The 72,089-nt window shown below is 39.9% G+C and overlaps 3 protein-coding genes and 1 long non-coding RNA gene across 8 annotated transcripts; 3 read left to right on the forward strand and 1 right to left on the reverse strand.

The window, feature by feature from the left end:
- Positions 1-19,435: 19,435 nt before the first annotated feature.
- LOC126391565 (uncharacterized) lies at positions 19,436-29,060 on the reverse strand. The gene is made up of 4 exons (XR_007570098.1): positions 28,957-29,060; positions 28,066-28,140; positions 27,889-27,964; positions 19,436-19,558 (listed from the first exon to the last, which is right to left on the reverse strand). It is a non-coding gene; the product is annotated as an uncharacterized LOC126391565 (long non-coding RNA).
- Positions 20,602-26,040, forward strand: sp8b (sp8 transcription factor b). Of its 4 annotated transcripts, none has more exons than XM_050046412.1 (2): positions 20,602-20,895; positions 23,591-26,040. In XM_050046412.1, the coding sequence occupies exon 2, from the start codon at positions 23,624-23,626 to the stop codon at positions 24,926-24,928; it is 1,305 nt and encodes a 434-aa protein (XP_049902369.1). In that variant the 5' UTR covers positions 20,602-20,895; positions 23,591-23,623; the 3' UTR covers positions 24,929-26,040. The 4 variants fall into 4 exon arrangements, with proteins under 4 accessions (XP_049902369.1, XP_049902367.1, XP_049902368.1 ...); XM_050046410.1 differs by lacking the exon at positions 20,602-20,895 and adding an exon at positions 22,967-23,121; XM_050046411.1 differs by lacking the exon at positions 20,602-20,895 and adding an exon at positions 23,129-23,390.
- A 4,577-nt stretch (positions 29,061-33,637) lies between the features above and the next one.
- macc1 (MET transcriptional regulator MACC1) lies at positions 33,638-41,716 on the forward strand. Of its 2 annotated transcripts, XM_050046409.1 has the most exons (5): positions 33,638-33,679; positions 35,368-35,490; positions 35,583-37,618; positions 38,867-39,055; positions 39,182-41,716. In XM_050046409.1, the coding sequence occupies exons 2-5, from the start codon at positions 35,376-35,378 to the stop codon at positions 39,383-39,385; spliced, it is 2,544 nt and encodes an 847-aa protein (XP_049902366.1). In that variant the 5' UTR covers positions 33,638-33,679; positions 35,368-35,375; the 3' UTR covers positions 39,386-41,716. The 2 variants fall into 2 exon arrangements, with proteins under 2 accessions (XP_049902366.1, XP_049902365.1); XM_050046408.1 differs by lacking the exon at positions 33,638-33,679 and having other exon boundaries at positions 35,358-35,490.
- Positions 41,717-62,610: 20,894 nt separating this feature from the next.
- twist1b (twist family bHLH transcription factor 1b) lies at positions 62,611-63,990 on the forward strand. Its single transcript, XM_050046476.1, has 2 exons — positions 62,611-63,287; positions 63,454-63,990. The coding sequence occupies exon 1, from the start codon at positions 62,755-62,757 to the stop codon at positions 63,259-63,261; it is 507 nt and encodes a 168-aa protein (XP_049902433.1). The 5' UTR covers positions 62,611-62,754; the 3' UTR covers positions 63,262-63,287; positions 63,454-63,990.
- The last annotated feature ends 8,099 nt before the right edge of the window (positions 63,991-72,089 follow it).

Raw genomic sequence — 72,089 nt, forward strand, 5'->3', positions numbered from 1 at the left:
CTGATGCACTGGATGACAGGTAATCTAGCTGAAAGTTCCAACAATTGCACACAAAGAAAAAAAGAGAGAGAAAAAAAAAAGCCCCCGCTGATGAAATCTGAGCAGTTATCACACTAACCATTACCTGTCAAGCCCTCCGCTTCAATCTAAGGGTGCATCAATTTTCTGAAGAGGAAATCAAGGGCGAGGAAGAAAAGCAGTCCAGATAAACAGTGACAAAGGCCTCTTTTCTGCTGCTTTTATTTATGATGGGATGTTGCTGTGCGGGGACCAGGGCAAGGGCTTTATCAGACCAACTGATACATCTTTGATAGCCAGGGAGTCTTCACCCTTGATGAAGTGTTGCACTTGCCAAAGAAGATTTCGAACTCAAATGACTTTCCCTCGAAAAACCTGTGGAGATAGGGGAGTCCCTGAACGGCCACACACGGCTGGGTGAAGTGACAGACTGAACAAACAAAGACACTAGCTTAGGTGTGGGTGTGCGTGTGTAGTGTTGTCTGTGGATGACGTGTAAAGCTTGCTTTTTTTTGTACATGTGTGAAAGCGTGAAAATAAATAAGCCTTAAAAATGGGGCACTGTATGCTTGTGTGACATGGAGGTGTCTGGCTGTCTGGAGAAGGCTTGGGAGAAGAAAATAAAAGCTTTTTTATTGAGATAATCTATAAATATTTGGTAGTTCCTTGTGTGAACAGTTTATTTGGGATCTTGTTTTCATTTTGTTCTTAGTTTGTTGTTTCAGGGTTGTTTTCCCCCCACATTTTTCTGTACATGCGCTGTAGATGCAAGACCAGAAGTCTTAGTCTTAGCATGACAAAAAATAAAAAATAAAGGAATGACTGTAAGTGCATCGGGGTGAGACTTTACCCCTTGCACTATGTCTCCATGTCACCGGTTTATTTCATCCGTTTGTGTTAAAATGTCTTTATGAGAACCATTTCTATTTTGCATAGTAGACACATGCACAGAAATACAGTTTTATCAAGCTGATATATTATTGATATGATGATCCAAAGAATAGGTGGTGATGCTAGATCAAAAAGATGGTAGCCATAAAAAGCACTGTACAGATATCCACTGAACACAGGCAAATTCAATATACCATTTTACACATCACATATTATACCCCTTAGAGACTAAACAAGCTCAATGGTGGTACTGTATCTCCGCAATGTGTCAAAGATGTAGAATGGGACTGGGACTTTTTTTTACACACACTCTGGAGCTGTTCAGTCCTTGGAGGCTTTTTGGAAATATGTCCTTGCAACTTCTAAAATCTGGAAATCTCACATTGACTTTCACCCTAAAGTCTGGATACTGGGTGATGTCGGCTCACTTAACATGACTCATCAGAAGAAGTATTTTATTCTGCTTTCCTGCAGCTAAAAAATGTATACTTAAAAACAGGAAATCTAAAAACCCCTCAGTGCAGAAACACTGATGAACTTGTATCCTTTGGTACTCCTAGAAAACACTGTATTCTGCCAGGAGAAAGAGCCACAACCGATACCTTTTCCTGATACCACTGTCAGACCCTATTGATTAACCAATCCACATCCTTGGATTTTATCATTTTTTATTTATCATATAATGTTTCACTTCTACTTTTCTTAATACCACAGGATTGTGAATGATGTAACAAATGTGTTGTACAGGGGGGTGGGTGGTTGGGAAGTTAATTTGATATGTTGTGTTTTTGTTTCTTGTGTTTGCTAACTAATATAATTAAAAATTGAATGTACTGATACTTCCAGAGCAGTGGTTTCCAGTTGGTTTCCAGTTGTTTTCTCTGGTTGTTTTAAATGCGTACTTTTCTAATGCAGGATGAGGCTGTAAAGCAGAGGATGGATGGATCTGTGGATAAAGCTTGTGTTCAGGCCTTCACTGTGCCCTTATACTGTGAGATTTTTTTTTTAAGGTTTTTTCTTGAATATTAGTCCAAACTTTAAAACCAACAATTTTATTTAGTTTTCTTTGAAGAAATGACTGAAATGCTGAGATATAGGCCTACTGTATTTATTTATATTTTCATTTTCTTACACCCCTTAAAATCAAGAGGGGCTAGCGACCCCATGTGAAGTTTTGGCGACCCTTAGAGGCATTGGGATCCCAAGGTTGGAAACCAGTGGGTTTTTTTTCTGTTTTTTTTTATTTATTTATTTAAAGAAAATAAATTGGTCAGAACAATGCAAAAAATGACTAAAAAGCAAAAGTACAGAAAATAAAAACAACAGAAGTCTACCTGTCTATCTAAAATAAATAAAAATGTCACTCCACTTTTATGTTTTTTAGTTTACTTTTTGAAGAATGTTCAGTGTCTCTATATTTTGATCTGCAGTTTTCCTCATACAGACATTTTATCCCTGAAAATAATTTGCATATTATCTATAATGGGGATACAGTCTCCACCTCTACGCCTCTGTTTATTGCATGTGTTAAATCTACAGGCTCACAACATCCTGTGTTGTATCTATTCTAACACAACCTGAGCTGTAGTGTCACAGTAAATGACTCTTTGGTGACGTGTAAATAAGGTTGTTTCAGATCACACTCGCATAAACAGATCATTATGTTGATTCTGTTACAGTGAGACATGAAAAAAAAATAACAATGGAGCATCTTAAGCCTCTCTAAATTATTCTCAGAGGAAATCCAGAGTTATCATCAGGAAACGCAGCTCAATGAAAGACAACTTCCTCCAGACAAATCTGTATCCATGTACAATTGAGATGTATCATAAACCATCATAGCTGCTTTTGCTTTAGCACCACTGTTAGGCTTTATGGTGGGATGTTAAGGAAAGAGGTGGGACTCTAAGCCAGCTGTCCTAATGTTGTGATAGCTCTGTGTGTGTGTGTGTGTGTGTGTGTGTGTGTGAGAGCACATACTGGACATACAGGCTAAGGGCTCCCATGCTGACAGTTAACTGAGTAGACAGAGAGGAACCATAATTAGATTCATCTACTGGTATTGACAGACGCGACAAGACTCCAGTCTGATCAATACACACACTCACCATATTGTTCCAAATACCAATAACTGTGAATATCCATCTTAACTGCATTAGTTACAGTCAAATAATTAAACGTGCCCTTTTAAACGTGGATGATCCGACGTGTCAAATGTTTACAAATAAATCTAGGCTGAGAAAAGATCCTCATATTTGGAAAAATATGACTTTATTTTACTGTAACTGTGTCATGATCTAATCAAAACATCTCTCAAGAACACTGCACATTTTCAGCTGAACACAATTTTACCAGTCTAATTAAACCCACTGCCTAAAGAAAGCTATGAAAAACAAAAAAAAGTGCAACAACTGCAGTGGAAATGGCTGATTGTGTCCAGTTGTTCAGAAACCCTTGAAGTGATTTGGACCTTATATATTTTAAACTATCAAAACAACTACCTTTAAAGGTAAAATCCCAGGATAGTTGATTTTGTAAAGAAACACAAAAGATCATATTTTTCTTCTGCATCACCTGATCTCACAGAGGGAAGAAAGACACCACATCCTCGATCTTAATCACGTGTTTGCTCTGCTTTATCAGTATGTACATGATATAGTGTTCTTGCATGAATGACTTTGGCCCACCACATCCCGCCCACCGAAAGCTTTTCCCCGTGAACATCCCACCCTCGAACAGAGAATCCATTATTGACAATACCAAACACTCTCCTACTCCCTGCCATTGACGTTTGACCCCCTCAGTATTTTTTTCTCTATTCAGAATCACTGATAGCTTTTTGTTTGCCATAACTGCCCCACTTATATTTCCACAGGCGTAGTCTTGCATTGACTGGCTGCCTGGGAGCAAATGCAGATAGCCTAGTAGTGTATAGCACATAATGGCCACCATCTTTTAGCCTTTAACAATGCTATCAAAATCAGCTCAATGGCGACATCTTAGCAGCTGTCAAGGACGTCAATACATATTTTTGTGCGAGTCACGCTAATTGTTGCTCACCAAAATGAGAGACACGTGATAATTGATACCAATTAACCAACGATAAGCCCAGTCCTTACAAGCCAGCCACATTGGACATGTTGCTAATTTCTCACTGATTATTTGCGCCTTAACTAAGGACCGAGATGTGCACTGCCACATGAAACTGACAAACTTGATTCTGTTGAGAGGATCTCTCGCTTTCCTGCGCACTGTCTGAGCCGCTCTTACTTCCAACTGTCAAACAACAAGCCATTCAAAAATTACTGCTTCACAAAAGAAATATATTGTATAATACGCGACACATGAGACGTTGTCACGAACAATTATGTGCTTATTTGCACTGATATAAAGGTCGAAAGATCAGCGAGAAGAAAACAGATTAAATGTAAAATATTAAACAAGTTGGTGTTTCAAGAGAAAAGATGGGTGAATGTGGTCATCACTAACAAACTTGGGAGCTTTGATGGTTCGTGAGTTGTGTGACAGGTAATTACTCACACTGAGCGGCTGCTGAGAACAGGAGAGACGCTCATATTTGATGAATGATTCACGTGTATTTTAATTTCGTCTGTCCTTTGACCTCCAGGGCAGGCTAATGTCTTTTGGGTCACCCCCTGCACACTCACAGACAGGCACTGTCTCTTTCATTCTCTCTCAGAAACACACACACACACACACACACACACACACACACACACACACACACACTGGGAGAGAGGGCTACAGGAGTCACAGTTAATGGGATTACCCCAGCAGTCCTGAGCCATCCCTAACCTCACCTCCAGGTCCCACTGTGGCAATCAGAGGCATCAGCATCCTTAACGCATCATGGAGAGTGCTTGTGATACCACGCTGTGGGGACCTCTGCTCTCTAACCTCTTAACACAGCAGCACTTTAACTGAAGTGACCTCTGCTGCTTTATAGAGCTACCCCCAGAGGAGACCTAAACGCAGTATCCACCGGGTCACAGTATAAGACACCATTAACCCGAAACCTCCAGCCTGGACTTAGTGTGTTTAAAAATCTCTCCTCCGGCAATCACAGCAGCATCAACACCTTGTAGGTTGACCCTGTCACACAGCGGTCCAGATACTTGATCTTTAATGTGAGGGTCACATCTCTAATGGATCTGTACTCGCGCGTCTGCGATATGTGTAGCTGACAATAAAAAGACATGCTAATTTTTATGCTGCTTTGATACTGAAAACACAGGAACGGGTACACATTCCTTCCCATCCACACTCCCAACACGATTACTTAGAAATGAAGCGGAAAATGGAAGCGATTTATTAACGAGACATTAGAGGCACTTTTAATAACCTTCCCATCCTGCTCAGCAGGGAGCTGCGGATTACACCACACAGGTTTCGGTGACACCAGAAAGGAAGTCCCCCGCCGGGTGTGTGAAGAGCGCAAAGGGACACAATGCCCAGCCTGGGGTTCTCACATCCCGCTCTGGGCCCTCACCCCAGGGGGAAGGACAATGGGTTAAAAAGGCATGAATGTCCTGCCTATCCAGGATATAATGTAGGTGGCTGCCACTGGGTCTGAATGGCCTGACAGAGCAGCGGAGGGAGAGGCACAAAGAGCCCATAATAAAAGAGATTCCTCGGGTCAGTAAAGCATTGCATTCACGTTGGCCTCCACAGCTCACAGCTTCTCCTCACACATTCACCTTTAGTCTAAACTGCAACAGCTATTGGATATATTTAAAACAGCAAATATATGAAGTGAAGTGCAAGTGTTGTTCTATTGTCTAGAATTAAATCTAAGTAAAATAACATTTAAATACTTTCTAACCCATTATTTATCACTTTTTTGAATGTAGAAAAGAGAAATCTATTTTTTTTAAAAAGAAAATGTACTTTTTTTAATCATTGCTGTCACAAGCAGCAGTACTAGTAGGAGTTGTTCTGGTACAAATTGTACACGATGTGTTTGAGAGGAAATGTAAGGCGTTCCATTGCAGCTTGTTTGAGTGCACTTAAGAAAAAAGGGATCCAGTTTAAAAGGAAAAGCGTCACTCCCTCTAAAAGTAGGGGAAGGATTAGAAGAATTCCACAGTATCAGGTGGCATATGTTCGTGCAGAAGTGTGAGAAATCAACAGCTTGATTACGTCTGTGCGCTCACAATTTGTCTAAGCTACTGGCACTATATGCTCAGGTTAACTTAAAATACTTCTTCAAGCATGCTAATACTCAAGAAGTGTATGGATTGATCTTTTATGCAGCAAAAAACAACAACAACAAAAAACCACTTATCTAATATATGCAAGTCTCTCCATTGACTGCATGAACAATCATTAAAATGCGTAACCATTGTCCAATTCACTGGCTGGGACAATCAGATAATGCAAGGAGACAAGGGATGATGCCCACACAGACACATGCCTTTACTGCACCCTTAATCTAATTAAAGTAAATAAACTTATAACTGATCTCCTCAGTGACAAAACGCTGCTGAGGAAGCTAATTTGCTTCCTTGTTGTGGCTCCAGAAACAGATAATACTGTTTTATTACACAAAGGTCACCGGGGAAATTAACTTCTGGGCCAGCAAATAAAAGAAAAGGCCCGGCACTCAGAATAACAAGTACATACTGATTACATTCAATCATGAGAGTCCCAGTTGGATAGGACGCTGACCTTTTGTGCCGTGTTGTCAGGAAATAAGATATGTAAACACGGGACACAGGACCATCTCTATGTTGTATTGTGGAAACAATCTAGCGAGGCAGCCACTACAAGGCAGATTGCTCAAGTTATCCGTTTGGAAAAAGTTTAATTTTAACAGTTGAATAGAAATTCATGGCTTTTTTCAAACTCGAAGAGCACTAAATTGGATTAAGAGCACACCGCTGAATTCACAATGAGTGAACAAAAAAAGTTTCAGTTTCTTTGTCTCCTGTTTAATGCAGCCAAAGTTTCAGGGTATTATTAGTCACCCTCCATTAAACTGATAAGACAATTCAAGTTTCTCTACTCAGATGAGATGATTTACCATAAATCGAAAAACTAGCAATCATTCGATGATTATCCAACTTCTTTTGTGGTATTATTTATTTCAGTTTCTCCAACACATACCAGGCTGGATGTTTCTTTTATTGTACACTTTCATTTCATTTCGTCCCCCTCCTGCTGGTGCAGTTAGTCACTGTCTCCCTCTTTCTCCATGATTGATGTTTACAGGTCATAGCAATACTCTTAACTCATTAGTTAGAAAGGGAAAGATGGGAGCACTTGCTGGAGTGAGATATTGCTGAGGAACAGAGGAAGCTATTTCAATGGGGAGACAGAGAAACTTAGCGTCAGTGTGATAATAGCCCCTGAACTATTGCATGTTTCAATCAATGGAGACAGAAGTAAATAAAAACCAGAGGGGAAGATTCACCGGCATCGATCCCAGCTCAACACAGACCTTGCTGACAATCTATGGTCTGGGCCAGTAATGCTCCCAGTCATCCACAAAATCAATGAAACTCATCCTTTCAATAGCATCCAATTATTAGCACAAAGTAAAGGCAGCCTTCCACGATAAATCAGAAAACTTTATTGAAAAGCGACGCAGACAAGATAAATGCTAATTGGAATGTGAATAAGTTTGATACTAAAAACAATAGTATTAAAACAGTCTTGAGACGGTCATCTAGGAGGTTTCCAACATGGGTTCCACGTTAGTTATACCATAAAATATGTATAAATGTACTTTTGCAAATAAATATATACATAAAGTACCAAAAGTAAAAGTACACCTGACGCAGAATGGCCCGTCAGTGTGACATCATTATATTGTTACTGATGTATTCATATATAATAAGCACTTTTTAACTGCTCAATGTAGCCTACTGTTGGTTACTTCGATCTGAATTAATGCATCATATTTTATAAATTGATCATGTGTGTTGTATATATAACACTGATCTGAAAAGTAACAAGTAACTAAAGCTGGTAAATAGTACAGTACAGTTAAAAAGTACAATATTTCTCTGTTAAATGTAGTCGAGTAGAAGTAGAGAGTATGTACTTAGTTACTTTCAAAGACTGCTCCAATTAACAAAAACATATTTTATGACTGACCTCTAGCATTATCTAGTCACAAATAAATCAAACTTAAGTAAAAAAAAAAAGCAAACCTAGTTTTGTATTTGTCAATGTTTTTTGATATCTGTGACTCAGTGATTTCTGCCTTTGCCCCAATACAAAGGCAACCCAGTCACCAAAAGAGGAACCTATTTTCTTGTACCGAACTACACCACACAGAAGGAAGAGTGCATCTACTGCTTGCTTATTTAGCACCAATGACCGAGCTAATGTTACAGCTCAGCCAAGGAGGACGCCATTAATGTTTACATCTCACACTATAACAAGCATGAGCCACTCATCCATGAGTAGATGCACGTTTCCTTCTGTGCGGGGATACATTTGGCAGTTGTCATCTGGTAGAAAGAAAATAGTTCCTACATGAAACTGTTCAAAACAAGGTCTGTGGATTATCTTGAGTAACCAGGTCATGATTTCTGGAAAGAGACATTGCTGTTGAGTTTGTCAAATGTATTATTTGGGGGCTTTGAGCATAACAAGCTGAGTGCCATTTAGATCAATTATATTCAAGAGACAGCAAACACCTCTACAGTCGATATCTCAAACACTCGGCAACTCGCACCAAAACAATGTAGACTGATAAATAGCACAACAGGTAAGAGGAAAAATATGTATTCTTGATTTTGGGGTGAACTGTCCCTTTAAATTTGTGCATTTCATGTGTTACCTTAGATTTCAGATTTCGGTTTTGTGTTTTGACAACGCTGCGGTTAACATGGGGTTGGATTCAGTTACAACAACCACTTGGTAAGGGTTGGAAAAACATCCTGTTTTGGCTTAAAGTACTCAGTTTGGTTGCCACAAACACGACTGGAAATGTCACTGGTCTTGAACAGTGGTGTGCTGCTTGGCAGTCTGCTTGGCTTGACAGTTGTCTCGCCTAGATCTCAGATCATCCACCATCCCCTCCTCCTCCTGTTGAGAAACTTAGTGAATATACATGTAACTGAAATTACTTCAAATTAGAAATGTTGTTAAAATGGGTATGAAATGTAGAAATGTAACATATCCATGGTCATGTGAGGTCATGTGAATCTCATTTGTGGTGCTCACAGTAAAGGACATGTATAAAATGTACCAGTATCTTGTCTTTCCATAAACAATGTCCCTTTTAACCACAATAATGCACAAACACCAGTTTAAATGGTGCTTCTTTCTACCCACAAAATGCTTCCCTTATTCATCCCTTTCATCCCTAATGGCGGCATTGTTTTGGGAAATGAAATTCCATTCACCTCATCATGTTGAGGTGGTGGCTGAAATTTCACAGATGGATATCTCAAAACTAAAACAACAAAACACTATGTACATGGGAAGATGCTGTTGGTTGCGAGTAATATTTTTTTTTGTAATTTCCACCCCTGCATGTTGTGAAACTACACGTCTCTCATGTGCATGTATGATCAAAAAATCTGTGGGTTATCTTTGCCATTTGTACCGTAGCTTACAAATTGAGATGAATATTGTAATAAATCTATACCACTGAGTAATCATCATGACCAGCTGTATGTGAACCTCTCAGGACAGTCTGGGGATTTTTCACACTTGCTCAGTGTGGTTTACATTAGGTGAGGGAGTATCCAATGTTCCCCTCTGCTGGCCTCCGAGTAATAACCATTAATTTCCCATCATAGTTTGTGTTAATTAAAAAAGCTACAGGTTTAATTGCCGTTAAATGTAATGATGTTAGATCTCATGTTCATGTGTTCAGCTCCACCCATCACCAGCTCGTTACTCAGACTTGCTGGATTTAATCAGATAGAGAAGGAAGACTTGTCTCTAATTATCTGCTCCGCTTCATCATTTAATCTTACTAAAACAAGCTCCTCGCGTGCGCTGCGGCCTCAACTTCTAATGCGTCTTCACTGAAATACATGCTGATAATGAAACGTGGCAAAAAGTGTACATATACTTTACTGGGTGTTTATTTAGAGACACAGTCAGTGCCTTTTGCATGAATATGCATTATAAGTATCTTTATTATATTATCAAGCAAAGGGTGCATACTTTGTCCTAATTGCAAATTGAAGACACGTAATGTAAAATTTTAATAAAAGCTAGAACACTGAAAAGATTAGCCCATCCTCACTTTCTAACACTACACTTCACTATGAAATATAATGATGAAAGTCCTTCAGAAATCTTTTTCTTTTTCTGTATTACTGTTTGACTCCATTTCCAATAAAAACATGTAATACATTTTTGTACCTGGAAATTCATAATATGCAAGTTAAAATACACATTTTAGTGGTGTCTGCGGGTTTTCACTGAGCCCTGTTATCCTGACACATTCCCTCCTTTTGAAATTAAGGATATTACACAAGTCACATGATAAACAGGAAGTAGCATCATTTGAGTCTCCTGAAGGCCATGGGAACAGGCGACTAGGACAGGTTGGTTCCCAACTGGTCCAGCCCCGCGGTCCAGATTATTCCTTAGTCTGCGTTTAGCCATGTCGTTGAGCTAGTTTGCTGTCACTGTTAAATAGCTGTTGGTTAGTGACTCGCTGTACAGCAGAAAATGGCACTTCAATATAAAAGCTCTGTGCTGGAAGTTTAAGTACTTAAAAATAAAGTGTGTTTTTTTACAAGCTTAACATGTTCACAAGTCCCTTGTGGTCCATTCTGAATGGGATCACGACCCACCAGTCGGGAGCCACTGCTCTAAGAAGTGCACTAGACTGTGAAGCCAATTTTCATAGTGGCCAAATAGTGGAATTACATCCGTCACATGATGCCATGTGGCCCGAAAAGACTTTTCCCCACTGACTTACATGAGCGTCACAACCCCCTCAAAATGACTCCTGTCACTATTAGAATGTGATCTTTTTGGTCCAATAACATTTGGAAAGTCGAGAAGAGCCGCAGGATTGAAACATCTCATCCCCATTCAAGTTAACGGAGCGTTAAACCAGAAGTAGCCGGCTTGGCTGGCAGAAGTCTCTAGTGCGCCTGCTCTATGGGCTACACAGTGCGGAAGCTTTGCCGATCATTGCCGCAATTTTATACCCTGGAAATCCAGAGTTCTCGCGAGAGAACAATTTGAATTTGCTCAGCGAGTCACTCTGACAATCAGTAATGATGCTCATTACCCATGCCCTTGGAGCCAAGCTGCACCAATCACATCGGTGTATCTGATATAGGCGGGCCAGAGGCGAGCTAAACAGATGACGACAGCGCTGCGACGACGAAGTCCGGAATCAGTCAGTAAACATTGCAAGATGGCTACGGATGAACACCAGTTGTTTGAAATGGTTTTTGCCACTACAATGAACGAGTTAGACTTGGCTTTTTCTCTAAAAGAGGAACAGAAGACGGCGCTCTAATCTTTCCTTTGCAAGAAGGACGTTTTTGCTGTTTTGCCGACCGGATATGGCAAGAGTCTAATCTACCAGTTAGCTCCGCTGGTAGCGCTCTGGATATGTCACCCCGTGTATTGTTCTGACTGGTCGTAGTGTTATCCAATTGCGTGCAGTGATATTCTCAAATGCATGCTTGGTGCCATTTGCATTACTCATAGCCAAACCCTAAATCTTTCTAGATTTGGGTCTGGATTTCCAGGCTAGCAATTTTATACGCAGCAGTTGAAATTTTTGACTTCATGCACCTCTAAGCAAGTTTCATGGGAATGAACAGTGTATCCAGTTCTCTTTTTACATCCATGAATGGGAAGACCAAAAGTAAGGTCTCCCAATTAATTTTTTGGATTTTTGACACATTGTATGTCTTCAGAATGTCCATCCCAATGTACATTCCTATTATCGTAATTATTTCTTAGATAGTACGTATTGTTTTTCTCAGAGGTTTGGTAAGTAACTTCAAGGTGTTCTCATGCTATTGGCACTGATGTCTTGTGTCTACATTGCATGTATTTGCTGTTGCTATGCTAAAAACTCAGTCCTGTTACCTTCAGTCCTGTTACTTAAATGAGATACACCTATTGAAAAATCATTAAACATGGCCTGAGATTGACCATCAGACATTTTTAATAGTTAAATGTTTGTTATTATATTTATGGTGCTCAAAAAAAGATGAAAAAAGTTTAACTTTGAAAAGTTCCAACATGCAAATGGCACCAATTTGGCAAAATGTCCCTCATTTCTTGAATGTTTTCAATAATCAGAGTGAGTGAGAGCATGGTGGGAAAAGCAGCATTGAATTAGCTTAGCATACATAAAAACACAATTTGTTTGTCAACATAAAATCAACCACATTTGGGGTGCAGACAGGACAGTATCATGTATAATAAGTGAGTGCTCACTTGGATTTTAGGAGAGGAATTCACAGCAAAAGAACAGCGATCTCACTGGTGTCAGCTCATTTCCAAATATTTATGTGAGAGCATTTATGTAGTGAGTATGGCATTACTCCAGTGGTCACTTGTTTCACAGTTAACAACATGAGGATCAAGGAATACCAAAAAACAGATCTAGAATAAAAGCTATCATCTTACAGTTACACTTTTGGTAAATGAGTCATACAGTTCTTATAGCTTTGATGTTGACACCCACTCAAACTATTACAAGTATTTAAAAAAACATATATCTGCCATTCTTCCAAACTGACCTCCCATTGCAATGTTCTGCACTGTCATTTCGTCAGTGCTGCAACAGACTGCAAATCCAGCTGTTGTGCAATCGTACACTAACCAGGACAGTTCCTGTACGAGTGTGGGAGGATCGTGGGTATTACTGCGCAAATTTATGAGCCTTTTCCAAATGTCATAAATCTGCTCTGTTCAACAACACAGCACCTAATAACTGTGTGCACACAAGATCAATCAACTCCTTTTCATCCAAAAATACTTTTGGGTGATGTCACTGTTCATAAAAGAGAGCTGTCAATCACGTTTCTCATTTGCTAAAATACATATAGATAAAAAGGGCTGTGCAATATACCGACACTGTAACAATACTGTGATATCAGACTAGACACTGTCTTAGATTTTGGATATCATACTATTGTTAGGTGTTGTATTTTTCTGGTTTTAAAAGTTGTAGTGATGTAATTTTACTGCACTGTTTTAGCTGGTTTTGACATTGGGTGACCAAAATCAAGTCAATTTGGCGTAGAATACTTAGGACAGATGATGCTGATGTTTTGTTGGTTTTAAGTTGTGTTGTCAAATAACCAAAATCCAACATCTACTACACATCTCATGCCAACATCATCTCCGTGTAGAATAACATTTAGTCGTAAGGTATGAAGAACAAAACCCAAAGTATGCAAATGTCATAACATTAAGGGCCACACAACTTTGTCCGACTGTCAGATGCAACAGTCCGACGTCTTCCAGTCATATTGACGTCTGGTGCCAGCTGGGGATAATTTACTATAAATCACATTATGTGTTATATTTGGTGCTCAAATAGAATTAGACCCCATGTGCCTCTTACTGGGTCTCCCGGATGGTCATATTACAAATACCAAACATAAGAGACTCTTAAATCTAAAAAATATATTGCTCTTTGACCATGGATGCTGCTCTGACAAAAAAGTCCTGGCACAATATTTTGGCAGTGTGTTCCCAATGAATATATCTCGTGGACTCTTCACTCCTCAGTAGAGGCTTTTTATAAAGTCTGGGACCCTTACTTAAAGTACACTGGACCTACACTGTCATCTTTCATATTACAGGGATTTCCTAAATCAGCTTAGCCAGTCTCTGGACACTTCCTGCAAGTCAGTCTTCTTATAACCTTGCCATTTGTCTGTATAGCCTATTTGTCTGTTGCTGCCTTTGTCTGATTGCAGGAGGTAATGAAGGTTGGGGATGGATGCAATGCCGACTTTATTTTTCTCTTATCTTCTTATTTTCAACTACTCATTTTATGTCATGTCATGGGCGAGCTGCTTTGCTCTGTGTCCCTGTCACTAACAGTAATATTAAAATACTTGCTTCAAAAGCCAAGTTCCTCTATAAAGGGATAAATGATATATACAGAGTCAAATACCACATCCCAAACGAGGGATAAATGCATGTTCACGTGCATTACTTGTAGTAAATGGCACACACGACTAAGCGTGACAGTTCTGCAGTATTTGAGAGATGTCATAAACACATGTCTAGATTTCCAACCACGGCCAGCCCCCTCAGGAATCTCATATCAAGAGCTTCTTTCACCGCATTGTTGGACGAGGTGCTGGTGTGGAGCACACTTGCTTGCAGTATGGAGGGGAAGAAAATCTGATTAAACAATTAGTGTCAATTAGCCCCGACCAAATCATTCTGCAAACAATTGGTCTCTAGTGCCCGGCTTAATTACAGGCGACTTTCAGCTCCTTATCATGAGCCATGTCGCCTGTGATTCATGTCCGACTCACGCCTGTCCCTCAAGCACCATCAATTATCCACCAGTAAACAAATCCACCAGGCAAAAAAAAAAAAAAAAAAAAAAACACAGCTCCTGGTCCCAGGCCTGATTAGCATACCTCTATGTATGCTTGTCAGCTGCTGTGCAACTACAAGTGATCAAAGGAGTGGTGTGATGAGATGAACAGTACGCTGATAAAAGGATAAGAAGAGCTGACGATCAGGATGAAAAACAGGCTCTTGTTAAAGTCTGATTTGAGTTAAAATCACAACCATTTTGGATGACAGTGACAGGAGTTCCCCTCCAGGCTGACTGAATACTGGCACATGAATTAAATCATATCATGTTATGTTTATACTCAGCTCTCATACAACAGAAGTGTTGCATTTGATACCTGTCTCCAGAGAGACATGCTGTGTGGCAACAGGAGGGATTCTGAAATTTTGATCACGCAAACACAAAGGCGCACAGGCACAATCACGTCTTGAAATGCGAGGTCAGAGTTCCTGATTTCAACACGCAAACGCTCACACATGTACGCCGCACATACACGACGCACAGAACGTGTGAAGGGGAGCGACAGCAGGCGCGATGACATGTTAAATTACCCTGGTGATGTATAGCTTAATGAACCCCTTGTGTTGATCACGCTCCACATTAATCAACAGCCATGAACAGATTCCCTTATTTTCTCAATGCTGCCTTGATAAACTGCAATTTCATTTAACCTTGGACAGCAACTTTAATAGCTTCCACAGGACAACTGTCAATACTTCCCTGGGTATACAGTGATTAAATTGCAAGGCGAGAAGTGTGTCCCTGCTTCCTCCTCGTGCTCATCCTGCCTCTCTCTCTCCTCGCCCCCACCGCCCCGCCACCCCCCCTTCACTTCAAATCACAATTTGTACTTTCACACTTCACACAGTCCTCACTTAAAAAGCAAAGTCGAAACAGACATTCTTGACCGTACAATCACTGGAATAATCTGTTGCTGTGTGTTGTGGTTTTCTTTTGACACAGAAATTAGCGCGTCAGTAGCAGATCACGCATACATGATATTAATACATTTTATTATCAGTAGAATAACCTGTTGATTCTTTTGCTGTCAGATTTTACTAATTAAAGCTGTAAAATATATTTTCCAGTTATAACTTAATGTCCAGGTTTTGTTTACTCACAGTGTTGGGAAGGTTACATTAGAAATGTAACAGGTTACAGGAGAGAAACTCAACTTGTTTTGCCCAGGGGCCACTTTTGCAAAAGTACAGGAGTCTAGGGGCCACTTAATAAACAAACATTCCTAATATTAATCAGATAAACAAATATATAAACAAGACAACTTGAGTTGCAGCAGCCCCATGCAGGTCAGATGTATGCAGGGGCGTTTCTAGGATTTGAGAGCAGTCAGGGCTTAGCCTGGACCTCTGTCGTGGGATCAGGGGTCTCCTCCTGGCACTTTTTTTCTTGCTTTTTTTAAGCACTCTGGCACCTTATTTACATTCAAAATATGAAACAAAATCACAATGTCAATCAAGCTGTAAGTTGAGTATTACTAGGTTACAGCTAACTACTTACCCTGTTTAAAATATAAGTAATGTAACTATTTTAATTACGTCAAAGAAATGTGACCTAATAGATTAAATTACTTTTCATTACTTCTCTAAAAATGTTTTTAAATCATTTTGAAAACGTCCAGAAATAGGCTGTGCCAAACAAAGTTATTCCTGCACTGTGAAAAGATGCAAAGCAACAAAATGAGTGTAATATTATATTAGCTTTTTGCCAATACCCGAATATAACCACTTTGTAATCACCAACATTTTCTGATGAGTAACTAATTTAATAACATATATTTCCCAGTGACTGTAACAGCTACATTTACATTGTAATTTAATTACGTAACTCTGTGACATGTAACTAGTTACTCCCACGCACTGTCTGCAGATAATGAACACATCCCTTCACTTTAAAATAACCTATGATGTCACTGGCTTCTGCAACTCTGAATGTGCCCAAAACTTCATCACCTGATGCATAATTATTACAGTATATTTAAATATATATCTACAATATAATTATTTTTGAGGACGTGAGGTCTCCCAGGCTAATATATCCATCCCATTTACTTCAGAATTTTGTTGTTGTCTGTGAGCTCCATGGACGGGATAAAACAAGATGGTGACAGGCAGTGACCTGAGCCCTGTCATAATGATTTTCTGTGATATCCTCCACCCTTGTCAATTTAGCATAAATTATCAGCCATGAAAGGCCTGCTGGCTGATTAAAACCAATTGTCTGGGTAGAGAAGGACAAGGCAACCTCTTTATTATATGATAAACTAAGTTAATGGAAGAAGACAATCTCCCCTCTGGGAAATCGGACTGACTCTTAATTAAAGCATTGTGTTTCCTCTGCTGGATAGAAGGGCCTTTTACATTATTCCAACATGCACTTGAATTAAACTTAAAGGATAATGTGATAAATAAACTGAAGCAACACGTCCGCAGCAGGGGAAAAAAAAAAACACATTTTCTCCTGTGTGAATATATCTGACAAGAGGAGGAGGAAGATCACATATTTGTGCAGCTTGCAAATGTAGTCAACGCCAATCAGATGATACTCACTGTCAACAAATAATGCAACTGTGTGTTTTAACAGATATGTTTATCAAAAACACAAGCCTGACACTTGGTAATTACACCTGATCTCAGAACACATTATCACCTTTGGAGAACATGTTTCATTATCACATCCACAGCTGAAAAGATTCCAAGTTGTGTGTCTCACGTGTTAAGCACAAGAAGAATCGGTGTGTGTGTTTGCGAAGCTTCGTCTCTGCTCAGGGGAACAATACAACAACAACAATACTCTTGTGCTCCTCGGATGACATAACAGAAAAAGCAAACATTTCTCTGTCCTGCGCCTCTCGTTGGCTTCCTCCACCCACACTTGAGAGGTGACAGGCGTACACCCGGACTTCCATTATTATCCAACACAGCAAGAATGCCTCCAGGAGGATAATTACTGAAACTTGAAGAGCCAGGGCTAATCCTAAGTACTTCACTTTGTATGACTGCCTCGCCCGCCTGTCTCTTAGACTGCCGCTCACACTGACAAAGTGCAATGTTGGGCTCAGTGAAAGTCAATAAGAAGACCTCATGGCCCACAGATGTAGCAGTCAAGCCAAATGGCGGCAAAATACACTGTTATCTCTGTTTATCATAAACAGCCTGTGTTTGAAACGCTGCAATCTATCACCTCAGCTAGGCGAACAAGTGGTCTGCACTACAGATCATACAAGGCTATCCAACAAATGCTGAAATTAAATATTCAGCTAAGTTTATTTTGATAATAGGTAGACCAGAGTATCTCCAGGTATTAGACAGTTAAATGTAATGCTTTTCAAGATAATTTAACCAAATTTAAGACTGATCTTTGTTGATAAATCATCTTTTTCTTACTCAAGCATTAGTTTGTTAAGTGTAAAGGTAAACTGTATACATGTACTCCTATATAGAGATACATTTTATGTAGGAATATGGATATTAGATTGAGTAAGTTAGTGCAAGTATAAAGTAAAAAGCCAGCATTAGATTTGCTGGTAGGTTTAAAGATTTTAACATCAGAAATGTGGACTATGTACACAGCTCATGTCGACAAAAAAAGAAATTAAAAGATGATTAAATGAAATTAAGTAAAATGTTTGGTGCAATTAAGACCTCACGAATTCAAATTTAGGACAATTTAATGACTTTTAAAACCTTATAATTATTAAAATTGAATTCAAGACACCCTGGTAGACAGAGTTTTGGTAAGAGAAGAGATAGATTGTGCTGGGTCTTAACAGTAGGAGGGCAGCACTGGCAGCCATATAACCCAGACTATAAAGTCCTGGCCAGAGAATCTCTCTGCTGCTGCCGTCAGGCGTGCTCTGACTGACAGGTGCTGAGACGGATCATTAGCACCCTGTCTTGACATATTTGCGTGACAGGACCCATCACATGACACCCACTGCAAATCTGAGGATGTTCGTCATTTAACATACAATTATCTTAATATAGGGAGGCAAATTATGTCCATCCAAATTACCATTTACATGGTTTCCATGTAAACCAACAACATGGCAACTGTGAACAAAGGAGCCAGTGCTGGGGTTGTTAAATATAACACTTAAAATTAAAGCTTTCAAACTGCCTGGAGCGCCTTGACAAGCTCACTTTATGATTCTATTTTATGTGAAGGTAATAAATATATAATTTTTTGACCTACGGGGGGGGGGGTGATGAACGGCTTCTTGTTTTGATTTTTTGCTCCCGACGGACACAACTTGAAAAGCAGAAGAAAAGTTTTTTGGCGGCTCTCTCCATTCATCCCAGGAGGAACCAGATGCTCCCGTCCTGCCAGACAAAGCCGGGAACAGCTGCCTGATCGATACCCGACAAAGGCTCAGAGGTTAGAGCAGTCAAAAGATTGTTAACTAGCCATTTTATTTGCCAGACATTTATATCATTGTTTATGGTTCAGCGCACCCCTTCAGTACAGGCCATGCTGCACACCTGTGCTTGGAACACTTTCAGGCCACATTGCATGACCTCAAAGGAAAAATGGCACCCGTCTCCAAGTCAGATTGTGACATAGACAGATAGATGGACAGATGATAGATATGGTTATTTATGTTTGCTATTTTTCCTGCTATATTTACATCATTAATATTCATGTCACCACATTTTGTGTCATTGACAGCAGCTCATTTGCAAAAAAAAAAGTGACCCTGAAATAGCTGACTGGCTATCTATATGAAGGGGGGAAAAATAGCATTAATGTTTGTTTTAGGCTGAGTGCAATGTGCAGGTGTGAGTGTGCATTGACAGCGGCGGAAGAAGATGGGATTGGCCTGCATTTGCACATTCCTGCATATGCATGTGTATTTATGTTTGTGTGAATATGAGTGTTGGGTGTACCATGCGTCCCAGCCGGCAACACATGGCTTTGCTGCCACCACTCTGGCTCGTGTTGTGAGTGTCCCTGCAGGCTGGCAGAGAAGGGGAGACCCTCTCTGTGGCTCACCCAGGCGGAGAGGGGCTTCCTGCACATCTTTTGTCACACCATTTGGGCCCTTGTGTCTGTGGCTGCTCCGCTCCGGACCCTCTTGGCAGCTCACAGTGCAGACGGACATCTGCTCTTTGCAACCTCCTGGTGAACAGAGAAAACAACAACCAACAGAGCCTGCTCTCTCTGCTCTGCATACGTTACTGCATACAGTTACACAGTGTCTGGTAGGACAGTGACAGTGTTTGGATGCAGCAGCAACAAATCTATCTATCTATCTATCTATCTATCTATCTATCATAAAATAAGTGCACCAAATTCATTTAAGGATAATCTGTTTCTTCATTTTTATAAGTAAATGCCAGAGTTTTAATAATGTGCCCTATGCATTTATATTTTTCACGTAACTGTGCAGGAAAAAACAACAACAAGTAATAAGTATGACTAAATGCACCCTGAGCAGCAGCGGTCTAATTGCTGGTGAAAGCCACAAGTGATTACCTTCAGTTTTCTTCCAGAAAAAAATCTTTTGAAAAGGAAGGCCTTCAGATTACCGACGTGCTTTGTAAACTTCCACATTAAAGTATATTTCTGCATCTCTGGCTTGACTCCTTTCTCCCGGTTCTCTAAGCGGAGTGATTCTGGAGCACGCAATATTGAACACACTTTGTTCGTGCTCAGCGGCCCAGAATAACTCGGTCATTATGGTGGCGAAAGGGACAGGTTTTGAGTTTGATTTCATGATGGTAATATAGCCCATGTGTGTAGGAGAAGAAAGCCTTCAATGGGGACATCTGTTCAATGCGGCTTACAGTTACAGCCGCGCGATAAGAACAACCTGTGCACACCATATGAACTAGGAGCGACCCTCTAGCCGCTGAACGCAACAGGCAACAAAAGATTTTTTTAGGGGGGAGAGGTGTAGTGCGCCAAGAATAAATTAGACAATCACATTTTGAAGTGCGCACGGATTAAATATCATCGTGTACCTCTGCAGCTTCAGCAGCAAGCCGTTTCCTGTCGAGCAGTTATCACACTGACCTCTGACATCAGTCTTGCTGGTATGATCGCTTGGTAATTTGTCACCAGAGGCCAACATGTCCCCTGTAGCTGCAGCCCTTACCTTGCTCTCCAAATGCGTAAAATCACTATTGCGCATAATATTGTGAATGATCCTCCAGGAGGAAGAGAGGCAAGGGGAAAAGCAGTTTGAACACAGGTGTTTAATTGTTTGATGCTGAAATATAAACTCGAATTATATGTACAAATAATATCTTTATGCAGCCGTGAGGCGTTTTTTTAGTGCAGGTAGAGGAATCAGGGGTCGGCGGATATTTTCCAAGTTATTCCTAATTGAACTGCCAGTGTAACATTTATCTGGCATGGTCCACAGTCACACCGGCAGCAGGAGATGTTGTGTTTTACTCTACTGAGAGCAAACGTCGAGGGTCAATCAATGCACTACGGAGCGGAGGAGCACGGTATGTAGGTTTTATTCTCCGTCATTACTTTGTCACATTTTATTCGCCTTTAAACGCGGATGCATAATGTCCACATGCTTGCTATGATTTTTACATAGTTTGTGCAAATGGCTAGTTTGGAATAAAATAATGAATGAGCAGAAAGCAGATCGATACAAGTCCTTTCTTATTTCCAACGTCAATAAGACAAGTGAATGTGTGTGTTTGTGTTTTTTCCCCGTTTATCTAAAATCGGTGCTTGCTTTCATATAAATTTAAAGCTCATCGTGATTTGCCGTTTTCCCTTAAATAACCCAATCGACACTTTACGCATTAGTGTGAGAGCAAGCGTGCATTTAAAGAGTAACTTTAAATATAAATAGATATCAAATACTAATTGTATAAATGTCAGAAAATTGTTAAAATTGTCTCTAAATATTTGTAAATATTTGCAGCCAAATAACACGTGCTGCGAGAATAATAATTAAGATAAGTGCGTGTAAAATGTTGCTGCATCTGTTTCGCAGTGTGTGGTTTTTTTTAACTGTGCAACATTATGAATAATTTGGGCTGTTTTAGTTTTTCCGCTCCTTCATTTTTTACACCTGAAGGTAAAGCGGTGTAAATTAATCCAAAAGGCTGTTGTCCAATCCTAGAAACACAAGAATTAATCAGCTAGTCCATCTATCACGCTGTGCAATAAAGGAAGCGACATGGGTTAGGCAGATGATGTGATGAATAATCCCTGGTCGTTTTAATTAACTTTTCCCTGTCCTGTAATGACCAAGCTGGTCAACAGACCCGGTCAATAAGCATGTTAATATCAAACAAATAAAACTGCGGATGATTAAAAACCTCCTGCGTTATTAAATTTGAAATTCAAATGAAATTTATGCTCCCAGTGCGCACTGCATGCTAATAGCGCCCACAGAGAGTCCCAGGGTTCAACGCACGTCTTGCCCACAAGTTCTTATTATGTAACAGGAGCTTCCTCCGTACATTTAACTAAATGTCAGCGGAGCAAAGTGATGAGCCTATTCAATATAACCAGCTTATCATTTTATTTTCACTCTGACACACAGTGCAATCACTTACTTTAATAGATAATCTCAGTTAACCTGCGGCACCAACAGGCTCTATAGTGCCAATAAACCACCTTGGGAAACATTTTGAATTTTGCCATTTTGCAGGCTGAAAATGCTCCAAAGTCAACTGCATCGACCCCTTCATCATCTTCTTCATCATCTCATGTTTTAGACTAATATAATAAAATGAATAATCCTCCACCGGAATGCACCGTCTACCAGTTTTAATCAAAAACTGTTAAGATAATTGAACGCAATTACAGTAATGTGGAAGTTTGAGACGGTGTAATATAGGCGCACCACCAGAACAATGCAGCCTTTATAGCTCGTGTAATAGTTTGTGTATATTAACTCTTAAGAAGTCAAAACGTGCAAAATCCCGCAGGGTGATTTATGTCAGAGGCGGAATAAGTTTTTAATATGAGGACGATAAAGGGGGGGGGGGGGGCTTTTAAAAAATAAAAACATGCGTAAAAGGATATGAAAATGCAGCACTGGGGTAAATGTGCAGGATGAAGTGAGGTTGACCCACTTTAAGTTTTAACAGTGTTTATACCTGAGGGGAGAGTTTGCGTAAAAGCTTTCCACTTGAGATCATTTTAAGGTGCACTGAGGTAATTTGAAAATGTAAAAAAGGGACTTAAATGAGAGTTTAATTGTATTTACAGTATTATAATGGCTGGTTTTAGTGGTGGTGTGGTCATAGTTTACAAACCTTATCATCTGCCAGCAGCCACATCACCACGCACAGGTCAACGTCCCGCTTTCTTTAAATTTATGGAACGTGATGTTCTGTAAAATTTCAATAAGTGGCCCCCTAATTCCTCCTTCCTAATTCACTCTCATTTAACTTTACCTTCCTTCCGCTGTCTTTTATTATGGAGGGGGCGGTGGGGGGTGGAGGAGGGTGGAGAGCTGTCTGAGGCGCTCTATTGATGACCTCACGGTAGTATGTGGCGGTGCGGCGGGACGGAGCCGCTGATTGGTCGCCCGTGTCACAGCGGCACTTCAAAGCCGGAGAGGAGCCTACAATTGTGGAAGAATGGGCGGAACACATCATTGTATTGCACACCTCTAAAAAAACAGTGCTCTGATTCATAAATATAAAAAGATCCTCTGAGGAGGGCACTGTTTTTGTGTGATGGCAACTTCACTTCTAGGGGTGAGTCGAAAGGACTTTCTTACTGGTTTAATTAGTTCTTGTCATTGTCCGGCGGAGGGGGATTAAACTTACAGCGGCCGCAAAGTAGCAGCAAAGGCAGTGCGTTGGTTAGATTTTCAGCAAGCGGTTGGCTGTGAGAAAAAGCTGAGGCTCTGTGAGAAGTTTGACCCGGTGCGCAAAAACACGCATGTTTTCCTTGGTGTCCTGTTTGGCATGCATTTGTAAGCGCTGTGTGTCGCGTTTAAGTTGTCTGCTTTCAGTTCGTCCAGGTAGGAAATAATCTACTGTAATGATTTCTAAACTTTACAAAAAGTAGACCCTCAGTTTATTAGATATCTGCATAACCTGGTAAACAGTTTTCTAACTTACCCTTCTCTTTGGGGCTGAAATACTGCATAGAAATGTCTGTAATGAACCTGCTCAACTTGTTAGACTGACCAGTCACTCACAGCTTTTCTTGTTCTTTCAGGAGGAGCCGAGATTAGGATCGACTCCTTTAGCCATGTTAGCTGCAACATGCAACAAAATAGGGAGTCCGAGCCCTTCACCGTCGACCATTTCGGATAATTCCTCGTCCTTTGGAAAAGGCTTCCACCCGTGGAAACGAGCCGCGGCGAGCAGCTGCAGCCTCGGATCCGGCCTGTCCGGCTTCGGGGTGTCCCGCAACGGATCCGGCATCTCGGACTCTTTCGGCACCAACACCTCCACCGGATCCAGTGCTTTTTCCCTCACGTCCGGTGCCTCGCCTGGTTCACACTTCGGAAACGATTATTCTGTTTTCCAAGCGTCGGTTTCCAGCAGCTCCCAAGAATCCAGCCACCAGCCGGTTTTCATCTCCAAGGTGCACACCTCAGTGGACAGTTTGCAGGGCATCTATCCGAGGATGAGCGTTGCGCATCCCTACGAGTCCTGGTTCAAATCGTCTCATCCCGGTATCCCCACAGGAGAGGTTGGAACCACCGGAGCCTCTGCGTGGTGGGATGTGGGAGCGGGATGGATTGATGTTCAAAACCCTAATGGAGCAGCACTACAAACGTCCTTACATTCCGGTGGACTCCAGACCTCCTTGCACTCTCCACTTGGCGGATATAATTCTGATTACTCGAGTTTAAGTCACTCTGCTTTCAGTACAAGTCCCTCTCCACACCTGTTGACAACCGGCCAGCACCTGATGGACGGTTTCAAGCCGGTGTTATCCTCTTATCCGGACACAAGCCCCTCTCCATTGGCCGGGGCAGGGGGCACTATGCTCTCCGGGGGTCCACCTGCATCTTTAGCGGGGTCTCCGAGGTCATCTGCCCGGCGGTACTCGGGCAGAGCCACCTGCGACTGTCCAAACTGCCAGGAGGCGGAGAGACTGGGACCGGCGGGCGCCAGCCTCCGGAGAAAGGGTCTCCACAGCTGTCACATCCCCGGCTGTGGAAAGGTTTACGGGAAAACGTCGCACCTCAAGGCGCATTTGAGGTGGCACACCGGCGAGAGGCCGTTTGTGTGCAACTGGCTCTTTTGCGGGAAGAGGTTCACGCGCTCCGACGAGCTCCAGCGACATTTACGCACACACACCGGCGAGAAAAGATTCGCCTGTCCGGTGTGCAACAAGAGATTTATGCGTAGCGATCACCTGAGTAAACATGTAAAAACTCACAGCGCCGGAGGATCCGCCGGCTCTGGCTCCGGGGGCAGCGGAGGGAAGAGGGGGAGTGATACCGACAGCGAGCACAGCGCGCCGGGAAGCCCTCCGTGCCATTCCCCCGACCTGTTGCACCAATCCGAGTCAAACCAGGGAGTAGGCATGAACGGCCTCTAAAACTCCCCTCAGTGAAGTAAAAAAACTGTAAAACAACAAAGTGTTGTGACGGAATTGTCCGCGAGGACACGGGAGTGGACATACTCTGGTGTATGCGCAATGCTTCATAATGAGTGTCGTCATTTAATGAGAAAATAGGCCTATACGTTTCTTTGACTTTTTCCAAGTGTTTAAGACTACTAATTACATAATTTCATAGCTGTACCATCAGAAACTTCTCATTAATACATCCGCGGTGTGAAAGTGTAATCAAGTCATTGTGGGCACACTGGAACAGGGCACAACAAACTTTTGATTTGCATCTGATCCTGAATTCTTCCTTGATGTTTTATTTCCCAGGACAGGAGACGCAAAAGATATACAAACACTGCTGTGAACATTTTTAGGCCTGCAAAGTTGTGCTACTGCTGTCATACATATTGTTTCAAAACCAAACTCTGGCACTTTATTATCGAGCAGGAGAAATTGTTCCTGTGTGTCCCCTGCGGACGGACTGCTCGGTAGAAACAAATACCTGTAGAGTTATGGTCAGATACAGGATGGGTTTGTTTTCTCTGCCTGATCCCATCGAGCGTTTGATAATGGAGAAGCAGTTGTAGGTTTATATCACATATTGCTATTCACTCCACAGCCTACAGTATGTGCGTCAAGCCAAGTTTGTAAGTAGGCCAGTGGAGGTTACTTACACTTCGCTGCAAAATGTGTTGTATATAATGAGAAATGTAGGTTAGAATAATTACAGCCCGATGTAAAGGTGAGTAATGTATTTGTCCAGGAGACGATTTTGTATAGGTATTTCTAGTTGTATATGGACTCTAGTAAATATTTGAAAATATACGGAAAATGTACTTGGATTTTTCTTTGACATGATATGAAATGTATTGTGGGGAGTTATATTTAACCACGACTTTTCTTGTATTTAGGGGTCTATCATTAGGCGCACTTTGAATTTATTTGTTAAGGTTTTGAAATCATTTACTGTTTACCCACTCATTTAATTTAAGTAAGCATGTTGTAAAGTGATTTTAATTTTACAATGGTATTTTTTCCCCCTCTCCGAGAATGGCTTTTTATGTGAGCCACTCAATAAAGTCAGTATGAATTCAGACGCAGTTGATCGACTCGGTTTGTTTGATTGTTGAGTCGATACAATCTATTTTTGAACGGCAGACCTGAAAGTATGGAATAATTACATCGCCTAGAATTTATTTTTTTATATCATAACATTATGCATTTCATTTTTCTATCATTGATGATTTAACACAGGTGTTGCGTTTCATGACCTCCGTGTGCAGCTGCTGGTTTTTACACGTTTTTCAGGCCGGGGTGTGAAAAAGGGCCTGAAGCAAGAAACGAGGCCTCATCTATAAATTATTTTTCATCTCAGTAATAAAATCAAATAATGAATGGAGCAACTGCTTTACAAAAAGAAAAGTAAAAACAACAATGTATGGATTTAAATTCAGGCACAATTCTCGGTCTGTGTCAGTTTTTCTGTTAAGCCTGAAAATAAAACCTAAACATTTATCTAGGGACGAAAGTAACAGGTCAAACACGCCTAATGATGTCAACCCAGCAATTTAATAGTATGCTATTTAATATGTGCATATAAACAGTACGTTATTAACTGTATTTCCAATGGTACATAATGTCAGTTCTCTATTTGGTTGTTATTTACATATTTTTTCCCAAATTCCAAAAATGTTAATGAGTTTTTTGTAACCAAACTTTCTTGCTCAGCGGACCTTCCTCCAAAATACGCACATCTTTTGTTCATCCAAAATGTGTGCTGGAAATAAATGCGCAGTAGATTTTGTTTCTACAGATATATGCCTACATTATGGACAGCAGTCTGTAAATATTTAAACACAATAAGACAATTTAATGAAATATAATTCTGTGGCGAAGAGTTTCGTTTTAAGGTTGGGCTTAATTTGACTTTATCCCAAGTTACACTAAATCACTTGCTACAATTCAAAATTATCAGTTTAAAATCATCAGTACAAGATCAGAAACAAGAACAAAGGTGTATTTATTTATTTCCAATTTATCTCTATTTGCTATTTATTTATTTTTTATATTTTGCAATAATGTATATTTGGACTTAAATGCCTGTCTGAGGTCACACAATTGAGCTTTTTTCCCCATTTAAGCAAGCAGCTTGTATTTTGTATTTTCTGTCAGTTACAACATTTAATAGAGATAACCTCAGTTTTCCTATTTACATTTTTTATTTATTGTTTCTGGAATTTTAACGCATCAAATATACGCACCTATAATGACATGATAGTGTGCGCACTGACGGACAGATCATCCTCTAAACTGTGTTACAGACATTATAAGCATGATAAATATCAACACATCTAATTATTGTATTTCTCTAAGTATTGTGATTTCTGTTTCTTGAGCTTATCGTTGAAGGGCAAACTATACCAGTATCTTCCAAACTTCTGTTGGACTGCTCTCTGAGCGCAGCTCTGTAGCGCCATCTAGCGCTTTAACATTCAACAAACAGGAATTTAAAGTTCAACCTTGATCCACTTAACCAGCAATTTATGGTTTGGAGTTCTGGTGACATTACAGATAGCTGAGAAGACTTATTCTGAGTTATTCAAGCAAGCTCTCCTTCAGTTTTACGGCATTTTCAAACCACATTCACACTTAACGTAACTGTTTGTGCAGAACTCTGAGACTAAAAATTGAGGCTTTAATTTCAACAAATTCAGCTGCAAAGATGAACAATCGGTACTATGAATGCCTTCTTTCAGCACTATGAGACATGTGCATTGATATGAACAACATAAGGTGATCACGATCCCCAGTTCACCCACCTAACTTCTTGAATCAGATCAGGTGTAGATATGTGTCAGTCGGGGTTGAAGCACAATGTTCTGTGGTGTCTGAGATGATGCTTTCAAAATTTTATAAATGATAAGCAAATTAGACATTAAAGTACTTACAGATCTCGCTCTGAGGACTGCATTAAGACATCTCAATGGAACAACTAATATTCATCCTAATGCTTTGCTGGAATTCCTGAAAAAGGCCCATAATGACATAAAACATTAATCTTCTTTCACACATCAAAATGTTAAAGTGCACACACACACACACATACTAAGAAGGATGACACTTACACCTTCATATCCTCTTCTTCTCCTCCTCTTCTCTGTTGATACTTCTTCTGCGATGGTGCAGCCAAGCTGAAAATGCTGTGAGGACAAAAACAGTCAAAGTGAAAGTGACAAGTTAAGGTGGGACCACGAAACTGAAATAGCAGAGCAGATAGGTTTTGACTGAGGAAATTCTGCCTTTGCTGGGTCACTGAAGCACTCTGGCGTTATTTGGGATTAGGTTATAGAGACATATAAGGCCTGCAGTTACACACCAAATCCCCTTTGAATTACCTGTGTTTTAATATTCACAAAACAATACGTATTTACAGCCAGTGATTAAGCTAAAGGGTAAAGATGTTACAGGCTTTATTGTATCTTTGTTGTGACTCAAGCTGCAACAAGATAGTTCACTTTTTGAGTTGCTGCATTTTTCAGTAAAATCAGAAACATGAGACAAAGATTGTTCACCACTCAAGCAGCAAATATATTCACACACAAAGGACTGTGGGGGAAATTTTAAGTCAAGTATTCCCTTCAGCATCAGGTTTGACATGTTAGGTTTTGTTTTTTGTTTATTTCAGATTGGTTTATTGAAGATTTTATCCCGGGAAGTTTCAAAAATGGAAAATATATTTCATAAAACTGATATCAACCAGGACTGGAAGACAAACTGCTATTAAAATGTTTAAAGTAATATACATTTTTAGTTTGACTCAAACTGGCCTCAAACATTTGAGAGAAGATTTTGTGTCAAAAAACAACAGTCTTCAACTTCTTAAACAGATGAGTAAAATCTAAACAGTCAAAAAGTAATCATTAAACGTGAACAGAGTAATTTTGGCCACATGTCTCACAGCGCACGGCTCTGTGTTGTCATGTTATTAACACCTTCCCAGACTGTTGCAGCCTCACCTGGTCCTCACAGGAGTGTCCCGCCACTGCCCTCATTTGAATTAAGTTGGCCTCAGAGAGGAAGGTAACACATGCTGTGATGAGGAGGGTGAGCTGCCAACTATGGATGAAGGCCACGATAACAGCTACGGTCAGAGCGTGTTGGCAGCCAAACCCAGCTTTGATCCATCTAGAAAACACGAAAGAGAAATAATCATCCTACACTGGATATTGTTTGTATAAATGACATGGAGGTTGTAATCTGCTTAATAATATATACATAATAATACTCTGCTTAATTCATGGCCGTCTTGACAGAGGCTCCACGGACACGCCAGCTGCTGTTGATATGATGAGATATATTGGGTTTTCAAGCTCTACCAGCAAACCACAGTGTTGTGGTGACACCTCTCACCGATGATGCATCTCTGGCCAATTTTGTGGTTAAAACCACCAACCGCACTGTCATTGTCATCAAACCAACCAATCTCCAGGGAAAGGCAATTTGACGAGGCTAAGAGGTTAGTCAAAATAATTAACAGTAATTGCTACAACACTGACAGCGGTGCCCTTATACAATGCTTTCGGCAATTTAGATTCATTTACGTCACAGGTGGTGTTTCACCTGTCTGATCTGTGAGTGGAATACCTGCAGACTGAGCCTCACTGGGGGAAACTGATGGTTTTCCAGAGTCTGATATAATGACTTCATCACATCAGTGTCTATTGAATAAACACAGTTCACCACAGGATCAAAATGAACGACTTCTCTACCTGAAAACAAACGTCTGAGGGAACACCAGCGTCAATAAAACAGAGACAAAAACATGTATTGTCTCTGTGATATCACCTCAAAATACTGCTGACACTTATAACCATGAGATTAAAATACATCATCATATTAAATGCAGCCATGATTCTCTATGAAAACCATCCCAATAAGATGATGACAGCAAAGTGACACTCGAGATAAAGGATCCCGCAGCAGGTATAAGCCCTGAGCCATCTTGGTGAAGGTGATACGAGCATGTTTACCAAAGCTTTCCTGTCTCTGTGACACTGATAGAGACCACTATACTGCAATATACACTGGAAGATCTGTAGCTGCAACAGAAAATTGTCATCAACAATTTTGATAGTTGGTTGTCCAGCAAAAATTACAAACACTTGAGGGGTTCAGCTTATCAAATATGAGGATTTGCTGCTTTTCGTGATCATACATTACAATAAACTGAATATCTCTGGGTTTTTGGACAAAAAAAGACATTTGAAGGTATCAACTTGGACTATGGAAAACTGTGATGGACATTTTTCATAGTCTTATAGTGTTATAGGTTGAAAAATAATCAACAGATGAAACAAAAATCAAAATAATCCTTAGCTGCAGCCTTAATCACATATGGCAGGATTACACTGTAACGTTAATGCTGCATGATAAGAAAGCAGACTCTATGCAGGCATGGACACCTTTTTATAGGCCTACATGTTGTCTTTGTATCATCAGCTGATAGAGACAGTGTATACCAAGTTTTACACTGCTTTGTTTAGGCGTTTTAAAATAACCATAGCCACATTACTGTTTGTGCTTTAGTTTTAGCAAAACGTTCCTTACGTGTTGGAGCGGTGAATATCTAAAACAAATAGATATCTGCTTTCTGGATTTAAAATGAAAAACACTGAGAAGTCTGACTTAATGAACGGTAGAGAAATGGCTCCACCAAGTGGCACAAACATGTAAGTCTCACCATTTTTAAATTTGAGCCTTAATTTTTTTGTTTGTCCCTTTCTTTAACTTGAGGACGATGCATTTCATTGTCCACTGGGTAAACATGGGTTTGCACGGCAGGTTGTTATTTTCTTTCATGTCAATCATCAACTCTGGTGAATTGTGAAAATCACTCACATTTGAATCATTCGAATCTATAAATCTGTCTCTATGCAAAAAAACCTGAGATTAGCAGAGTTTGTCGAAATCTTTCCTGAGTTGGAAATGATAGAGAAAGTTCCACAGCTGTGAAATACAAAATTTCACCTCAATGTGAATTTGAAACTGAATCGTTCTTTTTCGAACAAATACACAAAATGATCATCAAATCTAATTTGCTGCTGAAAGAAAAACGTTAGATGTACTCACACAAAAATGAACTTCCGGCAAAAAATAAATAATCAAATAAATAAGCTAAAATAAAATAAAATTCCTTAAGGTGTAAATGCAATATTGCCAGACAGGAAGTGCCATTTAAGTTAGTGTTGTTAAAGGTATACTGTGTTTTTGTTGTTGTAATCAATCATATAATAATCTGCTTCTTAATATTAAAAGTAATACACTAATACGCGGCAGTAGCTCAGTCCATAGGGACTTGGGTTGGGAACCGGAGGGTCGCCTGTTCAAGTCCCCGTCCGGACCAAAATATGGAGCGTGGACTGGTAGCTGGAGAGGTGCCAGTTCACCTCCTGGGCACTGCCGAGGTGCCCCTGAGCAAGGCACCGAACCCCCCAACCGCTCGGAGCGCCTGTCATGGGCAGCCCACTCTGACATCTCTCCACTTAGTGCATGTATAGGTCCAGTTTGTGCATGTGTGTGTTCGGACCTGTGTGTAATTGACAACAGAGTGAAAAATTGAATTTCCCCTCAGGGGATTAATAAAGTATATAAAATTAAAATTATTATATTACTGATATTTGAATTATGTACATTATCAAGTTTATTGATTTTAATAATTTAACAATGAGCCATTGTTCTTCAGCTTAAAGGAATGGCTGTTGATAGGATACTGTCAATACTTACTACTTACTTACTCTTATTTTGAAGCATAGGCCTACCAATGAACCAGAGGGCAGAAAAATATGTACAGCTGACACAACATTTTCTTTAATAACTGCACCTCAAAATACACATCTTAACACTGGTGACTATCTGTCATAGTCAATAAAGAGCAGGTGTTACTGATGACAATGTGACAAATCAAAACATTTTCTCTAAAAGTCTGGAGTTATTCTTGTTTTCTTGTCAATGACTGCATGAAAAAAAGGAAAAAGAAAACCAACTAAGTCTGTTTTTCAGTACATTCTGACATCCACTGTTCAACAAGGTTCAGTAATTTCCTGGGCACTGTGGCCTAGCGTTTAGCAAACATTAACTTGTGAGTAAACAGCCACATTCATGTGCTTTTTAATAGTTTCGGGAGAACAATGAAAGTCTGGGGCACAGAGGGGGGAAAACTATAGCAGGCTATGGATACAGAGATAACATTAATCATGGGAAAATACGAAATAAATACAAAGAAAAGCAGGGCATACCACCAGCCTAATCCCATGCATGTTCTCAAAGCAGCCACAAGGGCGCATAATTTGCACACACATCTGTCCTCGGTTTCAGATACCAGATACTGGATTATCTGACTCAGTGCTGATAATGAAATTATTTGACTGTGAGGAATGTGGGAGGTATGTAGATTGCATCTGTTTTGTTTCATAATCAAACAGTTAACACCAACATCATGCATGCACAGCTTACAGTCATAACAAATGGTGTAAAACAGTGAGACGTTTTACAAAAATAAACACGTTTCAACATCCAGTCCTCAATCATATACTTTACTAAACACTTGAACTTCTCTAGTCGGGGGATTTTAATGAGTCATGCTAAAGTCCAGGCTGCTGCAGCCATATTTGCTATGAAAAAATCATAATCTGCTCAAGAGTGCTTAGTTGCATTCCTTTGGTACTAACTGCCTGTGGATGCCAGGGCCTGCATCCAAAGACCACAACAGCTCTGATACAGCATCTAAACTTCAGCATGGATATTCATCAACTGAGATAACAGCTGAAACACAAACAGTAAGCTGCTCCAAAAGGGGGTATCTGGAGTTATTACTTTTCATACACTTTGGCACGCAGCTGCAAAGCTATACGCAGCTGAAATAATGGTTCCTTGCTGTAGTATTTCTATAAAGAATACTACATAACAGTGTAAATTAGTGATCTATTGAGGTATTCACATGTGTGTAACCTGTTCATTGAGATAACATGACCTTGTGTCCTTGATGAGATTAACCTCAAAGGTCATTTTGGCTTTGAGTCACTCAAAACAGCAGTGATAATGAGACAGTAAAATCAATAAATCCTAAATATCGCTGTTACAAAATAGGTATTACATGAGTGACCATGCAAGAAAAGGAAACACTGTTATAATGCTTATTTTGTTATGTTTATGCCTTATAAATATACAGTAATGGCATGTAAACACGTGCCTTTGCTGCCAAATTCTCAATGCTGTGTGGACTAGACAAGCTGTATTAGTGTAAATATATATAACCAGACTAATAATATATTTAGTTTAAATACTAACTGGGTGATTAACCATGTTTGTAGTGTCTCCTGGTCTTGTTAGTCACCTCCACCTCCCTTGTTAACATGCTTATCACTGAACTCAGACTCCTGTCGAAACTACGGGTATCGCTCGGTTTCAGGTGTTGCAAGTCTCGTGCGTAAACACAGAGGTGCATTGCGGGTATTGTAGTCACCCGCCCCCAGACAGGCCACTCCTCCGCCGTGGCTCCTGGATTATTTTAAACTTCCAGTCCCAAAATGCTCCGTGCCCGAGAGCAAACACAGTAAAGAGCTGTAACGTGAGGAGGTGAACATCAGAGATACGCCCCAGACCACACAGTAAGTGATAGTGGGTTGGCCTCTTTTTCCTGCCAGCGCTCCGAAGCAAAACTACAGTCATCTCATGCCGACGGTGAGATCAAACTTTTGTTTTCTTTTCCATAATAATAGATGGTTTTTCTTGTCGCGTTTTCAGTACAGGAAGTGGCCTGTGTAGGTTAGGTGTATTAATGTGTAACCACGGAGTGTATACACACCTGTTGAGGCGCTGACACTGATACTTGGCAGTGTTGGCTGTTGCAGCTGTGGTTAGTGAAGCTGGAAGTGTGAATCTGTGCTACTGAGTGTCTTACTGTGGATTATTAATGAGTGCCACATTTGTTTGAGAATATTTGCATATGAATTAATAAACAAAAAAAAACATGAGACATGCAAAAGACTAGGCTACAGTCAGATTAGTTTAGAGATACTGAGTCACTGTATGACAGGCATCACAGTAAGTAATGCTCAGAATATACATTTGTACTGACAGTAGTACAGTGGCCCTGCACTGTGATGATAGGAAGAAGCGCTGAGAGAGCTGACTACTGTGTCATAGGCTTGACAAGACCAACCTGTTTTTGTGCACTGGTGTAAGAAACCACATTATTAATGACTGACTCACTGTGACAAGTCGTGAATGGGTAGTGTCCTTTTACGCAAACAAGTGACAGACTGAGAGTTCAGGCTTTATTCCACACTTTGGAACAGTTTCTGTGACAGACTGCAGAAAGCCTGAGGCTCTGTGCTGAAGGAAACACAGTTGAGACAGAACAATAACTTTATGTCTTTTATTGTGTAGGAGCTGGTGGCTGTCATGTGTCATAGCATTTCAAAATATATGTCTGCTAATGGTTAGGGCTGTGGCTAACAATTGCTTGGATATAATCGATATATCTGCCTGTTGATTTCTTGAATTAAGTTGTAAAATGTAGTCAAAAAGGAATGAAAAATATATACAGTATGCATATTACAATAACACATATAAACACAATAAACCATGTTCAAACTGCTTGCTTCATCTAAACAACATTCAAATTGTTTCACTGTAGGTTAGAGGAAATACAGCAAATATTCATATTAGAGAAGCTGTGGCAAGCTGTAAAATTATTTGCTTTAATAATGGTTTGTGACTTTAATTATGCACTATTAATATTGTTGCTGATTCATTTTCTGTTGACCAGCTAATCAGTAAATCGACTAATTGTTTCCTAGGTGAGTTATATTAAAAGGGACAGCCCACCCCAAAATCAAAAATACATATTTTCCCTCTTGCCTGTAGTGCTGTTTATCAATTTAAACTGTTATGGTGTGAGTTGCCAAGAGTTGGCGATACTGACCATGGAGATGTCTGCCTTCTCTCCAATACAATTGAACTACTTTAGCATGAAGCTGCTCACAACAAGGTCTGTGGATTATCTTGAGTAACCAGATCATGACTTCTGGAAATAGACATTGCTGTTAGTTTTGCGGTAATTTTTTTTGATGCTTTAAGCTTCACAATCCGAGTGCCACGTAGTAACATTATACTTGAGAGAGGGAAGATATCTCCTGCACTCGGCACTCAACACCAAAACAATCTAGATTCATAAATAGCACAACAGATAAGAGGAAAAATTTACATTTCTAATTTTAAAGTGAACTGTCCCTTTAATAAGAATGGGATGTAATATTTTTTCAGTATATTGGGTATTTTTTAAGGAGATGTTGTTAAAGTTGTTTTGGTATTAAAAGCTGCAAGTAAATTTAGAAACTGAAAAAATTTAGTTTTTATGTTTACAGATGAAAATATGGCAGCAGGAAGAGCAAGGTCCTTCCGCCGTGTTGGGAGTCTCATGCGGAGTAAATCTGAGGGGACACTGATTGATCTGGACGACAACGTCTCAAACAGTCCCAACGTGAATGGTAAAATTCTCACTCTGAAGCAGAGGCAGCCTGTGCTCTAAATCTGACAACCTTCTGACAACGTCCTAACCAAACTCTTAATATTTTCACAGGTGGGTATGGGGCGCAGAACTCTGAGTGGCCACTTTTACAACCAGAAGTAGCACGCACATCTCAGTCAAAAAATCCGTTTTGGAACAAACTGTCTGGATCAAATCCTTTTCTAGATGACATTGTACACAGCAGCACAGACAAACACATTTCCAACACATCAAATGTGAAGCCAGACAATGAAAAAGACTTGGACACAAATAACGATGATGCCATTAGTACATCATCAGATGAAGGCAATGTGGGAAAATTTTTGGAAAACAAACACAAAGCCAGCAACAGATCTGGGAGATGGAGGAGTGCTTCAGACATCCTGGATGATCTGGAGAGAAAGGTGCCAAAGCGGGAGAACAGCTTCAAACCACCTGGGCCAGTGCTGATCCCGGATTTTGAGTGGCTAAAGAATGACAGGGAGGCCTACAAGATGGCCTGGCTGAGCCACAGGCAGCTAACACGCTCATGTCTGGACTTAAATCTGATGAGCCAGAGTCCAGGGTGGGCTCAGACGCAGGCCACTGACTCTCAGGTCATCTGTAAGATCGGCCATGCTGGAGGCTCAGTACAGCTGCCAGAATCAGAAATTAGCATCCATATCCCAGAGGGCCATGTTCCTCCTGGAGAAGTCCAGGAAGTAACGCTGAAAGCAATGCTTGACCCTCCTCCTGGACTCAATAACAACTATGTGACAACCATGAGTCCGCTTCTCGAGGTGGTCCTCAGCAACATCAACATAAAGGAGTGCATCTCTCTGGAGGTGAAACTAGCTGGAGAGGTGAAGAGCGACCCAGTGAGTCAGGTGATGACCAAAGTGTTTGGGCTGGTGTCCAACAAAAGAGAGGGACCTTATGTTAAAGTGAATGATTGTTACATTTATAAGAATATGATGCAGATGAAGCTGCAGGACCTGAGGACACATTTTTATGTGATTGCAGTCGCAGAGGCCTCTGCAATCCAGCCTCCCGCTACATCAGTGTGGGATCATCTCGACCGCAAAATCACAGTAGCAGTTTATGGCCCCAAGTACATCCATCCATCATTCAAGGTCGCAGTGGTGGTTTGCTGTCATGAGGACGTTCCGCCAAAGCTTCCATTTTCAGTGACAGGAAACAAAAACCTGCCTCCACTTGTGCTGCAGCTTTGGGGCAAACATGGGTTTAAACCAGACAAACTGCACAACCTGCATGTCGGGATTAACCTCACTGGCTCGATGTTTAAAATCAAACCCGAGGACGAACTGAAAGAAGTGAGACAAAGTCAGCTCAAAATAGGGACAGTTTTGCAACTGCCAGTTGCGATATCTTGTGCTAGTAATACAGAAATGACTCCTTTTAAATTGGATCTACATGTTAAGGAAGAAAACGCTGCAACCCTTGCACATTTCCAGGTGCCTTCCCCTCCCGCGGCACCCATCAGATCAGAAAAGCGAGTGCACAGGCAGATAGAAAAGCGGATTGAAATGACAAAAAGCTCAACTATCCCTGAGGAAAGTCTTCCAGATCTCCCCAAATTCACAGGCAAAACTGTGAGCCTACAGTGGTACGGTGTAGCCCTAAAGTCAGTCCTGCGTCAGCCACGTGTTGACTACCTTCTGGAGTATTTCAAGGGAGACACGGTGGCTCTCCTGTCCAGAGAGACCGTCAGGTCAGTAGGTAACTCCAAAGTAAAGGAGTGGTACATCGCATTCCTCCGAGGCAGGACTGGTTTGGTTCACTGCAAGAACGTCAAGCTCATAACCAGAGACCAAGTGATTGACTTCACCGGCATTCACATCACCACAGAGGTCCTCTTGGACAACATGACACTGCCCTTCAAGAAGCTTACTTACATGTACTCTGCCATCCAGACGCTGGTCACTGAACACATAACCAGCTGGAGAGGTTTTGCTGATGCTTTAGGGTACAGCAAACTGTCACTGGACGCCATCATGAGGAGGCACGCTGAAAGCGAGGCTGATAAAGTGGCCTGCATACTGGAGAGGCTGAAGGAGGATTGTCACACTGAGAAGAGCAGGAAGAAGTTTCTGCATGAGCTCCTGGTGGTAAGTGGAGGAAAACTATATATTTAAAGTGGCTATCATGATGATGTCAGTCCTGGGTAATTTGATGACACCCTTAGTTACTGGTGGTAACAGCAAATGCAGTTTACTACTTCAGGTCACAGAGGGCAGCAAAACAAACTACTGTTGTTTTAATACAGAAGTCAATAATTAGCCTTTTCCCATCATTCTGTGAGATACTGTGATCTGATTTTACGATGTGCACAATAGTCTGCAGACAGCAGGGCACAGTGAAAGGAGTTGGTTTCGAGAGCGACAGGTTATGCAGAAACAATTATATTGTGATTATTTTGACAGATATTGTTACAGTGATATGAGTTTCAAGTTGAGTTTTGAGTGAATGGTACTTTTTGCATTTCATTTTTACTGCAAAAAATATGATGATGACAATGTGATTTTTGCTGGGGGCTGTACCTAACAAGCATGTTCCCTTGAATCTGTTATGTGATATGAAGGCCAGAGCATCTCTGTAGCACTTCAATGCTTCATTTATAATGGCATGTTGTGACACATTTTACCCTTTATCAGAAGTTGCCATTCAAGTGATTTGGATATTGCACTTGGCCATATTGCAGTTTCAATAATATTGCAATTAATTGTTGAGTCACATTGGTTACCTCGCTAAGCTGGAGGTGTGCAGCCTGTCTCTTTAAAAGCTTGTTCTGGCTGCTCCTTGTTCCATCACTCCCTGCAATATTTCAATCGATCCACTGCCAAAAAAATGTTGAAAATGGCCATCGTCTTGTTTTGTAGATATATTTTTAATTAACAATAGTGGTAAGCTCTATACTGACTAAAAAAAACATTGTATCTCCTGTGAACTTGTATTTTGCCAATTAAATGCTTTTAATGTGAAGCTGCAGCACACTGGAAAATGTACAGTTTGCATAAGCAATAACTTAATACAACATTTTTGAAGAGAATGTCACCCTCAACATCATAATACTGCATATATAAATATTGCAATACTTTCATCAGTGGTCCGTATGCTCAATCACAGCTGTGTTGCCTCACCTGGCAACAGATATTGACTTGACAGACTTTTATGTAAAGGAAATATTTAAACAATATTTTTCTTGAACATTTAAATCTTGGTGTGCTCTACATACAAGAAAAATAAATCTTGTGACAACACAGCAAATTCCCAAAGTAACAGAAATGCCAACTATAACAATTTCACAGTCTGTACGCTCCATGCTTTTATGACAGTGTATCTGTTTATCACCACAGGGTCTGTTGAAGATGGACTCTGTGAATCTCGTGGCCCAGCTGATTCAGAACACTGTCATTTTGTCCACGGCTGTGGAGCTGGGAGTGCGATGGCGGGAGCTCGCTGAGAAGATGGGAAAACTCTCCAGTGCTCAGATAGCGGGCTATGAGGCACCGCACCGAGGGAAGAGCGGAGAAGTCAGTTCACAGGTCAGCTTAACGGAACACACTGACACATTACGCAGTGGATATCGCAAATATAACACTAATCATGTGGAATTTCTGCAGTGAATATGATTAACATTTTATTTTAAATTGATTCCTGTTCTGTTTCAGTCGATGTGGAAGCCCGCCTATGACTTCCTGTACTCCTGGAGTCTGCGGTACGGAGACAGCTACAGGGACATGATCCAGGATCTGCACCTGGTCCTGGACAAAATGAAACACCCTGCCACCAGACAGTGGAGGCAGCTGACTGGTGCCCTCATCACAGCAAACTGTCTCGACATCTTTCGAGCCTCTGCGTTCCCAAACTCCTAAACTTTACGCAAGCGCACTCTAGTGACGACACCAACGTCCATGCACTTGACAAACTGAGACAGAGAAGCTTTGTTAGACCACAATAAGGTTTTGATATTGTTTTTGATGTTACTTTGCTCTTGTTTTTTTGTATAGTTTTGCCCACTCATTTTTACACAAAGCATTAGAAGCTACTTTATTGAAGTTCAATCAGGTACTTGCACTAAATGTTTAGATCTCACTTGGTGAATGTAAAATATGTTTTTACAATTTTTGAGCTGTGAAGGAATGTCACTTTATGTCTCAAAGAGACGGAAATGAAGTGAAGTTTGTCACTTCTCTGTGCAAATGTGAATGTGATGAAGCCTTAAAAGGTCCAGTGTGTAGGATTTAGTGGCATCTAGTGGTACGGTTGCAGAAATGAGTGAGAGAACTACGGTGGCCTGCACGAAAATGCAAATAGTCCTATCTAGAGTCAGTGTTTGGTTTGTCTGTTCTGGGCTATTGTAGAAACAACATGGTGGACTCCATGGAAGAGGACCCGCTCTGTGTGTAGATATAAACAGCGGATTTTAAGGTAACAAAAACACAAAAATCCTTAGTTTCAGGTGATTGTACACCATTGAAAACATAGCTATACAAATAGATGCCCCTAAAGCCTACACACTGGACCTTTAACGTTTAAGTTCCTATTGGTAGATCATTTTCAGTCAAATGCGTATGAGGTCAGCAGCTCCCCAATGACATCAGCTGTTCTGGGTATCAGTAATCTTAACCGGTGTTTCAACACTTGTTTTATTCCTTTGCCTTGTAATAGCATGCTGATATTACCTATTCCATTTACTGTTTTTTGCAAATGTGCATCATCTGAAGAGCAGGCTAAATTATTATTTATGCATCTAATTTGATTTCTTCCACTACATTCCTTAAATCACTGACTGTATTAAGTGTTTGGGTTCTTTTTTTTGAATAAGGATCCACATTATTAGGATAACCGTCACCTTTGTGTAGCCTGTCAAACTTCGATTCAGTTTTTTGTAATATGTTTTGGAGTTGTTCCAACACCGATACCAGAATCAGAAATACTCTGATAATGCCTAAAATGCTGGATCGGGTATCCGCAAGTACACAAATCTATGCACTAGTCTGATACCATGTAATTTATTGATAAATATTGAAGTAATTTTGCACCTGGATAAAACAGCAGTTTAAATAGCGGTAGCATTTGAAATAGTAGCCTACACAGGAAGTTGCGCTGTGCAGCCATATGGCAACTACAGTTTTAGAACAGTGTAATGTTTGCCATTAGCAAAGTGTCAAACTAGATAATAAGGTAAGTTCTATTACATTCATTCTCTGCATGTCTTTGAACCTGAGCTATGTCAAACAATAATGATAGCAATCATTTCACATCCATACAGGGTCAGTAAAATACAACTGTTAATTTGTTTTTAACACAATAGTATCAGATTGGTACTTGGTATCAGTTGATACGCAAGCTCTGGAATCAGAATAGCCATTGTGAAGAAAGAAAAGTGTATTGAATATCTCTATTATGTATAATATCTTCGTAATCTGTAATATAATGTAAGTAGTCTATAATAAATATCTATGTGAACACTGTTACTATTAATCTGAAGGGTCGCAGTACATACATTTTTATCAGAGTGTGTGTGCTGAAATGAGAATGTTCTACCAAAGTGAGAGTTTCCTGATGCCAGTAAACAAACCGTAAAGATGCTACAAGTGTCATAAACTGTTGTCTTAAATATTAGTGTATTTGCTATTTTTTTATACTGAAATGTCTTAGATATGTACAAAGCAGATCATTTCATAAAAGGTATGCAATGTAATGGTTGTGTTTGTTATGATGTTTTCACCGCCAAATGGAAACTCATTGTTTAGAGTGGTGCCATGTACAGTACGCAGTGCCTTCTGCCACTGAAATGTTACACAAATGGAGATGTGTTGCCTGTGATATGAATAAATATGAACTGTAATAAACTATCTGATCTGTTCACTATTAAATAGGAAGATTAAATATCTAATAACATTTGACAGACAGCTACTAAACTACTATAGGCCCACGTTGTTTAAAATGTTACTTAGCAACTTATGTGACATTTATTATTTTCCAGTTTAGTTGTGTTAAATCACACCATAGAAGCAAATGACTTTTCCCTGAAGTGTTTTCCACTGATTTTCTCTGACTGTTTGCTTTTCCCGACACTGTTTGTTTAAGCTAGTTTCAGCTGAGAGCATTGTGTGCAGGTTCTCTATCAAACAAGAGAGCACAGAACACTGAACTGACTTTACTTTGGCTCACTGAATGCACCTCGGGAAAAGTAAATCAAATAAGGAAAACGGTATCAGGCAACAGAGGGAACTGATTTAATCTCCAGGCTGAGAGTGATTGTAAGATTGTATTTTATTTGTAAGGGCTGATGATAAGCCCTTGTTTTGTGAGACGCCAAGAAAAAAATGATGTGCCTGTAACTTCTGAGTTTTTTCTCACTAAAATCACTACATTGTATAAACATCCATCTGACAGAGTCGTCGTATCCATCTTCTTTTTATTACAAAAAGGAAGCCAGAGTTATGTCACTTCTCTGGCAGCGAGTAAAGAAATATCAGGGAACTGTACTTCACAATTAACTGTTAACCTTTGTGTATAATTTCCTGATTTTGGCAAAAACTTTTAGATGAATTGGACAATGGCATTTCCCCAAAAACATGAAAGAAGTCTGCTAAGTCATATACCTTAGTTTTCAGCAGTTAATAGCAGGCTCACTTAAACTCAGAGGACAAAGGTTTACTGTCTGAGTGAGAGCTGAAGAGGAGTCAGGGTAAATTCAGAGGGATTATTCTCTGTCAGTTTGTCTACCTGAAGCTCTTTCTCAAACATCTGACTCATCCCAGATAAACTGTTAACAATCAGTTATAGAAGCAAACACTACAGCCCATCTTGCAATGGGATCACACCAGCCGTGATACAGCGATCTGCAATTTAAAGCGAATATTGCCCCCCCCGCCCCCCACCCGTCACCTGGATTACAAGAATCACAAGTTGAAAACAAGACCAGCCATCTTGACGTTGTTGCAGCTGGTAATTGAAAGGTATACTATGCAGTACTTCCTAAAAAAACAATGTATAGACTCACACAAAAGTAATCCATCTCTATCATCACATATGGTCCACTTGAAGTGTCTGGAGGTGTATTTACCTGCACTGACTGCCCTTTGCCTGGGTTTTCTTCTTGTTTTGCTGTGTTCACTTGGCTCCTAAGCACAGTGGCAGGTGAGGTCAGGAAAAGGTAGCGACCGGGTGCCGGTTATCTTTCCATCTCAAGAGACTTTCTGGATAAGTAAAAGAGTAAAAGGTAAAAAAAAAAAAATTATAATAAAATTGCAGATAAAGCGACGAAAAAACGCAAATACAGTGAGATGAAATGCCAAGCAGACAAAGCTGAGGGTGGCTCTCACTTTCACTGGCAATACTGTTCACAAACAGTAGCCAACAATTCCTGCATTGTATACATTTAATGAGTAACTATCAATACTGAACATTGTTGCTGTGACCATCTAAGATCACGACCACAGCATGTGCTCAGTTACAGTACAAAATATCAAAAGATATCAGAAAGAAAGCGTGTAGTGTACTTACTGATGCATGCATACTTATATATGCTTGAACCAACTACATTTGAGATATAAACAACTACAAACTCAGATGATAAATGACTAAAAAATGTACAAAACAGTATATGTGTTGCTGTTTTTTTTTTTTTGTTTTTTTTTTTAAACATTCTGAAGGATGTGATTTTTGCTGTCACAGAGTGAAGCAGTAACAGTAACAGCAAAATGAGGGACACAAATTAAAACTCTTGAGGCATCCAATTTAAAAATGTACACTGCCTTTTTAGGTCTCTATTTTTCAGGTGCAGTGAGGCGTTAAACTTTGAGACTAATGGAATGTGACCACTTTTGTTTTGGCAGCCTTTTAATAGCAGCAGTGTGAGAGTGGCGATAACAGTTAATTATTATGAATATTGCTGCCTGTCTGAGGATTAAAACTTTTGTGAGAAAATATTTCACCTCTTGTTCTCATTTGTCATTATAATTGTACATAGTTGTACAAAATGACATCTTTCACACTGATTTTATTGTGACAGGATAAACAACATTTAATAAATATATATTCAACCTTTACAATCCCGCACTCGCCATGACGGTGCTGCTAGATAGTCTTGTATTGGAGACTGCTTGCCATTCACCTTGTTCACCAGTGTACAAGCCACAGCTTAACAGCAGAGGATGGGACTACAAAATTAGTAAAATATAAATTGACTTTAAATGGTGTTGTGCATCACAAAACACAACCTATATAGAAACACTTAAGAGAACTGGCTGAAAATCCAGCACCTAATTATCTACTGGGAAAAAAAATAATACCATTCTGCTTTCTTAACAACAGTCTGCAACTTGAGTGGATCAAAGTTCAACAGTAAACATATGTTCCAACCTTGTTTTACTGAAAATACTACAGTCTTTAAGACACACATTTAGGTATATCATCTTAAAGGTCTTAAACGTATGTTAAATTTAGTGGCATCTAGCAGTAAGGCTGCAACCAGCTGAAACTTTTCCAAGGGTGTAGGAGAGTTACGGTGGCCAACGTGAAAACACAAATGGCCCTCTTTAGAGCAAGTGTCTGGTTTGTCCATTCTGGTACTGTAGAAACAACATGGTGCACTCTATAGAAGAGGAGCCATTCTGTATGTAGATATAAACAACTCATTCTGAGGTAACGAAAACACAACGATTCTTGGCTTCAGGTGATTACACACTAATGAAAACATGGTTATGAATATTACATTTAATTTTAAATCCTACACAGTGGACATATAAATTCTGCTCTGTTCAAATGTACATGACATGAAAAATAAAAGGGACACTTTTTCTGAATCAGGATATAGTTTTGCAGAGCTGGTAAGAACTTGCAAAAATAAACTGTCCAGATTTGTCAGATCTCATTGTATCTTGATGATGTTGCAGTGCCGAGTTGACAGATAACCTGCATGTTAAATGATCAACTTACAGGATTGGAGAGAGAGCAATCATGTCACACCCCCTACTTTTTGACAAGGATGGAAAGAGGGATGTCCCGATCCGATCTCAAAGATCAGGATCAGGATCAGGGCCGATGAAGGCATTTTTTTAACTGATAGGGATCGACTATAATGAGATATACAGAGAATCTGATCCTAATTATCTCTCCCTATCAAAACAAAGTATGAGAACACCTCTGAATGTCATGATAAAGTGCCGCTACACATACACTCAGCCCCTCACTCCAAAGCTTAATAGCCAAGTGCATTATCTTGTGATAGCTTTGTTCAACAGTGCAATAACTGCAAGTAGAAAAGTATCTATCACTTTGTTCTGCACTCAGGGGCCACAAACAGAAGGCCAGAGCAAAGAAGCTTGAATTCACCATGTAGGGGATGGGAACAGTCCTGAAGACCAGAGCTGGCCTTACACTGCAGCTGTAAAGAGTATAGAACTGACAATTTGAGTAAAGACTCGCCTATAAGCTCACTAACCCATCTGACAATTAGGGTCAAAGAGTTTTTGTTTTTCAGAGACACGTTACCAAACCATGACACAAAAGAATGCAGAGAAAGGCAGAGTGCAGCCATTTCCAACTCTCCGTTCTCCTTTTCTCCTCCACTCACCTGAGCTCCGCCGTGTGTATAAGAGCAGGTGCTGAGCCCCGCCTGTGGCGAAACACAACACATCATAACCAACAGCAAAAACGCAGTATGAGACTATTCATTTATGTTTTTCTCCAAAATTATGAGCACTCGTTTCATTTCAGCTCAGTGTGAAGGTCTTGTGAGATTATGGAGTATGGTGTTTATCCGCAGGCAGAGGAGAGACAGACAGTGGAGCAGAACCGACAACAACCACACTCACCACAGCACTACAAGTGCAACAACAGCCCCGGGAGCAAAAAGCACATAAGACTTTTATACTAATGCAGCTTAATCTGCGCAAAAGATGTACAGACGATGAAAATAAACACTGAATGAAATACTGTTCATTCAGGTCAGGCAAAGGCCGCACTGAGCAACAAACACTGGAGAATAGACTACTCTCTTAAAGTGACAGAGACAGTCCCTTCAGAGAGCAACAAGTCCCAAAAGATTAAAGGAGGGGGGGGGGGGGTATTTTAGCCCTATTTACTTGTTTGTTTTTTTAAATAAATAAATAAACATTAAGGAACAGCTTGGGTGCAGGGATTTTTTTCTTAATGCAGTGCAGAGCTTTTCATTTGTCAAGCATATAGACTGGATGGATTGCAATAGCTATAAAGTACATAAAGTGTGCACTGTGCAGCTGTAATATCCAAGAAACAGAGGTATCGGATTGGGACTTGGTATTGGCAAATACTTAATATTAAGTGACTCATATCAGGAGGGGGGGCAAAAACATTTGATCGGTACATCAATAGGAAAGACTACTAGAATACTACATCAACTTTAAATATGTTTTACTTAAGTGAAAGTAAATGGTAAATGGACTGCACTTGTATAGCACTTTTTTTAGTCTGTAACAGCCACCGTGAGCAATTTGGGGTTCAGTATTTTGCCCCAAGGATACTTCGACATGCGGTCTAGAGCAGCCAGGGATCGAACCACTGATCCTCCGATTTCCGACCCGTTCAACCTCTGAGCGACAGCTGCGTTATAGGGCTGTATGATGTGGAGAAAATCAAATATCGCTATATTTTTGACAAAATATCTCAATACTGATATTGCAATGATACTGCAGGGTTGACTATTGGTGCTTTCACAAAATAATTACAGTCAGATTTTTGATAAATAATCATTAATGTGGATGTAATGACTTCAGGGGTGAAGGCAAATGACAGAACAGCTTCAACAGTCTGGTAAGTTCAGAAAATTACATCAACATAATGTGGCCTTTAAAACCAGGAAAAAAGAACACTTAGGATATTACGACATCCAAAAACTAAGACAGTATCTATCATAATATTGATTTAATACTGATATATTGCTGCGTTATATATGCAGTAGTTAGCGTATACTACTGTTAAATTAAACATCTCTCGGCAACAAAACAAACTGCATTAAATGTGAAAGCATTAACTCATGGAACAACATCAGCAACATGAGCTTTTATGTCCAAAGCAACAATAAATTCCACTTCTATGTTAATTTTTAGCCTGTGTGAACAAGTGATTAACAATTGTAAGTATCAAACTGCCTTCTTTTTAATAGTCTGACTAGAATTAAGCAGAAAAGACAGAAAACTCAAACTACTAAACAAATGGAAAGTCTACGGACACTGCCGAGGGTGCAACTACCAATGTGAAGCTGTAGAAACTAAATATCCTAACGCCTCTCCTAGAATCAACAGCAAAATAAAACATAAATAAATAAAACACAACACAGTGATGTATAAACACTACTCCCATCCCTGCTTTGTGAGCTCAAAACTGTGCCTCCAACTTATGTTGCAAAACTAACCTCAGTTTCCAGTAAAGTTATTGTCATCCATTTACAACAAGAAAACATCAGCAAATACACATAGTTCTTGCACAGTTATCTCTATATTTTATGATGTTGGTGGTGTAAAATTCTGCAGAATCTTTTCATCTATTACTCAACCATTTGTTTTTTGTTTTGCCTTTGTTCACCATCATTTTGGGCTTTTATACTCCGAATGACTCTCTACTCTGAATGACTCAGATCACATTAGGAGAGCTTTTTGCTTGTTTTTAGTTTTCTGGCACTAACCCAGTCTATGGAGCAGGAAATACACACCAGGAAAATGAATACCACAATAGAGCCACCACAACACTTTGTCTTAAACGACTGGCTTTTTTTTTTTTTCTTAACATACCACATTTACTCATCCACTTCTCAGCAGACCACAGCCTGTCTTATTTTTACCACTTCACTCACAAAAGAGCATTTATAGTTGTGAGAAGGGCTGACTGTAACATCTCTCCTCTGAACTCTGGACAGAATGTTCTCAGTGAAACTATATGATCAAAAGAAGATCATATATCACAGTCATCATGGAGTTTATGTCCGCAGCGTCTTCCAGACTGCTGCTGTGTTTCACTCAGAGCTCCCTGCCAACGTGAGCCACTGCTGTTCCTCATAACACATCAACAAATTAACACGTTAAGTAGTCCTTGTCACTGACACTCCTGCCAAACCTGTGCAAACACCGAGTCCTGCCTGTTAGTGTGAGTGTGAGAATATTCAGCTGTAATAAGGAAAAGACATTTTCTGTCTCCTGTGCAGTCTTTGCAGAACAACATGAAAAACTGAAAATGTTCTCACACACCCTAAAGTGCATCTCTTCACTGCGGTATCTATAAAATCCCAGTAATGCATTGCACTAGGCACACATCGCATGTGTTTGTTGATCATACTTCATGTATATTCCCTGGTTTCTTAGCTGTCTACTCACCACAGATTGCATTTCAACAAGTGTCCTAGACAGACCCTATTCTTCATCAGGACAACAGACAAGGTGAGACCTCACAAACAAAGCCCATCTTGGCTGCTCAGTCTGCTGTGGTGATCCAGGCGGGATTAAATAAAGGTTGGCAGGATTTTATTTTCTTTTAAAAGGAGAAAGAAAATGCTGAAATTGCTGTTTCATCTGGCTCGTATCCCAGCCGACTGCCAAGAAAAACTTAGTCCTGTAGTGTATCTTTTTTCATAGAAATTTGGATGATGCATTAACTGAGAGAAGTTGACTATCCTTCATATTACAGTGATACATTTTAGGGTTTCTGTCCTCAAATAGTTTAATTTTTTTCTTAAGAACTTTCTAAGATTTCATTAGAGCCACATTTATGGTTATTTTAACTTTAATTCACTCTTAGGTGAATATTAAAGACAATCCCACTATACAGATCTTTGCAGGACATAACTGCAGTGTGTTTTCATGGTAGACCCAATACACCTTTAAGCATCACAGAACTTGGCGGTTTTAATCCAGTGGGTGGCGCCATTGTATCGATGTTGAGTGAGTTTCAGCGCCTGTCCACAGTTGCTCATTTGTGTTAAGTCTCATGTGTTAAAGTGAAGCAACACCTATTTAATGAATACAGAAATGGAAACATAATAATGGTATCATCACGCCTTTTATCAGATGAGGAAATAATCTCATGACGGCAACACAAACACGAATGGATGGATTACTAAATTAGTTTGCAGGGCACAGGCCCACAGCCAGGGGCCCAAAGTGTCAGGGGTCTCCAGGCCTTCAACTGCAAATGTAAGTCAAATAAACACAGGCAACCAAGAAGAGACCCAAAAGGACCACCAAGAGATGCAAAGGGACACATCTTAACTACAAAAAGGGGCAAACAACCACAGAGAGACCCAAAACAACCCATAAAAAAAAAGAATGACGAAGCAAAACCACCACCACTATATCTTGCTCCTCAGTGGGAGAGGGGGTGGGCATGTCAGCATGTCATAAATAATAATAAATAAAGCTTTGCTGCAATTTTTTTTTTACACTTTTCTTAACGTGTGCAAAATATGCAAGAGAAAAAAGTCATATTGCAATTATTTGTAACAGATTCTGTGATACAAGCCACAATTTTAGTGGCAATGGTAATTCTTGAATTTCATTTTCACTGGAAAAAAAATAAAAAATAAAATATATATATATATATATATATATATATATATATATATATATATATATATATATATATATATGTATGAGGATGACGGGATTTTGCTGGGTTCTGTACCAAACAAGCATGTTTCCCTACGTCTGGAATATGATTTGTTGGACCACAATGCTTCATTCATTATGGTATGTTGTGACAAATTTTATCTTTGTCAAAAAACTGCAGCTCCTGCAATTCAGATATTGCACTTGGCCATACTGTAGTTTCGATTATACTTCAATTAATTGTGCAGCCCTACTTTTTTTAACATTATGTTTTGTTTTGCAAGAACTGCAGTTACACAGAGAATGCATTCAGTATTTGAAGTTCATTTGAAATTGGACAAAGTCAAATGAAGATTGTAATCACTGGATTTTGGGGCTCTCTTGTATTTTTCCTTCTAAACTAATTTCTGATATACTCGATTTAAATAACCGTGCTGCAGTAAGTAAACATGCTTGGGTCCAAACAGTTTGACTCTGAAGCCAACAGCCATGTGGGCCATCCACAAATCACTGTTATGAACAGAAGCATTCCTCTGTCCTCTGGGGTATATAAGGCTTCATTTGGTTTGCCTCCATGATATATGTGGAGGGCAAGAAGTCATTTAGCTTTCAATTTATTAGCCCTGTGATTTATGCATGCTGCAAAGGTAGTGGTGGTGTCTCCTACACACCACCACCATTTACCCCCACCCTCCTTCCCTTTCTCATTGCACCGTAATAATTTGGTAATAGATGATGTGAAAGAGGAGAAAGTTCAGCAATTAGAAAAGTCAGAAAAAGGTTTATGGTTGCACTTCATTTATCACTGGTGTTTTAGTCACTCAGTAGAGGATCAAACAGTGAGACCACAGCGTCTTGCACTAGTTGGAGTCCATGTACATTAGGAAAAGGAGTCCATACTACGAGACAACACCTACAGCAAAATTCTTGGCGTAACTGATGCACAACATGCCTGAAAACAAAGCCTTTTTAAAAACAATAAAATCTGGGATCTAAATTGTTCCTATCACAAAAATATGGACACTATTGTAGTTTTCTAAACCTGTAATGGTTTGTATGTTTCCAGTTTTAGCTGAAAATGTTTGTGGTGTACGTTACAAGGTGTCGATTGTTGCCCAGAGTTCAATGCCTTTCTGCTGACTAACAGCCTGCTTGGAGCCTCTTCCCATGACCACCGCTGGGAAGGAGGAAGCTCTGTTACCAAATGACTCACAGGGAAAAAAACAACCTGAAGTGTTTGGCAGCATTCGGAGCGGCTTTGTGAGTAATCACCATCCACATCCTTGGACACCTCACTTTGCTCTCACTCTCACTTTTTCCATCATCCAACCTCACAGTAACCGGGTTTCGTCATGGCAGAACACCGTGATAAAGATTAAGGAAAATTAGAAGACACAAATAAGCCCAAATATTCTTGATAAACATCCGAGAAAAGCATCTGCACCTCAGACCACAACAAAGCCCCTGATTTGCAGATTACTTTGCCGTCGGTGGAATGATGGCAAAGTCTCTATCCAGTTCCTGCAGTTAGAAGGAGAGTTTATTTTTGTTGATGTGATCACATCCTATCTTGCAGTAAGAAGTTTTGTCAGGTGTACCAAGATGGCGTGGGGGAGGTGCAAAGAGCGTGCCTGCTGACAGGCCTGATGTACCAACCGTGACACTCCCAGTTCATCAACAATCTAAAAAACAGATGGAGGAGCGCTGGGAATGAGACACGGGAATGCAGCACAACGTTTTGATGATTAGCACTTCGCCATTGGGAGGTTCTCATCTTAAAGAGAGCACAGATCTCACATCACAAGCTCCATTAACAGACTGCATCCAATCCCCTAATGTCAGGCCTTCTTACCATATGTGCAATTATTATAAGACTACTGGTTTCTGTATAAAGAATTACTCTGGATACCTTCAGAGTACCAGTGGTGGAAGAAGTACACATCCTAAAGCAAAAGTAAATTGAGGAGAGTACATTTGATGGTAAGCAAAACAGCCAAGCTCCAACTAAAGACTGATGTTTTCAACATTAAGTGGACACCAGTAATACTACAGTTGCTGAAGCTGATTAAGGACACAACTTCTCCATAACCCCAGTGGAGAGGAGGAGTTTGATCGATACTGTCAACATGCAACTGAGCCTCTTGTGAGTGATATATTATATGTTAGCCTACATTATTAGATTGTTAATAGTAATGCAACAGTGGGTAATTTTACTGCTGCAGCTGCTGGAGGTGGAGCTGGTTTTAACTACTTTACATGCAGTTGGCTATAGCTGAAGCATCCTCTGCTGAATAATAGTTTAGCTCTCCAAATGATAGTTAACAAAAGCTTTACTGACAATACCGTAGCTCCAAAACATGCAGTAAACACACGGTAAGAGCTGAGAAGAACACAGAAGAGAATAATAGGCCAATTTTTCCAACCTAACAAAATGGCATGCTCTGATAGGGTGCTACAGGTAAACATAGGCTATCAAACTTAAAATTAAATGATTTGTCACTGTTTAAAACTAAAACCAGACATAAAACCAAACAAACCATCCCAATTCAAGCATGCTTTGCCACATATACTGTGGCTACTCACTGCAGCACACACCTCCATAGTACAGCATTTATTCAGACTATACATACATAGGCTATATGTACACTACATATGTGCAAAGTCTAGAAATACTAATTGTTTGGCTGAAAGGTGCATTGTACGATGGCCCTGAGAGCCCAGCGTATTGCAAATTAAGGAAACACATAAAAACACATAAAGGTCTTCACTAATTTGACAACACATAGCTGCAGATAGAGCAAACATAACAGAACACAGAAATGCGTAGCATTAGCACACACGACAAAGACAGGCTAATGTTATGTTAGCTGATTATTAGTCTTACAAATGTCACCAAGTAACGTTCAAGGACGATAATGAATTGCTGAGCTAACTGTTTAATTAGCCAAATTAAAACAAACTAAGAGGCATTATAGGCTGTTTTAAAATGTGCATCGACTACAAAAACTGTATACACATCATACTGTCACTCATTGTCAATAACAAGAATTTAAATTATTGACAAACCTCGTGGCCTTCTCTGTCAGGTGCTAGACAAACAAAAGGTACAACACACCTGCGTTCTTTACTCCTACCGGCAGTGCTCCTTCAAAATAAAAGCACTCACCTTCAGAGGCTAAGGTAGCCTCACCAATGAGACAAAATTAGTACATCTATTACTTATCAGTCCTGAATAGGTATTTTAATGAACTATCTGAGAAGTTAAGAGGTGGAAATCATGTCTGGTGGAAGTGCAAACAACTCATTTAATCAACTGACTGATTAATCAATCAGTCAAAATCTATCTGTATGCCTTTAGCACCTTTTACAAGTTATTGCAATTCAATGTGACAGGTACCTAACAAGATAGTTCCCCCTGAAAAGGATTATTTCATTTTATTTTATTTTGTTTATATATAGGCCTATATATTGTATAGCACATGGTACGACAAAGCAGTGTCAATTCAACTATGAGAATCATTTTTTTATGTAATAATAATAATAATATAAACAAAGTACCGTGCATCAAAACAGACACTCAAGCAAAAAAAAAAAAAAGAAGAAAAAAGCCATGCTTTATGCATTTGAAAGGTTTAAAGATACTTATCATGCTAATTAGGACAAAGAGGGACAGGAGGGGTAGTCAGTCAGGAGACAGGGATTAAAGAGAGTTTTAGGATGTTGAAAAAGACTGTAATTTATTATATAACTTATTGAATATTTAATCTTCTCTAGCTTTATAAAAGACATGACATCACTGAGCCATTGAATACTGGAGGGAGCTTTAGTAGCCTTCCAGTGAAGAAGAAGATGGCGTCTTGCCAGGAGGGAAGTAGAAGCTAGGACTTCTAATTGCTGGGATGTGTATTGGTATGGTCTTCGAGAAACCCAAAAATGGCAATATGGGGAGAGACATTTATAGTAATGAAAGAATTTTTGACATAGTGTGGAAGTAGGTCTGCCAAAACAGGATAATAACAGACAAGAAAAACATGTGGGATAGCCAAGTAGACTTTTTAATATTACTATTATTTTAATTTATTTATTGGTAAGGTGTCACAAGCCAAAAAGGCTGGGAAAGATCGGCCAGTCTTTCACAATCAGTCAGTGAATAAATGTCAGATCTTAATCTGAAAAGTAACTACAGCCATCAAATAGTAAAGTGGAGTAAAAAGTAAATGTATTGGAGTAGTATAAAGTGTAGTGTAGCATCAAATGGAAATACCTCTTATTTATTTAAGTGCAGTACTTAAGAAAATACTTCCCACCACTGTAAACGTTGGGAAAACATTCAGCGTACAGTTGGTATCACAACCACTGCTGCTTATTCTAATAATATAGACACATTCCTGTTACCTGCTAATTCTTGAAGAGTGTCCAGCAGATGGGGAAAACAGCCTGAAGCTGCAGGTGTCTACACTTCACAACAGCAAGTAATGTCTTTAACAGATTTCAGCCCACAGTCAATCCACCTTCATCCTGATAGAGACGGTATATAATGCTAATGGAAGGAAGGAATGTATTTTGTGAAAATTATGTTTTATGATTAAGATTTTATTGAATTTTAGAAAGACATTGGAGCATAAAAACATAAAACAAAGAATAAAGGACAATATATTATTAAAACAAAGGGCGGAAGACATTTTGGGGCCATTTATTTTGTGAAAATTAAATTAAAACCTTACTTATAGCAATTATATTCCTCTTTTGTATGCTCTTCTAAGTGGAAACGTTGAATGTGATAATCAAACCGAGTGACTTCACATCTTGAAGAGATCCCCAGCTGGGTGGCCCTGATCACACAACTTCCACATTGATGAGTGAAAGTAAACAACACCCCGAGAGCAAAAAAAGGTAAAACTCTACAGTCAGCCGAGATAAAGCCCTCAAAGAAGAGTGTCTTCTCGACTAATATCTGTCAGCCAGGAGGAAGAACAAGCGGGGCTGAAGGGTTCCCGTTCCAAAAACAACATAGCTGGAGAGGTAGCCTATTGTGTCCTGACAGATTGGTCTGACTGGAGGAGGAGGAGGAGGAGGAGGTCGCCTCTAACTGACACACAGGGAGGAGCAGAGGTGAGCAGAAATCTGGGGGAGATGGGAACACAGCTGCAGTTTGGAGGAGAGTTAGTGTCGTTACTACCTCACATAATTTAGAATTGACGGCCTGCAAAGGGTTGTTTGAGTGCCTTTGAATTTATGACGCTGTGTCCTTGTTGGGCGGAAATAGACAGATTCTCTATCTATCTATCTATCTATCTATCTATCTATCTATCTATCTACAGATGAGCAGCCAGCGTGATCTTCCACACTCCTCCTCTGTATTTTTTGGCAAAGGATTGGAGACCCTCCTCTGTCCTGATCACTCCCCAGGTCCTCAGGCCCCCCGCCCCCACACCTCTGCCCATCATCCCCCTGTATGCTATTCATCCTCATGTGCAGCTGGAGCACTCTGTTTGACCTCCTCTCTCCTCACAGAGCCCTTATTAACAGGGACTGTGGCGGGACTCCTCGCAGCACTTGCGGTTACAGTGAAGAACCACACTGGACTACTGACATTATGCTCATCACTTACATAAGTCTGTGTGACATGGCATGTTAACGCTGCTCTCCAACGTGTGCTCCTCTGCCAGGGTTATTTTGCTGGGCTTGGAGCCACAGATGGAGATAAAGACACTGCTGCTACGTTCACAACAGTTCTTTTATTATTTCACATCGGGAACATGACTGATGACATTCCAGCCAGGTGGTCTTTGCCAAGTCATCTTGTCAGTTATGCTTAATATATGAAACAATAAAAGAAGAACTCGCTCGTGGGAACATGACAGCAGAGAATAATTTATTTTTTCCTGTTTTTTTGTGATTGTTTCTCAGCGTGCACCTGCAAGGCACTGTTGGACGTGGGTGTGCTCTTATGAAAAGACTCTGTCCATTCCACAGATGCCATCATTTACTGCAGAGGTTTTGTAAGAGGGAATAGTTTTGGAGCAGCACCAAGAGCTGCCTTTGCTTCTCCTTTTAGTGTCAAGAGTTATGTTGCATTGTTTATTTGAATGCAAGTAATTTAAAATCATGATTTTAATACCATTTAAAGGCTGAAAACAGCAGACCGACCTGCAGCAGTCAAACTGATGAAACAAAAGATTAGTCCAAGTGTGCACGTCCCCCTCAATATTTAGAACATGTGCCTTTGTCTCTCCTCAAAAATATGGCAGTAGCAGAGGACTTTTATTTTGCCAAAATTCAAGACCTTTATACCATCAATCGCTGCAGAAAAGACAAAAAACAAGGAAAACAGAGAAAAACCCAAACCCCCCCATTTAGTGCGTGGTCCCCCCAGTGTATAAATGAAACCTACGCCCTTGTGACTTTGTGTTACATATCCTCCTGAGATCCAAACTTTTGTTCGGTATGCATTTCTAATTTCTCCTAGCTATTTGGGATCAGCAGGAACCAAAAAGTATAAAAAAACTAAACATTGTCAATAATAATAAGGTCCCAGTGGCCTCAAATGAGACGATACTAAAAGTCCCAATGTCCTCAAAAGAGTACTTACAAGTTAACAGTGTCTTAGCTTGTTACTGTTGCTAAAATTGGTCTTATGTGTATTCCATATCAAACTACAAACATTATTTTTTTTTAAATTATATTTTTGGGCTTTTTGCCTTTATTATACAGGACAGTGTGAAATGGGGAGACAGAGAGAGCGGGGGGACGACATGCAGCAAAGGGTCGCAAGCCGGAGTCGAACTTGCGACCGCTGCAGCGAGGCACCACCTCTATACATGGGGCGCCAGCACCATCCACCACGCCACCGACACCCCGAAACTACAAACATTATTAATCATAAATAAACAAGTTTCAATCATAAAATGTGATCAGGTTTTGGACCTTGTCCACTTTTGTGTCGGGATCGGGCTTAGACTGCCTTCGCAGAGAAGGCTGCCATCTTGTTTTTACATGTATTAGTGTATTGTGCTCTTACTACCACTGGATGGCACAGAAAATTGTCCCCAAACGAGGACAACAGTTCTAAGTCAAGTAGATTGAAGTATAAGGTCAAGTAAACCCAAAATGTGATGTCCTCAAATGAGGACGCAGGGTCTCAGGAGGATTTTGCTGTTTTATGTTAGTTTAAAATGTATGCATGAGTGTGTGTAAGTGTATGGTTGTATTTGTAAATGTGTGAGTATGAATGTATGGGTACATGTGTGTAGACATATATGTTTATTTTTAGGATGTAAAATCATTTCCTTTAAAAATGGAATTTCTGCTTTGTTTCAGTTTTAACTGAGAATATGAATGTTAATAAACTCAAACTTACTATTAAAACATATTCAATTAAAAGGTCTGTTTATTGTCTGCACAGTGCAGTCAGGAATGTGGCATATATTATTTGTTGTGTTGGCTCTCTTCTCCAACACATTAGGTCAGATACTTAAAGCAGCATCTATGAGGTTAAAGTGCCGACATACAGCTTTTATCGTAGGGCATTTCACATCCACATCAGCTGAACTATGTTGCATTTGCAACCTGTTTTATATTTCAATATACATTTCATCAGGACTTTTTCATCTGTGGAAAATATGTCCAATAAAAACAGTGGACAGCGAGGTCTGTGAATTATCCAGGCTAACTGTATGGGGCATTGTTTCTGGAAAGAAATGACGCTGTTGAGTTTCATGAATGTTATTTTTCAATGTTATGAGCACCACAAACAAAATTCCATTGAAATCACTAAAGCAGATGCCTTAAATTGCTGCACAGAAAACCAAAACTATCTGCAGATACCACTGGTTTGTGATTTGGGTGAAATGACTCTTTAACACTGACAGTACAGTGTGTACTCAGCAGCAATGGCTACAACTGTTCACTGTATTTTCCTATCTAACATGACTTTTAGTGACTTTATTTTACTTTATTACACAAATACTTGTATGCATTATAGGCCACTGTATTATGTTGATATGTAGCCTACTTGACCTTTGTTTAGTCTACTCTCATTAATATAAAAAGCATGGACAAAATATTAGAAACCCCTCTATGGTCTGAACAGAATTGCCCAATATATCAGAATGTGACTTTGCAATGACAAAAGTAGGGGTTGTCATAGCTGATCTGCAGATCATGATGAAGCACAACTTCTCCAGATCTTAGAAAATGGATTAAATCTATATATTTTTATTTATTTATTTTATGTTAGTGTCATATGAACACATGTTAACTAAAGTCAGTGATGAAGGTGAGACCTTTAAGAGTTCATGGATCTGCCTTTTTGCTTATAGCATTTTTGGGACACTTTGATGATCTGGTTGTATTGCTATAATTGCTAAATACTTATTTTGGTTGTTCTAAATATGCACATTTGCCACCGGCCTTTGGATGCAGTATAACTAAAGGTAATAATACTTGAATCTGTTTGTGTTTGTGTTTGAATGATTAAAGAAAAACTCTAATTACAGAAACACCTTTTTATATTCTCCTGAGACCCTGTGTCCTCATTTGAAGACATCACATTACATTACATTTGGGGTTTACTGGACCTTATACTCACTCTGCTTACTTTAGACCTGTTGTCCTCGTCCGTGGACACTTTTTTGTGCCATCTAGTGGTAGCAAAACCACAATACACTAATCCATGTAAAAACAAGATGGCAACCATCTCTGCCAAGTCAGTCTGCAGCCAACCTCGACACAAAAGAGGACAAAGTCAAAAACCTGATTTAATTTAATGATTGACACTACGTTTGTAATTTGACATGCCATACAATTACCAATTTTAGCAACAGTAACAAGCTATGACGTTGTTAATTAGAAAGTACTAGTTTGAAGACAATGGGACTTTATTATCATCTCATTTGAGGATATTGGGTCTCTATTATCATTTACAATGTTCAGTTTTTTTATACTTATCAGGTCCTACTGATCTACAAATAGCTAGGAGAAATTAAAAATGCATACCAAACAACACTTTGGGTCTCAGGAGGATATTAGACTGCATCAGTTTTAACTGTGAGTGTATAAACTAGCAACTGGGTGTATTTCTTGTCTACGTAACACTGACACATTAATCACATTTCCATATGAGCTACATGCAGATAGAGTATCTCTGAACTCACAGCAGCACCTGCCAAGCTCCTATAAGTCTTACCACAGTATGGTGAAGCTACTGTAACTCTGTGAACAGATATTTTCATTGCATGGGTCAATGCACTGGTCTCCATGCTGCAGCAGGCTGGGTGAACGTGTGTGTGGTCTGCTGGGTGGCAGTGGGCTTTATAGGCAGCAGAAGGCACGGCTCAGTGGTCTGGAGGTTTAAGTTTTAGCAGTGGCAGGGGCATGAAATATATGAGCTGATGTTCATGACATAAAGTGAGGTCATGTGGGTTAAATGCAGGATTCAGTGATTCTCTAAGCTTTTGTTTTTCCCTTCATATAGTATATATTGTATTGTTGTTTTGTGAGTAAAGTTAGACCAGTGAAACACTTTCTCAAACCCTGGGAGGAAGGCCCAGTGTTTGTTTAGTGTGTGTGTGTGTGAGTGTGTGTGTGTGAGACAGAGATTATACTGCTGGGGATGCCAGTTCTTCCACAGACCCCACATCACCCCAAGCGTCCAAGCTGTGAAAACATACTGGAGGTTTGTTGGTTCTTAGTGGCTAATAAGGTGTCATTGTGCGGTAGAGCTGTCTGATATCCCACAGAGTCATTAGGGTGACATGAATAGATTTAACAGAACATCTTTTACGCTCACACACGTGCATATGCACACGTGCACCTCGTCCTGCACAAAATCAGCCTTTTGCTCTACAAAAATCAATACTTACGAGATAAGGTTTCAGGAGCGGGCAGGCTTTGCTGCTCAGTTTTCTCTGACAAGCTCAAATTGTGCTCAGCTGCAGGAATACAGGACTTGAACCACGATTAGAACCTGCAACATCAAAGCACTGGGCTTTCAAAGGCTTTCTTTTACAGCTAACTTCAGGAGTCCTGGCTCCTATGTGTCCAGACAGCTTATAAAGGCCTGTTTTCATCTTCACCTCCCGATTCAACACCCCAGATCCTCTCCCACCACCACTGGACCACTGTTATCAGAAATCCCCCTGACATGATGTCTGGGTTTCTCTACAGAATGGGACATTTTGAGACTATTGCTGAGGAAACATGCTGTCATCCAGCCCTGCTGTTTGACCTTGTTAGTCCTGAGGGTTGATTACAGGCTATCTGGGACTTGCTCTTTGAAGAACGCACCCCTGTCTTTTCTCATCCCGTGCAGTTGATCCATCTCGGCGAGCTGGCACTGCACTCATTGTGGTTAAACTTTAATGGAGTGAACATGAATATCACTGTCAATTGTGGGAGCCTCGTGCATGTGGAGGACTGTGGTTTGTTATTTCAATAGATATGAGTAGGCTGATAGAGAAACACTGCCTTCCAAGGCTCGAGCAGAGAAAATAGACAGGTCTCTGTGGATCTGGCTGTGGCTCAGGACTTAGTGAGTGAGAGCCTGAGTTGTGTCTGCCTTGATTTGACCTCGGGGAGGGGTGGTTAATGACGCTCTGGGGTCACTCATGACTGGTGTGTCAAGTTGCATGAGTCAGACACATACACTTGACTTTATCATAACACCCACTCACTGCTCATTGATAAGGACAAAGGCTTTCTTCATCAGTTATTTGCCACTGATTCAGGCAGAGCGGGCGGCAACGTACGGTAAATCACACCAAAAAACAATCAGCGCTGTTTATCTCCTCTTACTTGTAATTGTCAGGCCCTGACAGTCTGTGACCGACTGATGAAGGTTTTGTCTTTATTAAAGATCAACACTGGAGGAGTTGTCCTGTGATGACATCATATTCCCGAGAAGCAGCTGTGTTTTCTCAGAGTCACTTCAGCAGCAAAGAGCTGAACTCTGCAGAGCAATCTGCCAAGAAATGTAAATGTAGAGTGGGAGTGAATACTAGCTTATGCATTATTACCATCGTTTTCAAAATAAGGAATGATGGTGTGTCCTTCTGGCCAAGGGGTCTAAGATGTTGACCAGGTAATCAAAACATCCCTGGATGGAGTGGGGACTGTTTCTTTTCTTAATTAGAACATCATGATGAAAGACAATCATAACGCTCAGCTGACATGTGCAGGAGAGGAAGGACGCCGATCTGAGATTCAATAAAGCGTAAACATAAATATCAGTCAACAAGAGCAGGTAAAAGAAACTAAAGAAGGAAGCAACAGACATTTGTTGCATGACATCTCCCCTCATCTCTCAGTTACCACAGATAATATTAATAGTGGAGTAAAAAGTATGTTGTTTCCTCTGAAATACTCAAGCAAAGTACAAGTACCTCAAATCTGCACTTAAGTATAGGATTTAAGTAAATGTACTTAGTTACTTTTCACCATCATATAGGCAAAATTTAAGACAAAAAATACTTAAAAGCCTGTGAAATCACACATTTTATATGAGATACGAATCCTTTGTTTACACACTGCATGAAATATCTCACACATCAATGGGTGGATCATGAGACAATGGGCCCCTGGGCACAGATTTACAGAAGGTCCCACCACCTCTCCTGCAGAGGAGCAAGACACACACAGACACCAAGTCACACACATTTCTTTGTAGTCATTTTGTATAATTTTGTGGTTTTGTGTCTGTCTTCGTGTGGTTGTTTTGTGTCTCTTTGAGTTCACTTTGTGTCTTTTTTGATCATTTTTGTCTCTTTGTGGTCACTTTGTGTCTTTTAATAAGACATTTGTTTCTTTTTTAGAACATTTCGTGACTTTTTTGGTTGTTTTTGTCTCTTTGTAGTTATTTTGCATCTTTTTGTGGTCATTTTGAGCCTCTTTCTGACCGGTACATGTTGACTGGAGCAACATTTTGCAGGTGGAGGCAAGGGGAGGAGGCCTGACACCTTGGGCCCCTGGGCCTGGGCCTGGGACTGGATAGGCCCGTTCAGTAATCCATCCATGAACACATCAAGTTTTTATTTCAAAGAAACAGCCAAGCAAGCTGCACAGGAAAAGTGATGGCAAAAGGATTCAGACAGGGCATTGGAAAGCTTACCTGTGAGGTACAGCAGGTAGAGAGAGGTGTGTGTGTGAGTGCGTACTGAGATCAGCACCATGGACAGGGCTACCAGACAGGTACACAGGTACACTCACCTTGAAGAGGCTTGAGTTCTTCTCAGCACCATCATCTCCATCTGCAGAAAAATGCACATTTGAAACTTAACAATATGAAGTTCTATCTTCACTTTGCAGCAGGAAATGTGACACGTGATGTTTCCTTTAGTTAAAATGTAAAATGAGACAGTTAAACAAGCCTGTGTTTCACCTGGAACAATACTTCACTCTCAGGCCTCCATGAGGATGTAAATAGATGTTCGCTGGTGTTGTGACCTCTGACCCTGACTGCCCCCCTGTTTCCTGAACCAGATGCTGCTCCTGTGGACCACAGCCATCTCAACCTAAACAAAGTAATCCTCCACTAAACAAGATGGATATTGTATCACCAGCCTAGTAAATACCACAAGGTCTTAAACACAGAGCTGCCTTCTCTTCCTGTCTGACTGGAACCAGCAATAGTCACTTCTAGTATTGTTTTATGGATGAACAAAGACACATTATTTCGGCACGCTTTTACATATATTTTACGGTATATTACAGTATACAAAAAACATGCCCTCTTGTGGGGAATATAATTAGAGCATGCAGCAATCCTCCAAGGAAAAGTTTGAAAAATGTGCAGCACTGGCTGCATGTCAGAAATGTAAGATTGGGATCATATGTTGCCTATATGAAAGTCTTTTGATCTCACTTGCTTTAAGAGAGACTAGATGAACATAAATCCAAAGATCCATGTGGGTTGGTCTGCAGAGATGAGCCAGGGTTGCACAGTGCTTGATTTAAAAAAAGAAGTGTCAGATCATAGAATTACTGGAAGTTACAGCAAACATATAGCAACAGTGATTTGATGGGACATTGGGTATTTTATTGGGGTGCCGATGGATGGATGAAGGGATAAAAATACGCACTGTCAGCGCTCAGACCTGCAGGGGAAGCGAAGCTGTCATAATGTGTTCATTTAAATTAAATTTGAGTGTTTTTTAATGTGATTTCGTTTTTTAAAAGTCATTTTAGCCAATGCATGATGAGGTAATACACAATTCGACTTCCCTGAGCTTAATTAAATGAAAATTAAAAGATTATTTCGTCTGATTAAATGTTGGAGTCATGATGATTAATGTCATATTTTGATTAATGTCATATTTTGGCGCAATCAATAAATAATGTGAAAATGCAGTTATCTTCTCCAGCTCTTACTTTGTATTAGGAGCCTCTCTGATAGCTCCTTGAGTGCTCCCACCCCCTCGCCTCACGTAATCCATCTTCTTGGCCAATCCTGTCCCTCCCCAAAAAGTTTACGCCATGCAGCCTATAAGAACTGCCTAAGTTTCTCAAGTATCAGAAAAGACTTGTCCTCCCAGGAACCCATCTATGGATACTTTGGTGTCTTCAAAGCCAGGCGGACCTACAGGTGGACCAATTCCGTGACTTCATGAGAGGGAAATCAATTTTTGGACACTTTCTGGCCGCCATCTACCCAAGTGGAGATGTCTGAGGAAAATCTGGGGGAAGAGTCGGGCAGCTCCCCCGTCTCTCCTGTGGACAGCCTGAGCAACAGCGAGGGGGAGCTGGACAGACAGCCGAAGAGGTGTGGGAGGAAGAGGAGACCGAGCAGGAAAAACGGGGAGGACTCAGATAGCCCGACCCCTGGGAAAAGAGGGAAGAAGTCCAGCAGCAGCAGCCCCCAGTCTTTCGAGGAGCTCCAGTCGCAGCGGGTCATGGCCAACGTCCGGGAGCGTCAGAGGACCCAGTCTCTCAACGAGGCGTTCGCGGCTTTGCGGAAAATTATCCCCACGTTGCCCTCGGACAAACTCAGCAAAATACAGACCCTAAAACTTGCAGCCAGATACATCGACTTCCTCTACCAGGTGCTGCAGAGCGACGAGCTGGACTCCAAAATGTCAAGTTGTAGTTATGTGGCTCATGAGAGGCTGAGCTACGCCTTCTCTGTATGGAGGATGGAGGGCGCTTGGTCCATGTCAACATCTCACTAACATCTGGAGAAATTATGCCCTAAATGGTACGCTTGATTCTCAACTATAACGCATGATCCACGCCTGAAACTGTGGCACAAACAACCCACTACATGATGTTATATTTTCCTGTGTACTGTGGTCTAATGCGCTGTTATTTTCTTTACTCATCTGCACAGTTTAGTGATCATTAATGCCTTGTCTAACCTACAGGTGACTGCTGAATCTACTTATCACATTCTGACGGGACAAATCTGGAGTCCAATGCTGGATACATGGGATCACACTATTTAAACCAAAGACGACAGAAGCTCTGGGGGGATCATTTTTTTGCAGGAGGCCCGACAGGGACCTGCAGCCGTGCGTTAGCTCCACACACTCCCATTCTGATGCGTTTTCATGTTGTTGACGACGAATGTTGAAAATATCATGTTTTGTTTTTTGAAGAAAAGACATTTTGAATGCATGTCTTTGGACTTATTTCTGTGGAGGTCAAAGTGCATTATTGAAGCAGTTGTGAGACTGTCAACTGGTGGTGTAGCTCACATTATAAGGCTGACTGTGTGGATCTAACCTGTGCAAAAAAAAAAATATTTTCAGAATACATTTATTTATTTATTGGTGAAACGTGTTACATTGAGGAATAGATCCTGTGTCTGAATACATTCCTATTTTTTATTATCGTTTTTTTTTTGTAAATGTTTGTATATTTTTTGCATTAAAGAAAAAGACGATTAAAGTGTTTGACTTTCTCTTTTGTGTCAGGCTAATTTAATTGTTTAAGATGAAATGCACTGGAATTTGTTGGACAACGTAAATTATCTGTGAAATGAAATAGCTGTTATATATGTAGCCTATCACGTGGACTTGCCTTCACATCAGATTTAATGACAAAAGCCTCCAGTATATCGCCAGTCACTTGGGAAAACAGATGGAGTTATTATTGGCTCGAGCGAAAGCGTTGGAGAAACATGCAGCTATTATTTTAAATATATTGTTACACATCCAAAAAGAACAAAAGAAAACACTTTTTTTTTCTCGTCATTTATAACGAAAACTATTTAAGACAAGATTTAAACCTGCAAAAAAGTTTTACTGCAGGAAAAAATCCGCAGCAGAAAAAAAGTAAGTCTGTATAAACCGAGTTACAAGTCCATTTTAATTAAAATTTGAAAGGCCTCGTGCAGCAGTCTCCAGTTTCCCTCTCACTCTCTCTTTTCCTGGATTTGTTTACAGTTGGATTAAGGACTGGACCTGAGACTCAACATTATAAGTAAATAAGTTACACTGGGGTCATGTCAACCTGCTATTGAGCCCACGCTACAGTCTCTCTTCTCAACATAAACAGCAGGGCAGTTAACGTGTTTCTATACAGTTTTACTGCAGCATAACAGTGCCTGACCTATATAAATTAATGATGACAAAATCAAACAATTATTATGAATTATTTTGCGTATTGCACTGGCAGTAACCTCTTGTGATTTTGCGGATTTGCAACATAACCAAACAGGCTTTGTGCGTCTTTACGCATGAGGTATATCCCGGATTATTGCCACTAAATAAATCTTCATACTGTTATTGCGCTGCGATTGATCTCAGTGATCTGGGAAAGTGTTACTCACTGTCCAAATCAAAGTATGTGCCCGTTTGAAGGTGTGTAATTGGCTTGCGAGGCATGTATGGAATTCCCAGATGTCTATGAAATTTAAGGAGGCCGTGAAGGTATAGCAGTAGGTCTGTACATATACAGGCTGCTCTCACTGAAATGTTGGAGGGGAATGCTTCACACACAGGCCAGATCAATAAACAGCTTTTCTTGAAACTTTGAAGAGTTTTCACTCAGTTCCAGATAAATAAACATGGCTTATAATAAATGGCATGCATCACAAAAAGCTTTGTTCTTTTTTAAAATTTCCAATTCAGCCCTTACGCAATGGGCTTGAATAAGTTTCCTCTCCCCCCTTTTTTTCAGGAGAGAGGAGTTGGCAATTGACACGATGCAGAGGCACAGAATGAAACCTATTTAGAACAGATGTTAGTATTTTTAAAAAAAAGTCACGTGAAACGAGCAGATGTTCAGACTGTGCAGAGACTCGCCGTGCAGCGCATTACTCTGCAGAGAGGGAGCTCGGAGGAGCTTTGCTTCCACACAGACACGAACTGTGTGAGTCTGTAGTCCTACAGTCAGATCATCCAGTAGGTTTGATTCAAATTGGATTTATAAAACTGGCCACCACCTGCAGGGACTAACTAACATGGAGCTGAGGGAGCGCGCTGAGACAAAGGTAGGCTGTAAGGACAGAGAGACAGTCTGTGATAACTGTGGTTGCGTGACATGTTGACTTGCTGATTATTTGGCTGTAAGATGAGATGTGAAGATCAGGATGTTTTTCCAAAGCTTCCAACACTAACGGGCCTGCTGCCGTCGAAGCTTCAGACTACTTTGAAGCGTGTGTGTGTGTGTGTGTGTGTGTGTGTGTGTGTGTGTGTGTGTGTGTTTGGGGGGAAGGAGGGGGCTAAAAGGAGGGGTGTAACTGAGAAACGAAAGAGAATTTATCATCCAGCTATTGGGGGAAAAAAGAAATGCATGACACATATGAACCCCTGACTAATCCCAAAGACGAGAACTGTTGTGTCACACAACATGGACGATAAGTTCAGTAATAATAAATAGTCCAAAGTGACTGCACCCCACTATCAAATTACATTTAACTATTTTTTTTCTGTTTCTTTAATATCTGAGTAACATGGCTCCATAAATGGTTCGTTTTCTCCATTTACAACATCTGTAATGTTGAAGTAACGTATTTAATCTGTAATTTATTTTAATTCAAAGTTTTAAAAACTCTAAATTCTTATTATTAATATTATTATTATTATCATTATTATTATAAATAATAATAATAACAATAGCGTAAATTAATTATTGCACTTGGTTCTTGACATTATTTTAGGTTGTAGCTATGGCGTAAAAATTATAATTAATTTCTCGATTTTTTTTCTACAATAAAAGCTCTCCGTTTTGTATCCAAATATCACTTTTTATTCACGCGCATCAGCAGCTGACAGGTGATTCATCACGTCAGACAGGTTATTTATAAATTATATTACAATAAGATATTTAATATTTATTCTTTTATCCTCCAGATTTTGCCCCTTTTTTATTATGTCAGATTTAATTTGTTTTTACTTGCAGCCAATGTTTGCATTTATAAAAATATTTATTTGATTTTTTTTTTAACTGCAGCCCGATTTAAAAAAATACGGTGATACTGATAATTAATGTAAAAGCAAATTAGAGTAACTTTAACAGTGTGTGCGCTCAAGACGACTTAAGTTTGTTTAAAGTTGCTGCATTAAAAAGTGTATTTCTGGGCTGAGCGGAGCAGGTGCAGACTTTACGGCCAGCTCCACAATTTTAAGTGAAATTCCAGATTTTCCATTTTGAGTCCCAACAAAATCCTCTGGTTGATAATTAAACTTTTTCAAGCCAAAAAACACCGTTTGATCAGCACCTTTAAAACAATGCCTCAGAAAGTGAATATTAAAGGCAGGAGTGGGTGAACTGCGTGCAGATAGGATCAGAGTGCAGGACTGTGCACTTGAGGCAAGGAAACAGAGGAGAGGCTAAACAGAAACAGACAGCTACAGTGCATACCTCCTGCATCTGGACGCTGCTGATTATTGAATACATTAACATCCAGAGTGCAGCTCTTTGTTGAGGGGGCATTTTATTTGAAAAGTCAGAACAGTTGCTGTGCCCCAAAAAAGACTTAAATCAAGTTAAAAAGTAGCTGCACTGCGTTTCAAGTGGATCCAAATCAGAACTTTTACAGAAACTCAGCTATTAGTGATTGCCTTTATTACCCCAACACCAGCCTTGCTGCCTGTAATATGGCTAAGAAAAAAAACTACAGCAATCAAACCAGTAAAGGAAATACATTTAAATAAATATTTGGTTGGAAATATGATACAAATCTATATAAAAAATATTACAATTTATAATCTTTGTGCCTCTCTGAGCAAAGAGCAGCTGTGAGTACCTGCTGAAGGTCCTCTGACCGTTACTGCTGTTGAAAATGAGCAGCTACCTGCAACTTTGTACACTTTTTCAGATGACAGCACCATGACCTCAGGCACCAAGTAATGTGTCAAAGAATATGGGATAGAATTTCCACCCCTTTCTCACCTGACTGCAGAAGGAAGGTGATGATGGTCCATCTTATAAGATTGTTGCAGATGGTTAAAGAAAGTCAAAACTAGAATAGTTATAGTTTTAGTTCAAACATTTAAAACTGAACAGAAAGACGACCACTTTGAGAAAATCATAGTGCATTGTCGGCTTATTTGAGTTTTTTGCCACCAGATTTGTGCAACAAGATGATTTAGTTTTATGGAGAATTAAAGCTAAAATCTGTAGATGTAAATGCGTACTTTTAGCTTAAGATGAGAATCTCTTTAATCAAAAACATGAAACCACAGTCACTTTTATTTCTTTTTTATGTACAAGTACAGGTGTTTCTCAGAATTGCTTGCACGCTGAGTTGGAGACTCACTTTATATAGAAAATGCAACAGGACCAAATGTGCTAAGTTCCTGCATACAGGAACTCTTATTTCTGCAATCAAATAAAGCTCATTTGACTAGAAAACTAATTAAAAAAGTTTATAAAGTGTTATCTTTTCATCATCAGTTCAAAACTTACCTCCTGAATCACAGACTACATTCTTAATAATCAAGCACTGCTCCAAGAAAGTTGTCACCTGATAACAAACTGATCAAAATCACTGTGGAAATATGTGAAAATCAAACTTTTAAAAGTGTTTACCCCTGAATATAAAACATTGTCTTCATATAAATCAGTTTGTTCCACCACAGGCTCTAATATCTCTGACCTGACATTGAGAAGTGAGAATACTTCATGCCCAAAACATTTCTGTGCAGGTTCAACAACACTTGAGGTCCAGACACCTGCGCTGCTTGATTTGCTTGATTTATGTAAACATATGAGAACAAAATAATATGAGGAGTGATTGGATATTTGGCTTTTAAAATATTTGGCAATATTACTGACTGTAAGTTTCGACATTTTGTCGATTTACTGATTACTGCTCGTGCTTTCACACACCCTCAAACTGCATTTTTATCTCTGATCTTCGTTTTGGTGTGTTGATTTGCATTTATTAATCAACACAAGCTTGAGGAAAGATGACTAAAAGCTGAAAAATATTGACAGAAATATCTCCTTTTTTGTTAGAGAAACATTAATTTGCAAAGATTTTAGTCCTGAGATCATAAAACAGCATAAAGCTTTTGTCTGAAAAGTTGTATGGCCCCCTGAGGTAAATGATCTATGTCAAAGTTACATTGTTGAAACATGATTTATTGTGATATTTGGATAAAAGTGGAGGCAGCAGGAGGAATTGTGCGCCTTTGGCTGTTTGAAAAAATGTTAAATAGATGCTTGTTTAAATCTGGTTGAGTTCTTGTGGACACACACCAAGTTTAAGTTGGCTAATTACAGATTCCGACTGAAAATCTAAAGCCATAACAGGTCAGCATTTCATCACATTGAAGGGGTCACGGAGAATGACACCATCTGACGGTATCCAGGACCAGAGACGTCCTTTGATACACGTCCAAAGGGCACCATCAAAACGTGTGCACCTTGTGTTTCACCCTCGTTGCCTGTGATGCGTGCCACCCAGGCTGCAGACAAGACACGGATCAGTGTGTTTTAGGGGAATACACAATGATGTCACAGACAGGAAAAGGCTGGAAAAAAGGCTTGGCACCTTTTTGGAATTGGCCAGATCCCCATTGGCTCAGCAGAAACGCTGGAATAATAAACAGGCAATCAGAAGGCAGCGTGAGCGTACACAAAGGCATTGCAAAACTTTGCAGATAATAAAAGCAGATTTTTCACTGGAGGGAGATGATTATTTGTGTTCTTCAGTTGTCCATAAATAGAGGGCCTCTCACAGGAAGTATAAACATACAGATGGAGTGGAGGGCCATCACAGTCCAACGCAGTGATTTCAAACATTCCTGTTTATGTTTAATCAAGACGGAGTATATATATAACTGTAGCCCCAGTTTGAGCATGAAATACAAAGGATTATTTTCTGAGGGGAGCGGGAAAAAGAATACCTCACTATAGAATGTAAACTGTTTGATGAGTGTTTCGCTCATTGTGGAAACTGAGCCACACATTCAGACAAGCTTTTAAAACACATGCACCAGTTCCCCGAGTAAATGTAACACGCTAAAACTATTTAAATTATTACAAATTCAGTATCATTCTCTCACAATAACCACATCTGTGATGTGTGTAAAAAATCTCACCTGATTCAAAGGAACTTCCTCCTGCATGTGAAGAGAGGCAGAGCACAATTTGTCCCTTATTGAGGCACTGAGTGAAGCATGCAGTCCTTGTGTACTGCTGCAGGGTTAATAGGGCTCTAATGATGCAGCATCCCTGCTCCTGTCCCTGAGGGCGCTCCACCACTCCCCGGGTATTAATCCCATTGCCTTCATTAACCTGCTGGCCCACCGGTCCCACCAACACTGAATACCAGAACTCTAATGTCACGCTGATAATTGCTGTGTTGTTACCTTGAGTCACAATGATCTCCTTATTCCCTCTGAACCATCTGAAATACTTTGTTCGTATCCAGTTAAGTAGATTCTTCAGACATTATGTGGATGCAGGGAGAATCTGATTGATCATCACTGCAAAACTTGTTTCAAATACACACTGTGATGATTTTAGATGGATAAAAATTAACAAAAGCAACTCTTTACAATTTGTAATGGATATGTAGTGATGCACAAAATTTAAAAAAGGCACAAAATGCAGCAGCACAGAAAGGTTAACTAGATCAGTGGTCTTTTGCTGTGAAGAAGACACACCTACACCCCAAGGGCCACAACGGAAATAAGCATTTCAGCTTTGTGTTTTATCCTTTTGACATGACTTGCTGTGATGTCATCTTGAGAGGCTGTGCATTTGCTGTACATTTTATAAATTGCTGCCAATTAAAAAAAAATCAAATTTCAATTTCAAGAATCCATTGAAATGCCCTTCTTTTGCCTGTCACTGAAATTAAAGATGCAGTTTGTTTCTGTAGCAAAAGTCCAGAAGGCTTTAAAAAAGCTACAATTACACAGAAATTGTGCCAAAATAAAATATGGCCCCAACAAACTGATTTATAGAACTCCCAAGTGTGAAAAAAGGAAACTATGTGGTTGAACTGCTGAAGCTGGACAATAAACAAGTCAATGAAATTTGCATTCTGGACGTTCAGCTGTGACGTACAGCATACAGAGTGAATGTGAAGTTTTATTTTATAATTTAAGAGCTTTAATCATCTTTTCAACTGTTGCATTAGCCAGCTCAGCTGCCATTGCATAAGTCACTCAGTAATAAACAGGATTAATTTTAACATGTGTTGCTTTAGGCAAGTTCTGACCTGGCTTTAATGTTCTATATAAGTTATGACTCATCATGTGTTTCCTCACATCCCAGCAGGAGCGTCGGTGCAGGACGCTGACTCTTCACACATTGCGTCAGGATGCTTCGGTCCACCGACAGACGAGCCACCTGGTCAGATGACCGAGAGAATGATGTCAACAACAGCAATGACAAAAAACAAGTTGTTTTGAGCAGCTGTGATTAGTTTTATAGTTGTTTAGTTAATATAAAATAGTATTTTATTGAAAATATTAAAATTATTTTGGCTGTTTTTTGTATTCCCCTGATAACTTGTGCTGTACTCTGACACATTAACATGATGACTGTAACTATGTATATCTAAAAGTTACACATAATAAAAATGCTCATATAAAATGGATGCTTTCCTTTTTATGAAAGTGAAATTCTGCAAGTTTATTAGCCTGAGCATTTACAATAGTTATAATAAACTTTTACAACAATGAAGTCTGTGTGAGACCCCATTGACAACCCAGTGATAATCTCAGTGTAAGACAACATAAACCTCATCTTATCTCCCCTATCTCCATGTCATCAGGGTGCTGGCTTCGTCCTCCACAACAGAGGGGCCGGCTGTTTGTGACCTTAGTGCTACATCAAGTTCAAAGAGGACCACTGGTGTTTGGCAGATAGTTTTACATAAGGGCAGTGGGAGAACAGTGTGTTTGGTCAACCTCTGGCTCCTCCTTTGATTCGCAGCTCTCTGTGACCCCTGGCAGAGCGACACCACTTAAGGCCCTTCATTCAGCCACGCTGGTCAGTCTGATAAGATCGGGGTGATAACGGACTTGACTTTCTATCTCTCTGAATTTTTATGGGTTGGCAGTTTTACACAATATCCTCATCACAGAGACGTTCCACTCTTGTAAAGGCTGAAATCAGACTAAAGAAATGTTATATGAAACAGTGGATGTGAGAGGTTCCTGAGCAGTATGCCCATATAAATCTACTGTAATACACTCTCACCCAGGCTTTTATTAATTTCAAAACTACCTGTGTAGATGGAGAGTGTATGAAAGATACTAAATTCACAGACAGACTAGAAAAGTATACTTTATTTTGCTCCAAATGTTGACCGTTTTTTTAGTAGGTTTCATTCCACTTACACCTGCGTCTATAACGACTGCATGATTGTATTGTTGGCATGTTTCTTTTGTAGTCATCCAAAGTATATAAAACAGGAAATAAAGATTTAAATCACTCGTGCAGTGAATTTAATCCCTGTGTATCATTTGAAAGTGCTTCTTTGATGCAGGTGATTGGCAGTCACTCACTTTTCCCTTTCTAAAATATATGAACAAGATGTGAGAGAGCCACAGCGTCTAAAAGCAGCAGATTTACGCTGGGCCGTGTTCTG

Source organism: Epinephelus moara, chromosome 6 (genome assembly GCF_006386435.1).
Source record: "Epinephelus moara isolate mb chromosome 6, YSFRI_EMoa_1.0, whole genome shotgun sequence".
NCBI classification, from domain to species: domain Eukaryota; kingdom Metazoa; phylum Chordata; class Actinopteri; order Perciformes; family Serranidae; genus Epinephelus; species Epinephelus moara.

What these genes read in the sequence shown, in the direction of transcription:
- sp8b (XM_050046410.1), top strand. Translation starts at nt 23,101, where the DNA reads ATGGCAACTTCACTTCTAGGG. An exon ending in TGGCAACTTCACTTCTAGGG is followed by an intron (nt 23,122 to 23,590) that starts GTGAGTCGAAAG and finishes TTGTTCTTTCAG; the next exon opens with GAGGAGCCGAGATTAGGATC.
- macc1 (XM_050046408.1), top strand. Translation starts at nt 35,358, where the DNA reads ATGTTTACAGATGAAAATATGGCAGCAGGAAGAGCAAGGTCCTTCCGC. An exon ending in AAACAGTCCCAACGTGAATG is followed by an intron (nt 35,491 to 35,582) that starts GTAAAATTCTCA and finishes ATATTTTCACAG; the next exon opens with GTGGGTATGGGGCGCAGAAC. An exon ending in TTCTGCATGAGCTCCTGGTG is followed by an intron (nt 37,619 to 38,866) that starts GTAAGTGGAGGA and finishes TTATCACCACAG; the next exon opens with GGTCTGTTGAAGATGGACTC.
- twist1b (XM_050046476.1), top strand. Translation starts at nt 62,755, where the DNA reads ATGTCTGAGGAAAATCTGGGGGAAGAGTCGGGCAGCTCCCCCGTCTCT.